Raw genomic sequence first — 72,089 nt, 5'->3', positions numbered from 1 at the left:
TCCTGGATAGCAGGAGGGTGCAGGGTAGCACCCAATACTTGGTGGATTGGGAAGGTTACGGCCCCGAGGAGCGTTCGTGGGTACCGGCTCGCCAGATCCTGGACCCCGAACTGATCCGTGAGTTCAGGAGAAACCGAACCGCGGGTCTTGGGACCTCGGGAGCTGTCCCTAGAGGGGGGGGTACTGTTAGGGTGCCTGCGACGTTTGGTGATAGTACCATCAGGTCACAGCGTCGCAGGCGTTACAGAACAACAAAGAGCTCGGCCTTAAATACTAGGCCAGCTCATTAGGTGCTAACGCGCGGCACCTGTGATTCCCCTATTTAAGGGGGTGTCATCTGGTTGCCGGCGTCGCACCTTTCTCTTTATTTCGGTACAGTACTGCTCAAGTCGCTTCGTTTTTCAGGGACAGTTTTGGGTAGCCCCGGGCGCTTTGTAGAGCGGCGGGTGTGTACGTCGAAAGGCGGAGGTATTATAGGATTTTGGTTACCTGGTAGGGAAAGGTGGTGCGACTTCGTACAGCCCTCGCGCTGTCTTTGTTTTGCAGCGCAGCGTTCCTTGCTGGGAATTGCGGTTAGCATTTGGCTATCATTAGCCTCAACCGCATCCTCAGCTCTTCCTCTTTGGCCGTTCTGCCTAGCGGATTCCCCAGATCCGGTTTGGTTGTGTGGGTTGGGCTTCTGCTGCCTCCCGCCGTATTCCCGGTTCGAATCCGCACCTCAGCAGAATCCTTTATTCTTTAACTCTCACACCGGCTCTTCCCAGCGGACTTACCACCGCTGGTGACACGCCGGCCGATTGTTATTGCCTGCTTTTTGTGTTTTATTTTCCCTTAGCGATCTCACTGTTTTTCCCGAGCGCTTGCGTCGGCTACGCCTCCTCTAAAGCGCAAGCGTTATTTCCGTAAACCGCGCTCTAATAGCGCAGCGAGCAGCGCGAACGCCTCGTGACTAGGCGATCCGGGTTCGCGCCTCGCCTCCTGTGTTTTGTTATTTTTGTGTTCTCCCCTCTCATTCAGTTTGCCAGCGGTCCAGCGGCGTCACTCGGCACTTTGCCTGAGTTGTTTTTTGTTTTCGTTATTTCTCTTTGTTCTTATTTATTTGTCATTTAATAAAATCCTGTTTTTTACTCTGCATCCTTGGGTCCGTCTGCATTCCTCATAACAATATCAAACTATTTCTGGACCATTCTGTGTGACAGGCTGCAATAACAATCTCTGTTGTGCTTGTTTCAGAGATGGATGCCTCTAAAGTTCTTCCCAGGAAAGATGCTTTATCCAGACAGTTGTCAGATGCTTCTAGTTCTCGTCCGAAAGGTGTGTAATCTATAACACTTACCATTCCCACAATACTTTACCTTTAGTGCTACCTCGAGACTCAATGTCAGTTGGTTCTGGGAGTGAAGTTGAGTTTTAAAGTCGTTGAGTTTCAAGGTATTTTTTCCCATACGGATGTAAAGGGACAAATGCAGGTTTGTCTTATATGGAAAAAAACTGAACATGTTGAGTTTAAGGTAAGCGATGAGTAAAAGGGTACAAATTTCTCGATGAAGGGCATTGAGTTTCAAAGATTTTGAGTTTAAAGGACGTTGAGTTACAAGACACCACTGTATTTTTTTATATACAGTAGTCTTACACATGTACATATAAATTATGTTGTTTGTTAAACACTGATTAGAAGACCTTGTAGTCAGACTGTAGTCCATCTGTTTCTCTACATGCGTTTTAACCTGCTTTCACCCTGTTCTTCAGTGGTCAGGACCTCCACAGGACCACTGCAGCGTAGGTATTATTTGGGTGGTGGATCATTCTCAGCACTGCAGTGACACTGACATGGTGGTGGTGTGTTAGTGTGTGTTGTGCTGGTATGAGTGGATCAGACACAGCAGCGCTGATGGAGTTTTAAAACATCTTAATGTGCCGCTCAGGTGGCGCAGCGGTAAAAAGAAACGCGCTGCAACCAGGGCTGGATTCTGAGAAGCGTGGTATCGAATCCAGCCTTGCTTTACCGGTTCGAAGCTGAGTGGCTATATGAGCAACGATTGGCCGGTTGCTCATGTGGGGGGTGGGACAAAGAACCGGATGTTGGTCTCTCTCTGTCAGAATGCGATTGCGTTCTCTGCCGGCTGATTGGAGGCGCTTACACAGAGATGGGAGAGGGTGCCCTTAGGGTGTGTCTCTCCGCATGCAACGCTAGGTGGCGCCAAACTCGTCAATGTGTGGGTGGCAAAGATGCATCTGGCTGCTGCTCGTGTTTCGGAGGGGATATGGGTTAGCTTCAATCACCTCCGTCAGGGCAGGGTTCGGCATAGACAGAGAGGAAGCACGATGCTAATTGAACAATTGGATGCGCTAAAAGGGGAGAAAAAGGGGTAAAAATAAAACAAATAAAAACCTCTTAATGTCACTCCTGGACTGAGAATAGTCCACCAACCAAAAATATATCCAGCCAACAGCGCTTGACCACTGATGAAGGTCTAGAAGTTGACCAACTCAAACATGAGCGATCGTCTCTGACTTTACATCTACAAGGTGGACCAAGTAGGTAGGAGTGTCTAATAGAGTGGACAGTGAGTGAACACGGTATTTAAAAACTCCAGCAGCGCTGCTGTGTCTGATCCACTCATACCAGCAGTCAGTGTCTCTGCAGTGCTGAGAATGATCCACCACCCAAATAATACCTACTCTGTAGAGGTCCTGTGGGGGTCCTGACCATTGAAGAACAGCATGAAATGGGGCTAACAAAGCATGGCAAGTTTATTTGTAATGTTTTAATTTTGTCTTTTACTGTTTGATTTTTGTAGATGCCATACGTGCCCAGCGTGAAGTGGTATGTATTAATGAGTTTGTTTATTCATTTTTGTTTATGTACATATTTAGATTTATTCATAAAGGTTGGCCTCACAAGAAGGTCTTGGGTTCAATCCCCAGGTGGGGTGGTCCGGGTCCTTTCTGTGTGGAGTTTGCATGTTCTCCTTGTGTCTGCGTTGGTTTCCTCTGGGCGCTCCGGTTTCCTCCCACAGTCCAAAGGCATGCAAGTGAGGTGAATTGGAGACACTAAATTATCTATGACTGTTTGACATTCAACTTGTGAACTGGTGAATCTTGTGTAACCAGTAACTACCTGTCCTGTCATGAATGTAACCAAAGTGTGTAAAATATGATGTTAAAATCATAATAAATAAATAAATATTCACAAAGGTTTACTGATGTTGGATCAGTGGACTGTAAAGGCCACTCTATAGGCTTAAGGCTGCTTTTCTTATGGGGTAAGTATTTTTAGGTGTTTACTAACTATGCAGGGCGCACTGGGCACTGGTGGCACAATGGTAAAGTATGCTAGCCCACTTCCACTAAGAATGGGTATACAGGGTTCCAATCCCAGCGGTGCTGTCGGCTAAACAGCCTAGCCATTGGGAAGTGCACTCGTCAGTGCACTCTCATTGCTGGTCTCGAGCCCGGATACACGGTGGCTAAGTGGGTAACACTGTCGCCTCACAGCAAGAAGGTCCTGGGTTCGATCCCCAGATTCCAAGCTCCACCACTGCCAGGTTGCCATTGCTCGGCCTTTGAGAAAGGCTCTTAACCCTCAATTGCTTCGACAATATACTGTTATGGTGCTGTAAGTCACTTTGAATAAAAAGCGTCTGCTAAATGCTGAAAATGTGAATGTAGTTATATTTTTCACATATTGTCCATCCTCAGGGGTTGCTGAACCACTGCTTCGGTGACACAGAGCGTTTTATGGCCCGTCTGCAGCAGGCAGCTGACATTCAGAGTTCCAGAAAACAGGGCAAAAAGGAAAAAAGCAAAAAAAAGAGCAAGAAGAACAAACAGGAGTGTAAGAGAGAAGATAGATTTCAATGATAAGTGAACAAACTTTCATGTGTGTGCATTTTTGTTATTCTTATACTCGTGTGTGTGTGTGTGTGTGTGTGTGTGTGTGTGTGTGTGCTATAGATGCCATAACAACAGAACAAGCAAGCCCACCATCGGAGCAAGAATTTGTGGATATTTTTCAGAAAATGAAATACTCATTCTGTCTGCTGGTAATCTCCAATTACTGTCTTTTTCAAAAAGTGCTGAAAACATTGTGTTGCCTTGCACAGGGTTGCCATATGCTAAATATATATATACACCGATCAGCCATAACATTAAAACCACCTCCTTGTTTCTACACTCACTGTTCATTACATCAGCTCCACTTACCATATAGGATCACTAACTGTAGTCCATCTGTTTCTCTGCATGCTTTGTTAGCCCCCTTTCATGCTGTTCTTCAATGGTCAGGACTCTCCCAGGAGCACTACAGAGCAGGTATTACTTTGGTGGTGGATCATTCTCAGCATTGCAGTGACAATGACATGGTGGTGGTGTGTTAGTGTGTGTTGTACTGGTATGACACAGCAGCGCTGCTGGAGTTTTTAAATACCGTGTCCACTCACTGTCCACTCTATTAAACACTTCTACCTAGTTGGTCCACCTTGTAGATGTAAAGTCAGAGACGATCTCTCATCTATTGCTGCTGTTTGAGTTGGTCATCTTCTAGACCTTCATCAGTGGTCACAGGACGCTGCCCACGGATATATATGTTGGCTGGATATTTTTGCTTGGTGGACTATTCTCAGTCCAGCAGTGACAGTGAGGTGTTTAAAAACTTCATCAGTGCTGCTGTGTCTGATCCACTCATACCAGCACAACACACACTAATACACCACCACCATGTCATTGTCACTGCAGTGCTGAGAATGATCCACCACCTAAATAATACCTGCTCTGTAGTGGTCTTGGGAGAGTCCTGACCATTGATGAACAGCATGAAAGGGGGCTTACAAAGTATGAAGAAAAATAGGTGGACTACAGTCAGTAATTGAAGAACTACCAAGTGCTTTTACATGGTAAGTGAGACCAATAAAATGGACAGTGAGTGTAGAAACAAGGAGGTGGTTTTAATGTTATGGCTAATCAGTGAATGTTTATTAAAGACTGATGGCTTTAACACAGGGGCATCACAGTGTCCAGGTGGTGCTGGATCTACTATGACCCTGACCTGAATAAATCAGCAATTTGATCCCCTCTAACCCCTCATAAACATGTGAGTAGGTGGATTGGCTATTTAAAATTGCTACTGGGAGTGAGTAAGAATACGCAATAACACTGGACGCTCTGTCCTAGTGTTAACATGGAGTCCTCGGACCTACTGTGGCCTGATCAGGATCAAGATTGATTTAGAATTAATATATACACAGTATACGCCTATTTTATCCTCTTTTTATTTATTAATGTATTGATTATTCTGCTTTTATCATAGGACCGTTTGAAGACAGCAAGAATGGAACCAACGTCTGAGGAGCTACTGCATCACCTGTTTGTTCCACTTGACCTGGTTAGTGTACATACACACACATACACTATAGTGGGCATGAGATGTTGACAGTTAGCGCAGTAACTGTCTAAGTTCCATCGGCTACACTGTGTTTGTTAAATACATTTACAGTAAACACAGTTGTAAACCTTTAAGAATTACCTGACAGATGTTGTCTGACGTACATCAATCCGCAGACACATTCTAATGTTCATAATGTTTCAACTGTCACAACTGTAGGGAGGCCCAAGGCACTAAAAACTGGACACTGAAGTGATTTTTGTAAAACATGTGTTAATACAATCTTCAATTTAGTGTAGATTTCCCTTAGTTATGAACAAGTGAGTACATTTGTGAGTGTCTGTTGCCCTGTTGTGGCTTAATGCACTGTCAAGAGTTGCACCCAGTGTTTGTGGGCAATGTGGGACACATCGCAAATACATTTTTCAGTGTTTGGGGTAGCAAAGCAACCCCAAGTCATGATGCTTCCTCCACCATGCTTTACAGGTTAAGGTTTTCAGGTTGCCAATATAGCAACTTGAATAAAGTTTAGACCATGGATGGATGGATGGATGGATGGATGGATGGATGGATGGATGGATGGATGGATGGATGGATGGATGGATGGATAGATAGATAGATAGATAAATTACTGCTGAGCATGTGAGATGCAAGTTTTATAACTGGTTTTATAACTTGTGGTTTCATATGTAAATGCTGGCCTGGGAATGTGTTCCATTGGCATGTTGGCATGTTTTTCAAACTATAGAAGTTTGTTGTTTTCTAATAGATTTTGTGTTATAAAACCCTCATATCAAAGTGTTATTTAAACTACTTTAATGTACAACAATGGATTTATTAAAACATTAAAACCACCTCCTTGTTTCTACACTTACTGTCCATGTTATCAGCTCCACTTACCATATAGAAGCACTTTGTAGGTCTACAATTACTGACTGTAGTCCATCTGTTTCTCTGCATGCTTTTTAGCCTGCTTTTACCTTGTTCTTTATTGGTTAGGACCACCACTGAGGAGGTATTATTTAGGTGGTGGTTTAGGTGGTTTTATCCACTCATACCAACACAACACACACTAACACACCACCACCATGTCAGTGTCACTGCAGTGCTGAGAATCATCCACCACCTAAGTAATACCTACTCTGTGGTGGTCCAGACTATTGAAGAACAAGGTGAAAGCAGGCTAAAAAGCATTTATAAATGTATTTATATTAAATTTTATGCGTTTTTCTCCCAATGTAGTGTAGTCAATTTGTCTTCCGCTGCTGGGGGATCCCTGATATTTTTGCAGTTGAGCAGGGTATATTGCTGCTCATGCCTCCTCCGACCTGTGCGCAGCCCTTAACGGAACCCTTTTCCTCCCATGCACTCTGCACAGGCGCCTCTCTATCTGCCAATCAGGGTCCTTATACAGCGTATAAAGACCCCGCCCACATAGTCCGGTCATCCCTCTCTGCAGGCACTGCCAATTATGCCCCCTAGATGGCGCCCAGCCGACCGGTGGCAACGCCGAGTTTCATTTACATTTTCATCATTTACTTACTTACAGTACTGAGACAGTGTACAGTCTGAGCAATCGAAGGTTAAGTACCTTGCTCTAAAGCCCAGCAGCAGCAACCTGGCAGTAGTGAGGCTTGAACCAACAACCTTTTGATTACTAGTCCACTACCCTAACCACTAGGCTACAACGTCCCTTCGAGGAGTTCAGAATCTCTGTGCTGGTGTGTTAGCGAAATATCCACCTGGGTGCTCATTATTATTATTATTATTATTGACTATAGCTGATGAATTCTCTGTGCACATATAAATAGAGCTAATAATATAGACAATCAAATCATGGCGTCTTTGTCAAGCCTGGAAGAAAAAACCCACTTGTCACCTTATGCTGTTACTATTCACGGTCAGGCGAGCTTTACATAGCCATGAGTGTAGAGACTGCCATATGTGGAGGAAGCAGCTCTATTTCTGTGTGATGATTTTGGAGTGGGGCAGCATTAAACCCCATGGACGTTGTTTGACTGTGGACAATTGCTAAAGTTTTAGCAGCTTATTTGTGGTTCATTTCACCTTGGTGCTTAAACATATTTATTGAACATACACTGATCAGCCATGACATTAAAACCACCTCCTTGTTTGTACACTCACTGTCCATTTTATCAGCTCCACATCTATGAGGTGGACCAACTAGGTAGGACACGGTATTTAAAAACTCCAGCAGCGCTGCTGTGTCTGATCCACTCATACCAGCACAACACACACTAACACACCAGCACCATGTCAGTGTTACTGCAGTGCTGAGAATGATCCACCACCCAAATAATACCTGCTCTGTGGTGGTCCTGACCATTGAAGAACAGGGTGAAAGCAGGCTAAAGTGCTCCTATATTGTAAGTGGAGCTGATAAAATGGACAGTGAGTGTAGAAACATGGAGTGGTTTTAATGTTATGCCTGATCAGTGTAAGTTTTAAGTTTTTTTCCTTTGTGTCCTAAGCATTTAGAATACAAAAAACTCTATTAAATTAGACTGACATGGTATGTCCCCTCCAAAGGCATGTGAACTTTTGACTTCAGCTTCATAAAAAGAAACCTTATGTGTATGTTGGCCAGATGGTGAAGACTACAGGAGGTCCCAACTTGGCGGCAGGTGTGTCCAGTCCTGCACTGACCAGTGGAGCAATTTCTCTACTGCAGAACAATCTCACACCTAATGAAAGAGAGCTGTGGAACTCACTTGGCCCCAACTGGACCCAGTCATAGTGAGTATTACATGTTTCCTTCCTGAAATACATACCACCCAAACTTTAATGAACCAGGATGGCATAAGAATGATCCACCACATCCACCACAAAACTTGAGTGAGTTAAGTGCTTGATTTAAGACTTAAGTCACTCAACACTACGTGGTTATCTTTGAGTCTTACCTCCATGACGCAATAAACGTTTTTAATAGGAGATAGATCTAAACTGTACACATTCTCATATACACTGACCACGCAAATGACCATAACATTATGACCACTGACAGGTGAAGTGAATAACACTGATTATCACTTCATTACGGCACCACAGCAAGTGAACTTTATGCTCAAAGTTGATGTGTTAGAAGCAGGAAAAATGGGCAAGTGTAAGGATTTGAGCGAGTTTGTCAGAGCATCTCCAAAACTGCAGCTCTTGTAGTTTGTTCCTGGTCTGCAGTGGTCAGTATCTATCAAGGAACAGTGGTAAACCGGCGACAGGGTCATGGATGCGCGTGGGAAGTGAAGGCTGGCCCGTGTGGTGCAATCCAACAGACGAGCTACTGTAGCTCAGATTGTTGAAGAAGTTAACGCTGGTTCTGATAGAAAGGTGTCAGAATACACAGTGTATCACAGTTTGTTGTGTATGGGGCTGCATAGCCGCAGACCAGTCAGTTAGAAAGCTGGTCATAATGTTATGCTTGATCGGTGTATGTAGTGCACCCATACCATGACAGACTTTTTGATAAGAACTGCCTGGATGGGCCTTTTAAGCATTGGCTGAAACGTGGACTCATTAACATAGTCAAGTCAATTTTACTTGTATAGCGCTTTTTACAATCAACATTGTCTCAAAGCAACTTTACAGAATCCAGGACCGACAGACCAAAAACCCCTCATGAGCAAGCAGAGGGCGACAGTAGCAAGGAGAAACTCCCTTAAAAATACAGGAAGAAACCTTGAAAGGAACCAGACTCAGCAGGGACCCCTATTCTCCTTGGGTGGCCTGGAGGAACATACTGTACTACACAGCATCGTTTTCACTGTCTTTTGGTCCATCTGCAATGAGCTTGGACCCAGAGAACTTGGACCCAGGGATTTCCTTCATATAATTGACATACTTTTTATATGCATAACAGAATACATGTTTTCTTGACCCAGTAGTGGACTGCATTAAGTGACAGCGATTATGGTAGGTTGAAGATTCAACAGATTCAACAGTGGTTCCAAGAAGATTTCCAAGAAGATTTCTTCAGATTCACTAGATCTTTTTACAATATTATGTACGGTAGATGGTAATACACCCAGATTTTTTTCCATCCAGTATTGAGAAGTGTTTTTTGATCTGATTGAGAATTCTGTGGTGAGCCATGACCTATTTTTGCTTGCAAACACTGAGACTTCACCCTCACCCTCACCTGTTACCAATTCACCTGCTTACTATGGATTCATTTCATTATGTAAACATCTTACTCTTATTTTGCCGTCCTAACAGTTTGGATTGTGTTGCAAATTTTGCACCACTATAAAGTAAAACTTTATGCATATAAACTTTTCTGTTCGGCAGTTCCCAGCAAGCTGTGCCCATGTCCCCGTATAACCCTGTCTTTCTGGATGGTTGGAAGCCAGAAGCCTGTGATGAAAACGGTCAGGCATTTGAGGATCCAGTCGAGTCCCAGAAGAAACATGAGACCCTACTAGAACGCCAACAGGTTTTACACACCGCTGACACACATACTTTAGCATTCCCAGTCAACAGCACAGGTTTTTATTATATTTTATTGTTTTTTTAGTCCCGGTCTAGCCAGGCATTACAGACTATCCAGGACACAGAGGAAGAAATGTAAGTGCATACCAGTTCTGGTTATTACACTGGCTTTGTGGTTGTATTTAATATTGTAAATGTTTTTCAGTGTTTGATATGACATAAAATGACTATGTGTGCTCTGCAGTGATGAGGATCCACTTCCAGAGCAGCTGTACCGCTGCAGTTATGATTTCGTGGCTCGTAACAGCAGTGAACTGTCAGTGCTGCAGGGAGAACACCTTCAGGTACATCTATGTCTCAAGATTTCCATTATTCTGAGCGAGTTTGACAAGGGCCGAATTGTGATGGCTAGACGACTGGGTCAGAGCAGCTCCAAAACTGCAGCTCTTGTGGGGTTTTCCTGGTCTGCAGTGGTCAGAATCTATCAAAAGTGGTCCAAGGAAAGAACAGTGGGAAACCAGTGACAGGGTCATGGGCTCATTGATGCACGTGGTCTGATCCAGCAGACAAGCTACTGTAGCTCAAATTGCCGAAGAAGAGGATGCACTATGGGAAGAAGGCAAAGCCGGCGGAGGCAGTGTGACGCATTGGGCAATGTTCTGCTGGGAAACCTTGGGTCCTGCCATCCGTGTGGATGTTACTTTGACACGTACCACCTACCTAAGCATTGTTATAGACCATGTACCAAATGGTTCAGGAATGGTTTGAGGATCACAACAACGAGTTTGAGGTGTTGACTCGGCCTCCAAATTCCCCAGATCTCAGTCCAATCGAGCATCATCGAGTGGGATGTGCTGGACAAACGAGTGCGATCCATGGAGACCCCACCTCACAACTTACAGGAGTTAAAGGATCTGCTGCGGACATCATGGTGCCGGATACCACAGCACACCTTCAGGGGTCTAGTGGAGTCCATGCTTCGATGAGTCAGGGCTGTTTTGGCAGCACAATAGAGACCAACACAATATTAGGAAGGTGGTTATAATATTATGCCTGATCGGTGTATATTAGTTGATATGGCAGAAGTGTTTGACAATGAGACACGTTGGAGTCTTGTCCTTTTGCATTGCTATTTTTGGCCAGCAAAGGGGGCATGGAGGCGCAGTTGGCGTACAGGTGACTTGTCAGTTAGGAGGAACTGACATTGCAATCATCTACGCCTCCATGCCTCATCGGCTGGCCAAATTTGGTAAAGCAGAAGGATATGATTCTGTAACTGAGCCACACTACCAATCTCCAAGGCAGATAGACTTACTTTAGTAGTTACAAGACTAGGTTAAGGCCAAATATGATGTTTATTTTGATATATTTTCCCCAATTCTTCCAGGTATTAGATTCATCCAAGCGGTGGTGGAAGTGCAGCAACAATTACGACCAGATAGGTTTTGTTCCATCCACTATCCTGGAGCCCTTCAACCACACAGAGCTAGACTCCAGCATGGTAATGCGCAGACCCTCAAAGGTGAGGCGTGCACACCACATAACACACACGCACATACACGTTAACATTACAACACCTTTTTAAAGGTACACCTGACTTGCGTTCCTACAGAAAGTTCCTCTGTCTCCGATGGGACATGGGCGTTTCTCCTACGTTCCAACCAGCCCTTCAGGGGAAAACCAGACCCACAGAGAGCCTCGCCCATTCAGCATGCCTGTCATGGGAGGTGACGAGGAAAGAGGTGATTTTTTCTTGTACTGCATAGTTGAAACTAGTTTTTTTTAACACACCCTATTTAACTCCCACTTGGTATTTTGCTTGGGTAAACCTGATTGCCATCTAAAGTGCCATTCTACTAATTCATCAGCTCAGGTGAAGTCTGTTGACTTCATGTTTCTCATGCTTTGTTAGCCCCATTTCATGCTGTTCTTCAATGGTATTCCACAGAGCAGGTATTATTTGGGTGGTGGGTCATTCTCAGCACTGTGTTAGTGTGTGTTGTGCTTTTATGGGTGGATCAGACACAGCAGCGCTGATGGAGTTTTTAAACACCTCACAGTCACTGCTGGACTGAGAATAGTCCACCAACCAAAAATATATCCAGCCAACAGCACCCCGTGGGCAGCGTCCTGTGACCACTGATGAAGGTCTAGAAGATGACCAACTCAAACAGCAGCAATAGATGAGCGATCGTCTCTGACTTTACATCTACAAGGTGGACCGACTAGGTAGGAGTGTCTAATAGAGTGGACAGTGAGTGGACACGGTATTTAAAAACTCCAGCAGCGCTGCTGTGTCTGATCCACTCATACCAGCACAACACACACTAACACACCACCACCATGTCAGTGTCACTGCGGTGCTGAGAATGCTCTGTGGTGGTCCTGTGGTTGTCCTGACCATTGTAGAACAGGGTGAAAGCAGGGTAAAAAAGTATGTAGAGAAACAGATGGACTACAGTTAGTAATTGTAGAAAGTGTAGAAACAAGGAGGTGGTTTTAATGTTATGGCTGATCAGTGTATGTCTGAACTGGGCGGCACGGTGGCTTAGTGGGTAGCACTGTCGCCTCACAACAAGAAGGTCCTGGGTTCAATCCCCAGGTGGGGCGGTCCGGGTCCTTTCTGTGCGGAGTTTGCATGTTCTCCCCGTGTCCGCGTGGGTTTCCTCCGGGTACTCCGGTTTCCTCCCACAGTCCAAAAACATGCCACCAGGTTAATTGGAAACACTGAATTGTCCTATAGATACCTAGCCGCTAGATGCACTAGTGCATTGTAGTGCCGGTCCCAAGCCCGGATAAATTAGGGAGGGTCGTGTCAGGAAGGGCATCCGGCGTAAAAATTGTGCCAAATCAATGAGCAATCATGAGGATGACTCGCTGTGGCGACCCCTGAAAAAAAGAGAAAAAGCCGAAAGAAGAAGAAGAAGAGTGTATGTCTGAACTGGACTCCTATTCCCATAGTCATCCTCATACACATGCCTACCTCCGTCAGTATTGCATTTACATAAATACTAAATAACCATGCCAGTTCTTATATTACAGTAACTATTGCATTACCTGGGTGGCACGTTGGCTCGGTGGGTAACACTGTCGCCTCACAGCAAGAAGGTTCTCTCCATATCTGTGTGGGTTTCCTACAAGTGCTCCAGTGTCCTCCCACAGTTAAATATAGCTACTAAAATTGCTGGCGACCTGAACGGGGTGTTTCTTACCTTTCGCCCAGTGAATCATACCCACTATGACCCTAAATAGAATAAAGGTTGGTAAAACAGACAATGGATGAATGAATAAATCTTGCACTACTGGTAATACTGTAGAACTGCTCTGTAAATGGTCGTTCTGCTATGCTTTATATATTTATTTTTTGTACATAGTCATACACCCAGACCTTTATCTTATAACACTAAATCGTATTGTACTACTTCAATGTATTTAAAAGTATTCTTATTCTTATTTTATTTATTTAGGCACAGCAAAGTCACCAGTACTTAAATATTTTTCTTATACACATGATATTGTTGGACTGACCCATATAAGAGTAGTGAATTAAGTGGCTGGGCAATGAATAGGTGGCAAATTTCATTTAAATCCCTTTAACTCATTTAACACAGACCTTAAATGTATGTAAAATACAATCGTATGATTTGTTTTCTTTTTTTAGTACTGCTTGTGAATAATGAGCTGGCACAGCGGCTGGCCAAAGGAAAAGTATCAATGCGGCCATCGATGATGAATAAAGCCAGTGACAACATTTTACCACTTAACTTTGATTCATCTTCATCTGAGGTACAGGACTGGCTCAAAGCCAAAGGCTTCAGCGATAAGTGAGTCTCATACATACAGTACATACACATACACACTCGCGGTAAATGCTTTTTGCAACTTTAGACTTATTTTCAGTGCCTAAATGGAATACTTTTGGGTCTAAAAGCAACTTTTAACCAATTTTAGTTGGTCTATTGTGGATGTTCGAACATTATGACAAAATCTAATATTACATACATAATAGCGCAATTTAGTTTTTTCTCTAAAATCTATATAGTCTATAATCTGCTACACTGACACCATAAAGCCTACCAGTATTGCTACAAGTAGTTATAGTAGCACCCTTCAACGTGAGGTGGACACGTCTCACTTCAAAACAATAGCCTTTTCTCAAAAATAAACTTATATTATTCATAAAAAGAAAAACATAAGCTGTTCTCAAAGCACCATCAAGACATTCAGGAGTTTAGCATTTAAAACCTGACGTAGGTTTTAGCTAGGTTGACCATATTTTGGTTTCCAAAAGAGGGTTCATTGATCTGTAGCTGTTGTGAAGCTGGTGTGAAATGCAAAAACTCCCTCTGCAGCAGTAGCAACATCTTCTGTTTTACCTGATCTTACAAAATACACTGATCAGCCATAACAATAAAACCACCCCCTTGTTTCTACACTCACTGTCCATTTTATCAGCTCCACTTACCATATAGAAGCACTTTGTAGTTCTACAATTACTGACTGTAGTCCATCTGTTTCTCTGCATGCTTTGCTAGCCCCCTTTCATGCTGTTCTTCAATGGTCAGGACCCCCATATGACCACTACAGAGCAGGTATTATTTGGGTGGTGGATCAATCTCAGCACTGCAGTGACACTGACATGGTGGTGGTGTGTTAGTGTGTGTTGTGCTGGTATGAGCGGATCAGACACAGCAGCGCTGCTGGAGTTTTTAAACACCTCACGAGCACTGCTGGACTGAGAATAGTCCACCAACCAAAAATATATCCAGCCAACAGCGCCTCGTGGGCAGTGTCCTGTGACCACTGATGAAGGTCTAGAAGATTACCAACTCAAACAGCAGCAATAGATGAGCGATCGTCTCTGACTTCATATCTACAAGGTGGACCAACTAGGTAGGAGTGTCTAATAGAGTGGACAGTGAGTGGACATGGTATTTAAAAACTCCAGCAGCGCTGCTGTGTCTGATCCACTCATACCAGCACAACACACACTAACACACCACCACCATGTCAGTGTCACTGCAGTGCTGTGAATGACCCACCACCTAAATAATACCTGCTCTGTGGTGGTCCTGTGAGAGTCCTGACCATTGAAGAACAGCATGAAAGGCAGCTAACAAAGCATGCAGAGAAACAGATGGACTACAGTCAGTAACTGAAAAACTACAAAGTGCTTCTATATGGCAAGTGAAGCCGATAAACTGGACAGTGAGTGTAGAAACAAGAAGGTATTTTTAATATTAAGGCTGATCGGTGTATATCTATTAGCTTAAGCTTAGCATTAGGATAGCTGCTTCGTATTAAATAAATATTTAAATCTTTTTTTGTATCAGCACGGTAAGCAGTTTGGGGATTCTGACCGGAGCTCAGCTCTTTTCTCTGAGTAAATCGGAGCTTTGTTTGGTTTCTCCTCAAGAGGGAGCCAGAGTTTACAGCCAGATCATGGTGCAGAAGGTCCAACTCGAGGTAGTCTGCACAACACCTACACAAACTGACACAACCTGGCACACACCATAAATTTCTGTCTATATTTATTATTATTATTACCTGAGTCTGTTTACTACGACGGCGTATATTAGGGCCACTTTAAAGAAAAATATTTCTTGAGAATAAAGTCATCAAAATTTTGATTTCGAAATTAAAGTCTAAATATTACGAGATTAAAGTCGAAATAATTACAAGAATAAAGTCGAAATAATTACAAGAATAAAGTTGAAATAATTGCGAGATTAAAGTCGAAATAATTATGAGATTAAAGTCAAAATAATTACGAGAATAAAGTCGAAATATTTACGAGATTAAAGTCAAAATAATGACGAGAATAAAGTCGAAATAACTACGAGATTAAAGTCAAAATAATTACAAGATTAAAGTCAAAATAATGACGAGAATAAAGTCGAAATAATTATGAGATTAAAGTCAAAATAATTACTCAAAATAATTGAGATTAAAGTTAAAATATTATGAGAATAAAGTCAAAATATTACGAGATTAAAGTCGAAATAATTACAAGAATAAAGTCGAAATAATTACGAGATTAAAGTTGAAATAATTACGAGAATGAAGTCGAAATAATTACAAGATTAAAGTCAAAATAATTACTCAAAATAATTGAGATTAAAGTTAAAATATTATGAGAATAAAGTCAAAATATTACGAGATTAAAGTCGAAATAATTACAAGAATAAAGTCGAAATAATTGAGATTAAAGTTAAAATATTATGAGAATAAAGTCGAAATAATTACGAGATTAAAGTCAAAATAATTACAAGATTAAAGTCGAAATAATTACGAGATTAAAGTAGAAATAATTACGAGATTGAAGTCGACATAATTACGAGATTAAAGTCGAAATAACTGCGAGATTAAAGTCGAAATAACTACGAAATTAAAGTCGAAATAACTACGAGATTAAAGTCGAAATAACTACGAGATTAAAGTCGAAATAATTACGAGGTATCCAAGTACTGAGACCCGTGCTTCTCTGAACTGGCAAGCCTACGACGGCTGCACACTCTTTGGCCATAATATTTTGACTTTATTCTCATAATATTTCGACTTTATTCTTATAATCATTTCGACTTTATTCTTATAATCATTTCGACTTTATTCTCATAATATTTTGACTTTATTCTCGAAATCAAAACTTATATGACTTTATTCTCGAAATCAAAACTTATATGACTTTATTCTCGAAATCAAAACTTACAAATATTTCTTTACAGTGACCCTAATACGTCGTCGTAGTTTACTTATGATATATGATTCGTGATTGTATTTCAGAAAGAAAAAAAAGCTACTGAGCTGGAGGCTGTGATGAAGAAACAGAAAATGAAGGTTGACCCCAACATTGAGGAAGTCTGACTTAAAAACTAAAAACACAAGCACACGCACAAAGTGGGATCTTCAAGCTGGTCACCACATGAATAAACCAATATGAATTAGACCTAGCTATAACATGAAGTATGTATATAATGTAAAAATATTGATCATTCCAAACTTGCCTGCAACACATTCCAACATGCCTGAGACAGGAGTACTACATTTAACTACTGAACTACTACTATTAGAGAAAGCTACCTGGCCCTGTTTGAAAAAGTGCCTGCCCCTTAGCTACTAAATCGACTAATTAGCCAATTTCAATTGACACTTGGGTTTAATTTTACTAGACACACCCAGGCATGATTGCTCCCAGACCTGTTGAATCTAAACATCACTTAAATAGAACCTGTCTGCCAAGTGAAGCAGGCTAGAAGGTCATTCTAAATAGTCTTACCTAAGGATGAGAAACAACGTTATTGAAATCTACTACTAGTCTAGAAAGGGTTACAAAGCCATACAAAGGCAGTGGAAGGTTGTGAACCTTACCAGGGGTGGGACCCATCCAGAGGGTCACAAAAGAACCAAGCCGAACATTTATGCCCCATATGCCTCAGTTAGGGGTCAACATACAGGATTCTGTGATAAGAAAGACACTGGGCAAAGGTTTTTACAATGTTACTAGTCTTAAATTTTCCTGATGCACATTTTTCAGAGTACGTTGTGGCAGCTAATTTTAGAATGAGAATATATATAAACCCCATTTCCAAACAAAGCTGGGTTTTCCAAAAAGTCTCTTGAATCTTTATTTAACTAACAAAAGTAGAACAAATTTATCAATGTTTGCACTGATTGACTGTATTTTTTGTCAGTCTGTGTAGGGCAATGCTGGAAAACTCTGTTGAAAGTTATCCTACTGGGCTAAATATAGCAGACTAAATATAGGCCAAAAAAGGCCCAGGAGTACTTCAGAAAACCATTGTAACTTAACCCAGTCTACCGCTGCATCAAGAAATGCAACCTGAAACTTTATTACACAAAGAGAAAGCTAAGCATCAATTCTATGCAGAAATGCCGTCAAGTTCTCTGGGCCCAGGCTCATCTCACATGGACCAAAAGCTTTGGTCACATGAGACTGTTGAGCAGCTTAAGTCTTGTAGCAAGCAACAATGAACGAAAATGTAATTTAGCCGCTCAGGTGGCGCAGCATTAAAAACACACGCTGCAACCAGAGCTGGATTCTTGAATACATCGTATCCCAGCTCTGCCCTGCCGGCTGAGGCTGAGTGGCTACATGAACAACGATTGGCCGGTTGTTCCGATGGGCGGGACTAAGCCGGATATGGGTCTCTCTCTGTCAGACTGGTGCAATTACGACCTCTTCTGGCTGATTTGTGGCGCCTACACAGAGATGAGGAAAGAGGGTTCTTAGGGTGTGTCTCTCCGTACACAACGCTAGGTGGCACAACACTCGTCAATGTGTGGGTGATAAGATGCATGCGACTCGCTGCCCACGTGTCGGAGGGGGCGTGGGTTAGCTTCGATCTCTTCCGTCAGAGCAGGGATCGGCATGGGCAGAAAAAGGGGAGAAAATGCATTAAAAAAAAGTGTAATTTAAAGAAAAGGTGATGGAACACAGGGGTAAACACGTCCCACATCCCTGTTTATTGATGGTGTTCCAGGTATCAAATTCTAAATGTGTTTATATTTCCAAACTACAATGAAGTTTATCAGTGAAAATATTAAAAATCAGTCAGTAACAAATCACAGATTCTTCTTTTTGCATTTTACAAAACGTCCCAAGATTTCTGGAAATGGGGTTTGTGTTATCAAAAAATAAAATGATGTTGGAAAAGTTTATGTTTAATACAGGTACAATGGTTTTACACATCACTGCTTTCATCTAAACTTTTCTGGTACTAAGCTTTGCACTTTTAATATAATAACTCACAGCTAAAATAGATTCACTTTGTATCAATTATTTTATTTTTGGTGATAGTAATGTTTTATTATATTGGTATTACTGTAACTGTAAATGTAAATATAGTATGAGGACATCTTTCAATTTCCAACCAATAAATCAGCAAACTGACTTTTCATCCCACACCATGGATACACAGTAACATGAATAATAAATGCTAATAAAAAGGCACATTTACTGCAAGAGAATTAAGAATTACGTTTTTTTATTTTAATGCTCCTTAGTCACATACAAGTGGTTTATAAATGCTTTAAACAATAAAACGGTGCCGCTCATGTGGAGCAGCTGTAAAAACACACGCTAGAACACCAGAGCTGGGATCTTGAATACATCGTATCGAGTCTCAGCTCTGCCTGCCTGCTGGGCTAAGCAGCCACATGAACAACGATTGGCCTGTTGTTCATATAGGGGTGGGATATTAAAGCTGGATAGGGTCTCTCTCATAACTAATTCAACTACGACATCTGCTGGCTGATTGATGGCACCTGCACAAAGACGGGGAAAAGAGTACGGTCAAGGTGTGTCTCTCCGTACAGTGCTGATCCGCATTACACTCGTCAAAGTGTAGGTGACGAAATGCATACGGCTGCTGCCCACGTGTCAGAGGAGGCGTGGGTTAGCTTCGTTCACCTCAATCAGAGCGGGGATCGGCATTGGTGGAGAGGAAGCATGATGCAATCGGGCAATTGGACGTGCTAAAAGTCAGGAGGAAAAGGGGGAGAAAATGCATAAACATATACAGTACATATACATATATATACAGTGTATCACAAAAGTGAGTACACCCCTCACATTTCTGCAGATATTTAAGTATATCTTTTCATGGGACAACACTGACAAAATGACACTTTGACACAATGAAAAGTAGTCTGTGTGCAGCTTATATAACAGTGTAAATTTATTCTTCCCTCAAAATAACTCAATATACAGCCATTAATGTCTAAACCACCGGCAACAAAAGTGAGTACACCCCTTAGTGAAAGTTCCTGAAGTGTCAATATTTTGTGTGGCCACCATTATTTCCCAGAACTGCCTTAACTCTCCTGGGCATGGAGTTTACCAGAGCTTCACAGGTTGCCACTGGAATGCTTTTCCACTCCTCCATGACGACATCACAGAGCTGGCGGATATTCGAGACTTTGCGCTCCTCCACCTTCCGCTTGAGGATGCCCCAAAGATGTTCTATTGGGTTTAGGTCTGGAGACATGCTTGGCCAGTCCATCACCTTTACCCTCAGCCTCTTCAATAAAGCAGTGGTCGTCTTAGAGGTGTGTTTGGGGTCATTATCATGCTGGAACACTGCCCTGCGACCCAGTTTCTGGAGGGAGGGGATCATGCTCTGCTTCAGTATTTCACAGTACATATTGGAGTTCATGTGTCCCTCAATGAAATGTAACTCCCCAACACCTGCTGCACTCATGCAGCCCCAGACCATGGCATTCCCACCACCATGCTTGACTGTAGGCATGACACACTTATCTTTGTACTCCTCACCTGATTGCCGCCACACATGCTTGAGACCATCTGAACCAAACAAATTAATCTTGGTCTCATCAGACCGTAGGACATGGTTCCAGTAATCCATGTCCTTTGTTGACATGTCTTCAGCAAACTGTTTGCGGGCTTTCTTGTGTAGAGACTTCAGAAGAGGCTTCCTTCTGGGGTGACAGCCATGCAGACCAATTTGATGTAGTGTGTGGCTTATGGTCTGAGCACTGACAGGCTGACCCCCCACCTTTTCAATCTCTGCAGCAATGCTGACAGCACTCCTGCGCCTATCTTTCAAAGACAGCAGTTGGATGTGACGCTGAGCACGTGCACTCAGCTTCTTTGGACGACCAACGCGAGGTCTGTTCTGAGTGGACCCTGCTCTTTTAAAACGCTGGATGATCTTGGCCACCGTGCTGCAGCTCAGTTTCAGGGTGTTGGCAATCTTCTTGTAGCTTTGGCCATCTTCATGTAGCGAAACAATTCGTCTTTTAAGATCCTCAGAGAGTTCTTTGCCATGAGGTGCCATGTTGGAACTTTCAGTGACCAGTATGAGAGAGTGTGAGAGCTGTACTACTAAATTGAACACACCTGCTCCCTATGCACACCTGAGACCTAGTAACACTAACAAATCACATGACATTTTGGAGGGAAAATGACAAGCAGTGCTCAATTTGGACATTTAGGGGTGTAGTCTCTTAGGGGTGTACTCACTTTTGTTGCCGGTGGTTTAGACATTAATGGCTGTATATTGAGTTATTTTGAGGGAAGAATAAATTTACACTGTTATATAAGCTGCACACAGACTACTTTTCATTGTGTCAAAGTGTCATTTTGTCAGTGTTGTCCCATGAAAAGATATACTTAAATATCTGCAGAAATGTGAGGGGTGTACTTACTTTTGTGATACACTGTATATATATAGACAGCAAATATATAAGCCCATGGTAATATGAGAAATACTTATACATATATACTAATAAAAACACATGAAAGTAAAAAGAGTGGATATGGTCCTCATACCAGACTTGGCACTTGGGTGCTGGAGCCTATCCCAGCTTTTCAATGGGTGCAAGGCACACAGTAACACCCTGGATGGGGCGTCAGTCCTTTGCAGGGCACACATACACACACACACACACACACACACACACACACAGGTTAATAGGAGCTACAAAATTGCCATGTGATGAACTGGCAACTTTATCAGGATATTTCGCCTAATAAATTGGCCCACTGCGACCCTGAATAGGACAAAGCGGTGGTAAAACAGGCAATGAATGAATTACTATATTTGAGATTATTATTTCTATTATTATAATCCAATATTATACATCTTATGTTTGTTGTTGTGTTTATTGTTATTATTGTTAGAATTATTTAGTAGTTTTATGGGGATTTAATAATGTAATATTAATTAGACAATGATAATTAATAGAAACAACTAAGATAAATTATAAGTATTATTTTGGTTGTTATTATTAATGTTAAGAATAATGCTGTTGTTATTTAATATTATATTTTAATCATAATAATACCGGGTGTTAATTAATAGGACCGGTCGCGTGCTGCACTGTGCTGTTTGTTTGGGTTCCTCAGACATGGTGGATTTACTACTGTCATTTTGCGCGTTTATTTTTGCATTTTGCACCTTTACAACAATCTCTTTACTACTCAGTTTGTTTGTAAGAAGTTCCTGAACCGAAAACTATTCACTTTAACCGAATAAAGTGTATATTTTCACATAAATAAAAGCGCAGTGAAAACACCGAGGCCTGAGACTGAGGAGTAGCTTCTCTAAAGCAGCGTTCATTATGCTGTATTCGGTGTAATTTAATTAAGCGCTTTTATTTAGCGCTATTTTATCAGTTTAAGACTAAATTTAATTCACATTTTTGACGTTTTAAGAAGCCAAAAGCTCCTGACGATGTTCCGTCCAAGAGAAAACCGCTGTCGCAGATTTCAAGCCAATATTTTTAATAAAAACAAATGCCAGAACTGCTTTAAACCGATAGAATCACACACAATCAGTCAGTCTGATCTGAGCACGGTAAGGACCTGTTAATGTTTTTTTTAATATTTAATTTATTATTACTAACATGTATTGCATTAATTATACACTTTTATTTCTCAAGACTAAACATTTAAAGGCTGGCTGGCTCTTACTGGCACCAGAGGGCATCAACTTTGTGAATCCTGCCCATAAGAACAGGGTAAATTTTGTGTTAAATGCCGTTTTCAAAAATATCAATTGATTACCACAGACAATCATTTTATCATGTTTTTGTTAATGAATGAATAAAAATGGCTGTGAATGCCATTAATAGCATTCTTTCTGGGACTACTGGATATATGGCCACTTCACTTGGCTATACACCGATCAGCCATAACATTAAAACCACCTCCTTGTTTCTACACTGACTCACTGTCCATTTTATCAGCTCCACTGACCATATAGGAGCACTTTGTAGTTCTACAATTACTGACTGTAGTCCATCTGTTTCTCTACATACTGTTTTAGCCTGCTTTCACCCTGTTCTTCAATGATCAGGACCCCCACAGGACCACCACAGAGCAGGTAATATTTAGGTGGTGGATCATTCTCAGCACTGCAGTGACACTGACATGGTGGTGGTGTGTTAGTGTGTTGTGCTGGTATGAGTGGATCAGACACAGCAGCGCTGCTGGAGTTTTTAAATACAGTGTCCACTCACTGTCCACTCTATTAGACACTCCTCGCTCATCTATTGCTGCTGTTTGAGTTGGTCATCTTCTAGACCTTCATCAGTGGTCACAGGACGTTGCCCACGGGGTGCTGTTGACTGGATGTTTTTCGTTGGTGGGCTATTCTCAGTCCAGCAGTGACAGTAAGGTGTTTTAAAACTCCAGCAGCGCTGCTGTGTCTAATCCACTCATACCAAAACACCACACACTAACACACCACCATGTCAGTGTCACTGCAGTGCTGAGAATGATCCACCACCCAAATAATACCTGCTCTGTGGTGGTCCTGACCATTGAAGAACAGGGTGAAAGCAGGCTAAAAAAGCATGCAGAGAAACAGATGGACTACAGTCAGTAATTGGAGAACTACAAAGTGCTCCTATATGGTATGTGGAGCTGATAAAATGGACAGTGAGTGTAGAAACAAAGAGGTTGTTTTAATGTTATGGCTGATCGGTGTATATCAGCCCCATGGATAAGCTTCCTAGCTTCCAAATGAGCTAGGACACGTGGTAATAGAATTACATTGTAGAATTTAATTGTTTAGGGTCACAAATGTAAAGCAGGGACTCCAAGTGTGAGGATTTTTCACTTTAGTGGTGCATAGAGATCAAGTAAAAAAAAACACTGAAGTATTATTCTGCACCCACAGAGATGGCAGCGACGATATTTCATACTGGATGACCATGGATTTCTGCGCTATGCTCTGGATGAAATGGTACTGTTGTATTTGTAAGGAGAAAGTCATTCTCTTTTTACACCATATGGGCTAAAATATGTGAACATTTGACCAAGACATTCTGTTTCAATGCCATTGGCATGAAGTTTGCTAAAGTCAAAGCATTTTGTGTTTGTGTTGAATAGCCTTCCACCTTGCCCCAGGGCAGTGTAAATATAACCCAGTGCAGTGAGGTTCTGGACGTCTCAGCCCAAACTGGTTTCCCCAACAGTCTACGCCTGTGCTTCAGTGACCGTGATTACTGCATACGAACAGAGGAGGCAGAAAACATCAATGGGTATGGGCTTCCATTTTTATAATCATAATGTGCATCCAAGAAATGTTACTTATTAATTGATTTTTAATTTGACAGCCTTTAATTAATCAATCCGTACTTATATACAGTAGACCCTTGACTTACGAATGATATTGGTTCTGAAGGGCTGTTCTTAAGTCAAAATGTTCATTCGTGAAACCTATTTTTTTCCATAGGAAATAATGTAAACAGAATTAATCCGTGCCAGACCCCCCAAACCACCCCCTTACCTAACCTTTCTAATGTCTTAAATTGTCTTTTTGTTATAAATACAAGTATATTTTCCCTTAATCTTAAATTATAGAATAGACATTACTGTAATAAATAATAATAAACAACAATACACAGTAGTACTGTACATAAAATACACCACATTTCAGTACAGTACGTGTGCTGTACCATACACCATAATACATTTCCTTCTTTTTATATAAAATTTATCTACCAGAAACAACAATAACTTTCATATTTCTCTATTATTTCCTTCATTTCAATAGTGTTGTATTTTGTAGGTGTAATTGCATGAAAGAAAGAATACTTTACTCAGCCGAATTCCTTCTTCTCTCTCACTCACTGTCCCCTCTGTCTGATACACAGGAGTAATTACTAGCAGGAGTAATTATACAACAACAAATGTAATAGATTTTTTTTTTATTTTCTCAGCTCTGCGCTCTCTCTGCACCTTATTTGGGGACGTTTTAGTTTTGAAAACACCAGAAAAACACCGTCCGCTGTGCGACTGTTCACTCACTGTATATATACAGGTCCTTCTCAAAAAATTAGCATATTGTGATAAAGTTCATTATTTTCCATAATGTAATGATAAAAATTAAACTTTCATATATTTTAGATTCATTGCACACCAACTGAAATATTTCAGGTCTTTTATTGTTTTAATACTGATGATTTTGGCATACAGCTCATGAAAACCCAAAATTCCTATCTCAAAAAATTAGCATATTTCATCCGACCAATAAAAGAAAAGTGTTTTTAATACAAAAAAAGTCAACCTTCAAATAATTATGTTCAGTTATGCACTCAATACTTGGTCGGGAATCCTTTTGCAGAAATGACTGCTTCAATGCGGCGTGGCATGGAGGCAATCAGCCTGTGGCACTGCTGAGGTGTTATGGAGGCCCAGGATGCTTCGATAGCGGCCTTAAGCTCATCCAGAGTGTTGGGTCTTGTGTCTCTCAACTTTCTCTTCACAATATCCCACAGATTCTCTATGGGGTTCAGGTCAGGAGAGTTGGCAGGCCAATTGAGCACAGTAATACCATGGTCAGTAAACCATTCACCAGTGGTTTTGGCACTGTGAGCAGGTGCCAGGTCGTGCTGAAAAATGAAATCTTCATCTCCATAAAGCTTTTCAGCAGATGGAAGCATGAAGTGCTCCAAAATCTCCTGATAGCTAGCTGCATTGACCCTGCCCTTGATAAAACACAGTGGACCAACACCAGCAGCTGACATGGCACCCCAGACCATCACTGACTGTGGGTACTTGACACTGGACTTCAGGCATTTTGGCATTTCCTTCTCCCCAGTCTTCCTCCAGACTCTGGCACCTTGATTTCCGAATGACATGCAAAATTTGCTTTCATCCCAAAACAGTACTTTGGACCACTGAGCAACAGTCCAGTGCTGCTGTTTCTGGTTCAAAAGTGGCTTGACCTGGGGAATGCGGCACCTGTAGCCCATTTCCTGCACACGCCTGTGCACGGTGGCTCTGGATGTTTCTACTCCAGACTCAGTCCACTGCTTCCGCAGGTCCCCCAAGGTCTGGAATCGGCCCTTCTCCACAATCTTCCTCAGGGTCCGGTCACCTCTTCTCGTTGTGCAGCGTTTTCTGCCACACTTTTTCCTTCCCACAGACTTCCCACTGAGGTGCCTTGATACAGCACTCTGGGAACAGCCTATTCGTTCAGAAATTTCTTTCTGTGTCTTACCCTCTTGCTTGAGGGTGTCAATGATGGCCTTCTGGACAGCAGTCAGGTCGGCAGTCTTACCCATGATTGCAGTTTTGAGTAATGAACCAGGCTGGGAGTTTTTAAAAGCCTCAGGAATCTTTTGCAGGTGTTTAGAGTTAATTCGTTGATTCAGATGATTAGGTTAATAGCTCGTTTAGAGAACCTTTTCATGATATGCTAATTTTTTGAGATAGGAATTTTGGGTTTTCATGAGCTGTATGCCAAAATCATCAGTATTAAAACAATAAAAGACCTGAAATATTTCAGTTGGTGTGCAATGAATCTAAAATATATGAAAGTTTAATTTTTATCATTACATTATGGAAAATAATGAACTTTATCACAATATGCTAATTTTTTGAGAAGGACCTGTATATATAGAGAGAGAGACTCGGAGTCAACTTGTTTCGTGACATCACGTGTTTCGCGAATTTCGGTTCGTAATCCGAAATTTGTTCGTACGTTAAGTTGAAAAAGATAGTTCGTAACCCGAAATGTTCGTATGGTAAACCGTTCGTAACTCAAGGGTCGACTGTATACCTGTATCCTAAAAAAACGGTATTCAGCCGCTCAGGTGGCGCAGCGGTAAAAAGAAACGCGCTGCAACCAGGGCTGGATTCTGAAGAACGTGGTATCGAATCCAGCCTTGCTTTACCGGTTCGAAGCCGAGTGGCTGTATGAGCAACGATTGGCCGGTTGCTCATATGGGGGGTGGGACAAAGAACCGGATGTGGGTCTCTCTCTGTCAGAATGCGATTGCGTTCTCTGCCGGCTGATTGGAGGCGCTTACACAGAGATGGGAGAGGGTGCCCTTAGGGTGTGTCTCTCCGCATGCAACGCTAGGTGGCGCCAAACTCGTCAATGTGTGGGTGGCTCGTGTTTCGGAGGGGATACGGGTTAGCTTCAATCACCTCCGTCAGGGCAGGGTTCGGCATAGACAGAGAGGAAGCACGATGCTAATTGAACAATTGGATGCGCTAAAAAGGGGAGAAAAAGGGGTAAAAAAAACCAAAAAAAAAACAGTATTCAGAGAAGTATTCAGACGCTTTGCTGGAGCACTTTATTTCATGATCATGTGCGTCCTGTTTGCTTTAATTATTCTTGAGATGTGTAAGAACCATAAAGTAAGCTTGGCAAGACCTTGAACCTTCTATTTGGCCAATTTGGGCATTGGGGAATGATGAGCTTTGCTCAGGGGTAAAGGAGAGAACCCAAACATCACACTAGAAGAGCTCTAAATGTCCACTGTAGAGATGGGAGTACCTGTTGGATGGACAGCCATCTCCACAGCTCTCCATAAATCAGGCCTCTGATAAATGAAATGAAATGAAATGAAATGAAAGGACTATTAGACTGGGGTGACAGTGTCCTAGTTAGTTTGATTTATTTATTGTAATATCAATGTACTGTATATATGCTTGCTTGTCAATTAAATATAAATGAGTGCTTCTGCTAGGTGGCGAGAACACCTACTTGTGTACACAACTGCTGCAAAAACCAACCATAAGATGAGGAGGAAAGAGTCCACACCTTCAAGGGTATGTGCTTTTGCCAGTGTCTTGTTTTACACCAATCAGCCATAACATTAAAACCACCTCTTTGTTTTTACACTCACTGTCCATTTGATCAGCTCTACTTACCACTTTGTAGTTCAACAATTACTGACTAGTCCATCTGTTTCTCTGCATGCTTCGTTAGCCCCCTTTCAAACTCAGCACTGCAGTGACACTGACATGGCGGTGGTGTGTTAGTGTGTGTTGTGCTTGTGTGAGTGGATAAGACACAGCAGCGCTCACTGTCACTGCTGGACTGAGCGTAGTCCACCAACCGAAATATATCCAGCCAACAGCGTCCTGTGACCACTGATGAAGGTCTAGAAGATGACCAACTCAAACAGCAGCAATAGATGAGCGCTCGTCTCTGACTTTACATCTACAAGGTGGACCAACTGGGTAGGAGTGTCTAATAGAGCGGACAGTGAGTGGACACCGTTTTAGAAAAACTCCAGCAGCGCTGCTGTGTCCGATCCACTCATACCAGCACGACACACACTAACACACCACCACCAACATATCGGTGTCACTGCAGTGCTGAGTTTGAGTAAAGGAACACCAGTGGTTTGCACAAATTCCTGACTTCTAGAGTTAGGGTGTGTCTTCCCCTACACCTCTGTCTCAGGCTGTTATAAACCCTTTGCTCCAGGATGTGTGCACTAGTCTACTGGTAACCTTTTTAATCAGCTGGGCTTCAACAGGTCGCAACGTCGGCATGGTGGTCTGCAGAACCTCTTTTTTAATGCAGTTCACCTTGCAGCTGTGCTCTTTAGTTTAATTACAGTGCTAAATGCTGCACACATCATTCTGTCTGCTTGATTTACTAATCTCTGTGTTCTCTGTCTGCGTTTGCTGACAGTGGACTATTCCGGGTGTGTCTGGGAGAGGGAAAAGCTTATAGTGCTGTATAGTTGATTGTATAGCTGAAGCGGCATTACTCATGAGCGGAAGCGTGTGTGTGGATGAGTTAGTTAGGTAGAACATTAGCAAAATTAGCTTTCCTTATCCTATAGAAATATTGACTATTTGAAGGGTTGAGGGGGGCCAGAAAATGTACATTTTTGATGTTTTTTTTTTTTTTATCTCTCTGTCTTTTTACAGCAGTGTGACCAACGTGGATTCACAGTCTCAGATAGAAGCCGTGCATCCAATATAAGCAAATCCATCAACAACTGCAATAATGCAAACATTAATGCCAGTCTAAACATCAGTACCAGTAAAAGTAGCACTGAAAAGAGTAGCACGACTTATATTAGCAATGGTGTCAAAACCAGCTTTAGCCTGAAAGCAAGTAATACTATAACTGGTGGAATCTGGAGCTCCAGGATTGGTGCTGAAGCCAGCGGCATCAGTCGGTGCTATAATAAAAACAGAAGAGGCGGTGTTATAGGTGATGCGGAAAGCAGTTTTTCGCTCCCCTCCTCTCCGAGGGTAGGGGTACGAGAGGAAAAGGAGGAGCTTCAGGGAAGAGAAAGCATCACCGGCCATGACGAGTCGCTGAATGCCTTCCTGGTCAGTTCCTGCCTCTCTTCTGCTCTCAGCCAGCTCTCCAGAAGTTTGATCACAAATGGTAAGATAAGCAAGCAATGGTAAGATAAGATGGAAATAAGCTTGTAGCTGTTTTGCATGTTGCTTGTGAACCACTTTTTTAGCTGACGTGTGTTGTAAAGTTGCTGATTCTGTGAAAGTGCTGTCACCAGCTATTTGTTTTCATTCTAAAGGTCATTTGTCAGCCCTGTCTGTCGATTTGTCTCCACTGTTTTTAAATTCTTCTTTATTTTTTTTGGTTTTATAGATGCCAGAAGCCGTGAGGGTACAGAGAGTGGCTATTCTTCCCTGGAGAAGACGAAATCCAGCCTTAACGACACCCATCCATGCTCTGACCTAGATTACAGGTGTGAAATTTCCTGATGGAATTTGCTATTGCTATTGCTATTTTTGCTAACCAGGTGTAGAAAGTTAGACCTTGGGTAGACCTTTGAAAGGGGCAGTTAGTTGGGGTAATGGATGAAAAGGGACAGCAACAGAAGGCACAAACGCAAGGATCACGCGTGCTCAGGCGTGGTAGACGTCAAACACACAGGACACACAGTCCCGGAAGGGAGGAGGTCTATCGTCTGTTCGGAAAAGAGCGCAGGTGAGTAGCCATTTGTACAATCAGCTTAGAAGTCGGGACTTTAATTATAGATGTGTTTAATTCAGTTACATCTGGCAACAAGATATATGATTTGTCATTTAACTATACACCCAAAGAGTACATACTGTTGTTCATACAGGGTGGGAGCCGAATATGGATTCTCTCATAACTGACGTAATTATGACCTCTGCTGGCTGATTGATGGTGCCTGCACAAAGTCAGGGGATAATGCATTTGATCAGGGTGTGGCTCTCCATACACAAAGCTGATCCGCATATGAACTCGCCTCTCGCAGTTGGCTACTGCACACGTGTCGGAGGGGGCGTGTGGCGGTCTCGCTCTCCTCAGTCAGGGTGGGGATCAGCATCAGTAGAGAGGAAGCGTAATGCAATTGGGTAATTGGATTAGGGCTGGGCGATTTTGCAAAAAAAAAAAAATCTCGATTATTTTAAAATTATAACCGATTGTCGATTACGATTTCGATTTTTTTTTTGTTCTTGTATAATGCAATTGAAATAAGACTCAAATTTCTTTTTTTTGTGTTGTAATTTAAAAGAAAATAGTAACACCTATAATTATCCTTTCAAGGGACTCAAACTTTATAACAATAACAATATCACAATAATTAACAATAATTAAAACAAAATAGAAATCTGAATTATCTACATCCTTTATAAGAATAGCTCTTATTTTAAATATTGTGCAGCAGAACCACCTTACATTAGAAAAAGAACTACAAAAAGTTCTTTACAGGTTTCTTAAAAAGAACACAAGCCTGTACTGTGCTGTTTCCACCACTGAGTGAGTCTGTATCAGTATCTACACTGGGGGAGGTTGCATTAAGTAATCACTCAGCTCAGCTCTGATTTTGTCCTCTTGTGACTGGGGGGTGGATGGAGGGGGCACGTTCTGCTTCTAACTATATGGACTACAAATCCCATGCTCTCACGGACTGTCACGTGTCCCGGTCAGCCAATCCTGATCGCGCTCACCGCAGTTTTGATTAAGTTCGGCGGTGTTTGATTCAGTGAATCTTAATTAAACTCTTCTGTTTGTGTCTCGTTTTGCCGATTGTGTTTGCGCTCCACTGTTTTTGCCATTTTGATATTAAACTTTCCCTGATTTATATTCCGCGAGCGTCTGGTCAGTTTCTGCCTCCTGATATGTTGGTATTTTAATGAAAAGGGAGAAAATGCGCATATATATACAGGGGTTGGACAATAAAACTGAAACACCTGTCATTTTAGTGTGGGAGGTTTCATGGCTAAATTGGACCAGTCTGGTGGCCAATCTTCATTAATTGCACATTGCACCAGTAAGAGCAGAGTGTGAAGGTTTAATTAGCAGGGTAAGAGCACAGTTTTGCTCAAAATATTGCAATGCACACAACATTATGGGTGACATACCAGAGTTCAAAAGAGGACAAATTGTTGGTGCACGTCTTGCTGGCGCATCTGTGACCAAGACAGCAAGTCTTTGTGATGTTTCAAGAGCCACGGTATCCAGGGTAATGTCAGCAAACCACCAAGAAGGACAAACCACATCCAATAGGATTCACTGTGGACGCAAGAGGAAGCTGTCTGAAAGGGATGTTCGGGTGCTAACCCGGATTGTATCCAAAAAACATAAAACCACGGCTGCCCAAATCACGGCAGAATTAAATGTGCACCTCAACTCTCCTGTTTCCACCAGGTCTGTCGGGAGCTCCACAGGGTCAATATACACGGCCGGGCTGCTATAGCCAAACCTTTGGTCACTCGTGCCAATGCCAAACGTCGGTTCAATGGTGCAAGGAGCGCAAATCTTGGGCTGTGGACAATGTGAAACATGTATTGTTCTCTGACGAGTCCACCTTTACTGTTTTCCCCACATCCGGGAGAGTTACGGTGTGGAGAAGCCCCAAAGAAGCGTACCACCCAGACTGTTGCATGCCCAGAGTGAAGCATGGGGGTGGATCAGTGATGGTTTGGGCTGCCATATCATGGCATTCCCTTGGCCCAATACTTGTGCTAGATGGGCGCGTCACTGCCAAGGACTACCGAACCATTCTGGAGGACCATGTGCATCCAATGGCGGTGCCGTGTATCAGGATGACAATGCACCAATACACACAGCAAGACTGGTGAAAGATTGGTTTGATGAACATGAAAGTGAAGTTGAACATCTCCCATGGCCTGCACAGTCACCAGATCTAAATATTATTGAGCCACTTTGGGGTGTTTTGGAGAAGCCAGTCAGGAAACGTTTTCCTCCACCAGCATCACGTAGTGACCTGGCCACTATCCTGCAAGAAGAATGGCTTAAAATCCCTCTGACCACTGTGCAGGACTTGTATATGTCATTTCCAAGACGAATTGACGCTGTATTGGCCGCAAAAGGAGGCCCTACACCATACTAATAAATTATTGTGGTCTAAAACCAGGTGTTTCAGTTATTTTGTCCAACCCCTGTATATAGAGATAGATAGATAGATAGATAGATAGATAGATAGATAGATAGATAGATAGATAGAGGGTGGCTTGGTGGGTAGCACTGTCGCCTCACAGCATGAAGGTCCTGGGTTCGATTCCCAGGTAGAGTGGTCCTGGTCCTTTCTGTGTGGAGTTTGCATGTTCTCCCCGTGTCTGTGTGGGTTTTCTCCGGGAGCTCAAGTTTCCTCCCACAGTCCAAACACATGCAGGTGAGGTGAACTGGTGATACAGTTCTTATAAATGGAGAGTTTACGGAGGAGTACAACCTTGTCCTGCACTAACAACCATAACCCTGGTCATTCTTTGAACTGAAACGGTAGACGTGTTTGTATGATTTTATTCATTGTGCTGTATGTCAATTGTGTGTTTTAGAAGGTCTGAAGTGATTGGTCATTTTGAGAGAACAAATGGACTGCATACCAATGCCAGTGAGGAGTTTAACTGGTTATGTTCATCCCCCTCTTCCTCTAATGGTGATTGTGATGGTGACAGGAGATCAAACCACAACATATCACAGGTACCTTACACACATAGACTGATCTGATGGAGGATATGGTGTAGATTAGGGTATTTTTTTTTTTTTTTTTTTTTTTTTCAAGCGACCCACATTTTGTCCATAATTATTACCGTGACCCAGGCAACACAAACTATGCATCAAAATGAAACACAAAACAAAATATACTTAATTAATAAAATTGGTGGCATACTGGTCCCACTGTGATTTACAAGATGTAACATAAACCCTTCACACTTGTGCATTCATTTCAGTTCATTTTGTGTTTGTGCCTTTTAAAATTTGTTTATTTAATTAGTATTATTTTTCTCTGCAACCAATTTCTTTTGGCTCGTGACCCTTGGCCAGGAATTGAAAAACCTCATCGGCGTTCTCTAGGGTTTAAATCAGGTGACGACAGACAGCACTCCTGGATCTTTAAGTTTTTTTGCATGCTTTGTGGAAATTGATATATACTGCAGCAAAACAATGACCCAAAACACTTTTGATAATGAATTGGTAACACTTTTGTGTTAGGGTGTCTCTGATTTTGTACGGTTGCCCAAATGCAGAGTATGCAAAACAATTACTATTAATATTGTTTTGATTTGCTGGGGTGATACATTTTATATTTATGATTTTTTGCAGGCACTTTTATCAGCACAGAGACGAGGGATAATGTGGACAGGGTGTGTCTCATCGTACACAAAGCTGAGCCACATATAAACTCGCCTCTTGCGGGTGAAAAGATGCAGTCGGGTACTTCGCATGTGTTAGTCACGGCTCTCCTCAGTCAGAGTTGGGGTCCACATCAGTAGAGAGGAAGCGTAATGCGATCGGGTAATTGGATACGACTAGATTGAGAGGAAAATTAGGGAAAAAATGCAAAAAAAAAAGGTGCGGAATTGGACGTACCTTTTTAAAACACTCCCGCTTAATAAAGGTAGAATCATGGTCCCCAAACCATAATAGAAATCTTTAACAAAGTTAAAGCTGGAACAGTACTCAAACTCTTCAGACAAAACCAAAACTGAACTTTAAGGCTAAGATCTGATCCATTATTTAAAAAAAATGATCCCACCAATGTGTTGACATGGCATTAAATCATAAACATAGACAGTTTTATTCAAAGCGACTTACAATTGTGAGCGAATATGATGCTAGCGATTGAGGGTTGAGAGCTTCAAGCCCCCAAGCACTGGCCTAACATTGTCAATTTTGGTTTAATGGAATTTGCCCTCATGGAATGTAGGTCTGACATATTAAATTTATCCTGGTGTAGATGTTGATTAGCTGTTTGGTTTCAATCCTGAAATAAATTACAGATTTTTTTTTGTTGACAGAGTTTCACTTGTGACTATGATGCCACTGGTACCAGTACCTCCAACAGGAGACGCTCCAAATCACTGCAACGCAGTATGGCAGAACGTTCTACCACGGTAGATAGACACAACAAAAAAGCTATACTGATGGTGAATTTAAACACTTGATCATAGAAGTAGTAAAAATTGACTGCATGTGTTCTGCAAAACTATGTGGACACCAGACATTAACTTGCTTGACGTTACATTCCAAAACCATGAGCAATATAAAATACAGTATAGCAGTATAAATAATGGTATAGAGTAATGTGTGTAGATACACACACTGGTACTCTGGTGTGTCTTCTGCTCCCATATCCCATTCCTGCATTGAACGTAGATATGATTTCTGACAATCCCAGCCAGACACCGCTAGTGACAACCATTAAGCACCTGTGGGCGACCACTGTGCCATCCACTGTAGGCGGTGATTTACATTTTACATTTTCAACTTTCATCGAAAGCGACTTACAGTACAGTGACAGTATTTTGTCTAAGCAATTGAGGGTTAAGGGCCTTGCTCAAGGGCCCAACAGTGGCAACCTGGCAGTGGTGGGGCTTGAACCATCAACCTTTGGATTACTAGTCCAGTACCTTAACCGCTAGGCCACAACTGTCACAGTCACAACTGCCTTCTAGGAACTTCGGAAATTAAATGTTCCTTTCATGTTGCACCCACTATCGAGCTTCGTTCTAGCTCCAATAATTCACATCGCCTTGCCATGAGCATGCTCTCCATTGTTCAGTCTCACTCACAAGATAACACCTCACAACTTAGAGAAGAAATTAGGAGGCCATGAAACATGAAGTGAAACAAATGGGCTACAATTAGTAACTGTATACCCCCCAAAAAATTTTCTGTATGGTGAGTGTAGCTTATGAAGTTGTCTTTTTTTTTTTATAGCCTGACCATTTGAATTTTAAGAAAGGATGGATGACAAGACTGGAAGAAGATGGAAAGGTGAATACATTTATAACTATCCAACCATAAAAATTGGTCGCTCAGATCTACAGTGGAATAATGTGTCATTATTTCCCCTCTAATGTTCCAGTGGAAGAAGCACTGGTTTGTCCTGACTAACCAGAGTTTAAGATTCTACAGGGATTCTGTTGCTGAAGAGGTGGGTGTGTTTGCAAAGCTTCATTTTATCTTGTTTTTGTTTGATGAGCTGATGTCTTAGGTTGGATATGTTATGTATTACAGGCTGCTGATCTGGATGGTGAAATCAATCTGTCCACCTGTTTTAACATCACAGAGTTTCCTGTGCAGAGAAACTATGGCTTCCAGATTCATGTGAGTATACTCCCTATATGTCTGTGTGGAGGTAGGGGACAGCCATTATATGGATTTTGAATCCACATATGGATCAACACTTCTTTTCATTTTACAGCAGTGTGGCTCGGTGGTAAGAGTGCAGGTGCTAGACTGGCTTGCCTAAATTCCAGATCTGTCTGAAATGAAAAATGAAATGAGGGCGGCTCGGTGGGTAGCAGTAAGAAGGTCCTGGGTTCGATTCCCATATGAAGCGGCCCGGGTCCTTCCTCTGTGTAGTTTGCATGTTCTTCCCTGGTCTGTGTGGGTTTCTTCTGGGAGCTCAGATTTCATCCCACTTTCCAAACACATGCAAGTGAGGTGAATTGGGAATAGTAAATTGTCCATGACTGTGTTGGACATTAAATCATGTGTAACCAGTAACTACCTGTTTTGTCATGAATGTAACCAAAGTGTGTAAAACATGACCGTGCTGAGCCACTTCCTTCATTTTACAGCAGTGTGGCTTGGTAGTAAGAGTGTCTTCTACACCCACGATGAGATGCGATTCACAATACTGGGTTCTCGATCCGATTTTTTCCCCGATTTTTAAAAAAAAACTGAATTTAAAGACAAGTTATGAGTTTTCTTTTACTATTTCTCTTAAAAAAAGGAAATAAAATACTGTATTTGTGATTATCTTTCTAATTTATCTAAATAATTAATACCATTTTATTTCTGAGGTAGGTACAAACTATGCAAAACAATTTTAAATCAAGCCCAATTTGGCTGAAAACCCCCGAATCTGGCAATCAGGCGGATAGCGCCAGTGACGTCAACCAGGCGAGGTGTATAGCGCCAGTGCCCTCTGCTGTTTAAAGTGAATATCGATTCATTTTACATGTCAAATCGATTTGAATCGTGGAATTTTTGAATCAGTTATTAACTGCCTTGTGGTGCATCGTTACATCCCTAGCACCTAAAAAATCTGAATATTGGACTTTTGAGCATCATTATTATTTGTCTAGCTGTTGTAATAGCCCAATATTGTCTAAATAAAAAGGTAATATTGGTAAACATTTCCATCCCAACTTCCCAGTGTCCATTTATTTTAACCTACATAATACGAACACATTAAATTACAACCCAAATCAGTTTTTTATTTACTGATAAATGGTATGAATTTACTGAATAACTAATCCTGCCATGTTATGATTTTTAACCTAGTGTAAACATACTAAATTTAACACAAGCATCTGTTTGTCCTACAGACTAAGGATGGAGTTTTCACACTCTGTGCAATGACCTCTGGGATTCGCCGCAACTGGATTCAGGCGGTTATGAAGAACGTTGATCCATCTGTAGCTTCTGACATCACATGGTAGCAACTTTATTGAATAATCCGGCTTAAAATCCTTGATGGTTAGCAAGCGCTTCAGCACCCCATTTCTGTCTGTGTTTTCTAGCTCACTCTCCGAACCCAAGTCCTCCTCAAAATCTTGCTACCCAGATGAGCAGAAGAGGAGCCGTATCGGCGATCGACGAAAAGAGGGCCGTTACAAAACCTTCGACTGGGCAGAGTTCAGTCACAGTCGACAGAAAAGGGAGGAGTTTATCAGGCAGACAGAATCGGGACCTGTCTGTGGCCACTCGGTGCCCACTGAAGCAGCGCCGTCATGTGAAGAACCAGTCATAAAATCATTCACAGAGAAGCAGGTGGGTCACCCTCAGGAAGTGAGACCCAGAGCACAGCCCTGTACTACTGACTCCTCGCTGCTTGTGGTGTCGTCTGCAGTCCTTGCTACAAAAATGAGTGGTCAGGAGAGCACAGAGATTGGTGGAGTGATTGCCAGCAATGACATTTCTAAGCATGAGGAACAGAAGAAAAAGGTACAAACATCTGGATTCATTGTAACAAGCATTAACCCTTTAAGGGCTAAGCTTAAAAGTGACCACCTGGACACTATGGGGTACATTCACAGCTAAAAGCATAAATAAATAAATGATTTTTATCTATTACAGGCTGATCATTCCACCTTAGCTTTACCAGCCACGTATTCATCATCCTCAGTGCAGACGGATTGGCATGGGGATGACTTTCATGATCTCCTCAGGGATCTGAAGGCAGAACAAGACAGAAGAAAGCGAGAGGCCAAGGAGTTTAAAGTATCCGAGTCCCGCCTCCAGGCCGAACTAAGCGGGACGCGAGACACTCTCCACGAAACGGAGCTGAAGCTGCAGAAAGCCGAGGCTACCCTGCTGGAACGGGAGAGTGCGCTCCAGGAACTGCGTAGTTGTCTGGAAGAGGTGTCGGACCATCTGAAAGCTACCGAGGAGGCGCACGCTCTGAAAGACGTCTGCCTGGAGAGACAGTTATGCCTCCTACAGGAGAGTCAGGAAAGAGAAAGGAGGTGTCTCGGTGATAGTCTTAACCATGCACAGCAGCGCGGAAGGGAACTGGAAGAGCGGCTCGAGCAGGCCGAGGCCGAGCTGCAGAAGCTGGCAACGGAGGGCACCGTTGAAGCTTTGAGGAAGAAGTGCCAAGGGTTGCAGCACCAACTGGGCGAGTCGGACAGCGAGTTGAGCCGGCTACAGGCGCGTCTTCGGAACGAGGAGACGCTGTATTACGATCTGGAGCACAACTACGAGCGAGTGTGCGAGGAGCTGGGGTGTGTTCGCGGAGCCCTGCAGGACTTTGAGAGGGTCTCTGAGGAACGCCTCGAACAAGAGCTGAAGAGAAAAGAGCAGGAGTTGGAAGAAGTGCTCCTAAAAGTGGCTTCCTTGGGCACAGAGCTTGAAGTGAAGAAGGAACAGGGTGTTGCAGGGTGTTGGGACAACTTGCAGGGTGTTAGGAGCAGTTGGGTAACTCAGCAGGAGGTCACTAATAACGAAGCGATGGCAGCTCTGGAGAGCGAAGTGTATGGCTCAGAAGAACAAGGCAACCTTCGGAGTACGCAAACATCTACAGAGCTGTCTATGCCTGCTACAGAAGATCCAGATCTAAGGTACCACGACCAGCCTTTGCGATCCTCACAAGGGGTCATGCTTAAGAATGCAGCCCCTAATCTTATGGCGTATAATGGAGTACTTGACTTTGACCTCTTGGAAGATTCGCAAGAAGATGAGAAGAGCCTTGAGGAGCAGTTGTCCCTTGAGATGCTGAGCAAGATACTTTCCTTGGAAGGACTCGTCGTCCAGAAGATGGCTTCTGCATTGGAGAGTCCAAGCCAAGAGTTCCTTCAGAGACTTTTAGAGTTGCAGGTCCATCCCCAGACACTTGATGAAGAGCTAGTCGTAAGGAAGTACTCAGAGTTTCTTTCCAGCTATCAGAGGCTAAGTGAGATGGAGAGCCCATTGGATGAGAGGGAGATCTGCAACCTTTGTGTGGAAGCCGAGTTAGCATACCTTACCTGCACCAACAACATACAAAGTTCTCAAGAGCACCACAAATCAGAGGCTAATCATGTACCATGCACAAGGTCTGAGAGTTTACATCTGAATACCAGACCAGAAGAAGGTTCTAAGCCAGGGTTCAGGTTGGAAAACGTCCGCCTGCCTGAACTAGTCCCGTACAAGGATCGGAACCCAGACGAAACCACAACGCTCAGCCCAGAAGACATGGAGAGCCTTGCGTTGGAATTGCGTACACACTCAAGGTCCCTTCAAGCCCTCTCTGTGGAGCTGCACCCACAAGACAGAAGTCCAGACTTTCATTCCGAGGTTCCTCTAGACGTCCTGCGGGCCGCGCTCTTCCAGGCCACTCTCGTCTACGTGACCAGCCGACTGCGCTTAGCCCTGCAGCATCAGTTGCACGTCATGCAAGCGTGTTGGGAACAGGCCGTCAACAAGTACTACGGTTTGGAAGGCCAGTTCCAGAACCAAGAAGAGCACTACACGGAGAAGCTGCGAGAAGGTCGGGTGACCATCGAAATGGCAGAACTGGCACGCGAATCTGCAGAGACCAGTGTTCAGATAAAGGAGCAGGAAGTGCAGCAACTGAAGGTGGATTTTGAGAAGAAGTTGGAGCAGATTCAGCAGATACATGAGGAGGAGATGGGTCGTGTTTATAAATACTACGCCCAGACCGGTTCACGGCCTGTCAGCCCATCGGCGCCTGACGACGAAGAGACGCGTTCTGTAAGCACTCTGAAGCGGAGAATTAAAGAGCTGGAAATGCAGATCCAGTGTTTGGAAGAGGAGCATCACAGAGGAGATGACAAAACCCTGAGAAAGGCCTATGAACAGGAACTGGAGACTCTAAAGGTACCAGTGATGTCATTCACTTGTCTTTCACCTGTTACTTTACAGACGGATGTCACAGTAGTCATTAAATAACACTCATAAATTAAATTATAGAATAATTGGAAGCTACAATACACAGCACAGTCTATCTTAATAGTCGAATGCAAATCTAGAACATTCAGCAACGCTGCATGGCTCCGTCTCAAATCCAAAAATACTCGTCCCCCCCTGCGTCCACGGAATTGGTTGGGGGTTTTCCAAACTCAGTTACCCGAGTGGTGTACGACATCTTGGGCATTTTGACTAAGCGATTGCTAACTGAATTGCCGTAGGATTGCTAGGACTGCCTCAGTACCAATTAACCAGTAAACATGAGGCATTTGAAATGAAAATAGTTAAATTTCTAAACACATAATTAAACTTACACCGATGAGGCATAACATTATGACCACTGACAGCTGAAGTGAACATTTCATTCTCAAAGTTGATGTTAGAAGCAGGAAAAATGGGCGAGCGTACGAATTTGAGCGAGTTTGACGAGGGCCAAATTGTGATGGCTAGACGACTGGGTCAGAGCATCTCCAAAACTGCAGCTCTTGTGGGGTGTTCATGGTCTGCAGTGGTCAGTATCTATGTTTTAGCTAACCTTGTGTCTTTGTATTGAACCATGCTTACATATACATCGATGAAGCATAACATTAAAACCACCTCCTTGTTTCTACACTCACTGTCCATTTTATCAGCTCCACTTACCATATAGGAGCACTTTGTAGTTCTACAATTACTGACTGTAGTCCATCTGTTTCTCTACATACTTTTTTAGCCTGCTTTCACCATGTTCTTCAATGGTCAGGACCACTACAGAGCAGGTATTATTTGGGTGGTGGGTCATTCTCAGCACTGCAGTGACACTGACAAGGTGGTGTGTTTGTGTGTGTTGTGCTGGTATGAGTGGATCAGACACAGCAGTGCTGATGGAGTTTTTAAACACCTCACGGTCACTGCTGGACTGAGAATAATCCATCAACCAAAAATATCCAGCCGACAGCGCTCCATGGGCAGCGTCCTGTGACCACTGATGAAGGTCTAGAAGATGACCAACTCGAACAGCAGCAATAGATGAGCGATCGTCTCTGACTTTACATCTACAAGGTGGACCAACTAGGGAGGAGTGTCTAATAGAGTGGACAGTGAGTGGACACGGTATTTAAAAACTCCAGCAGCGCTGCTGTGTCTGATCCACTCATACCAGCACAACACACACTAACACACCACCACCATGTCAGTGTCACTGCGGTGCTGAGAGTGATCCACCATCCAAATAATACTTACTCTCTGGTGGTCCTGTGGGGGGTCCTGACCATTGAAGAACAGGGTGAAAGCAGGCTAAAAAAGTATGTAGAGAAATAGATGGACTACAGTCAGTAATTGTAGAACTACAAAGTGCCTCTATATGGTAAGTGGAGCTGATAAAATGGACAGTGAGTGTAGAAACAAGGAGGTGGTCATAATATTATGCCTGATCCCTCTAGCAGGCCAGCTAACATCTCTCTCCGTGTACCAAAAACGTTTACATTGTCACTGACGAGCCGGAATTTGCAAATATTTTATTTATTTATACATGTTGTTTATTTAAACTTGAAAATAACTCTGTTCGTTATTCTGCATTCGTCCACCATATTTGTAATTTTGTAATTGCCTTTACCACTGATGCTCCCCTCATTATTCAGTCAGATTATCACTTACAATTAAGGCACCTCAGTAAGCAGCATTTTAAGGTTTCTAAGAATGTCGACAGCTTCTCAGGAGAGTATAGGATGTAGAGAGCTCACTAGGTTTTCAGACAGACCCACGGTGTGTGTATCGGCATGCTGCAGGCTACTTGTGAGCTCGGATTCAGCAGCATGGAGCAGAGTCATCAGAGAGTGATCGTGGAAATGCAGCGGCAGCACCAGATAGAGGTCGAACGGCTGATGGAGGAGAAAGACCGAGCGCTCCAGGAGGAAACCGACGCCACCATTGCAGGTTTCAGTCTAACTTGTATAGCACTGTATAGTTTTACAATCTAATAAATTGGCGTGTGGATTTTTCTTCTGTGCATACGGTAAATGTTGCTTAATACACAATTTTTTCCTGTTGCCTAAAATACACTGTGGTCAAAAGTATGTGGACACCCTTTTTAATTAGTTGCTCAGGTGCCCATTGCTTGTAGGTGGAGGCCTTCTCCGTTTCAGCATGACTGTGTTCTTTCAACAAATCAGGGTCCATATAGACATGAAAGTCCAGTGATGATGATTTATGTGACGGTCCTTTGCAAACTTCCATAGCATGTAGATGTTCATATATTATACATCTCCAGTAGGATCAACATTGGATTTATCTTGGTCTGGCTTTTCTGCCTGTTGGCAAATGTCAAAGTTATAAAGAGAGCCACTTTACAAAATAATCGCCCAACTAATCATCCGTCTTCAGGATACAGCAGGTTATATATATAAAAAATATAATATAAATGTCTAACATAACTAACAAATGTCAGTTTCTATTCTGAATATATCCAATTATGTAATTAAAACATTTAATTAGTTTACATAAATAGTGTATGTTGCTTTGTGGAATTTATAATGGATAAAATGTATAAGACGACAATGTACTGATAGTTGCCTTAAATACCTGCTGTATATAATTTGATACACACATGTTGAACCCGATTTTACCACAGAATAAATGTTAAATTTATTAAGCACTAATAAGTTCATTAATATAAGTTATTAATCCACTAAATATTCATAATAAAGAATCAGTGAAGATGTGAGTGTTTTTAACCCTATATTTCACAAAATTGGTAAAAACATCCATGCACAAAACAGGTGGGTCACTGATTAATGATAGCTGTTTTGGATGGCTCATTAAAAGGTCCTCTGGTGCATATAGTACATGAATAATCCACCGGGGGGCAGAAGACGTATCTAATTGTACACATCAGGCTTTCAGAAAAACAATATACTGTACCTACTGATGATTTAGAGGTCTTAAAAAAGATCGAATCCTGATCTCTGTATCGTAATTAAATCCATAATCTATTATTACCCGAGTGTGTGTTCGTTTACACTCATAGTATGTATGTTTTTGTGTAGCCATCGAGGCCATGCGTAAAGCTTATGAGGAGCAGCTGGAGAAACACCAAAAAGCTCAGCAGAAAGGCACCAACAAGGACATCCATAAGCTGCATGCCCAGTTTAAGTAAGTGTGTGTAAATGCACGGTAGCTTTCACTTTAAATTATATTACTTAAATACTGTAGGTATAACCTTGTGTTTTATTATTTTATCATTATTCATTTTGTCCGGGGTGTGGATGTGTGTTTAACAGTGAAGAACTGGAGTCGTTAAACCGCGAGCTGCAGGTGGTATCTGAGCAGTATTCTCAGAAATGCCTGGAAAATGCCAACCTGAGCCAAACTATAGAGACAGAGAGGCAGAATTTGATCTCGGCCCAGAGAGAGAACAAAGAACTCGATAAACGAAATCAAGTGAGTCAAAAATAGTTGATTTTTATGTCATACAGTCTTACATCAAAAATCTATTCATTATTAGGCGTCCGGGTGGTGCAGCGGGATATTCCACTAGCACACCAGCGCTGGAATTCTGAACTCTCCGAGTTCAAATCTCAGCTCCGCTACAGTAGTGGTCCCCAACCACCGGGCCGCGGACCGGTACTGGTTCGTGGGTCATTTATTACCGGGCCGCACAGAAAGAATAAATAATTAGAGATCGTTACAAGAGCAATTAAATTTCCAATACTCTTTGGGTGTTATTGTATCCAATCACCACTAGGTGGGAGCAGCATCTCGTTGCAGCGAAAAAAGCTCAGGATTCACACTGATTTTCCATAATATAGTTATTCTATTTTAAATCCCCTCGCCCCTGCCGGTCCGTGAACTTATATCTTATATAAAACCGGTCCGTGGCACAATCGGCAGTGCCTGCAGCAGAGAATTTACTCCAGAAAAGACCGCACTAAACATGGGGTGGGGTCTTCGTCGATGTGTAAGGACCCTGGTAGTAGCCGAGGCGCCTGTACACAGGTGGAGGAACGCAGAGATCAGTGCATGACTCTCCGTGTGCTAGACTGGCCTCACGTATGAATCCACTGAATTGTGCATAAATAAAAAGGGTGTTCACAGTCGGTGTAGGTTGTAGCAGTGCAATTCATAGAGATTTTGTGACCATATAAGAGCAGTATAAGAGAACAGTGTGTTACACTTCACTTATTGTGTGCGCACACGACCTGGCCGTGGAGACGGGGCGACACGCCCGGTCCTGGCTGCCCCTGGGAGGAGAGGTTGTGCCAGCACTGCACTCTCAGTACGGTAGAGACGGAGCTGCACTTCCTCACCCAGTGTACCAAGTACCACAATTTCCGCTCCCAATTCTTCCCCAAATTGAACACAGTCATCCCCAACTTTACCTCCCTCACGGACCCCGACAAACTGCCCCACCTACTGGGGGAGCACAGAGAGAGCTGCAAACTAGCAGCACTCTATACACACACCTGCCACCAGGTGAGGGACAGTGGGTGACCATGTCCCATACACACACACACACACACACACACACACACACACACAAACTGATCGTTATTACTACCTCTTTACTGTAAATATTATAATTTTTATTGTTATTATTTTGCACTGTTTTTATTAATATTTTATTCTATTTTATATTTTTGCACATGTAACTGTTTTGTGTATATTTCTTCTTATTGTTATTTTTATTATTTCTCTTTAACTTGCTTTGGCAATACGAATGTCCTTATTTGTCATGCCAATAAAGCTTCTTTTGTGTGTGTGCGTGTGCGTGCGCACTATAGGAGTTGAGTAAGTGTCTGGCGGTTGAGCTCTCCCGTATGCAGTCCGATACGAATGGTGCAGTGGATCATGCCGAGCTCTTTCAGGGCAGAGACATTTATCAGTTAGAGGTGAATTTATTTAACCTGTCACTGTTTAGTAGGCAGCATGGACCACCCTGGTGAGAATAAATGTTTTTGACTTTTTTTAGGTTATGCTAAGGGTAAAGGAATCAGAGATTCAGTGTCTGAAGCAGGAGATCTGCTCATTGAAGGAGGAGCTGCAGGCATCAGACAGAGTACTGCTCTAGTTTGCTATTACCTGCTGAAAACTGTATCTGTGCTGGTGGATGGTGGTGATTATAAATTGTGACTATTTTCAGCATTCTAGGAAGCTCCTGAATGAGCTGAGTGATTTGAGAGCTAAATGTCCAATCGTTCAACGTAGAGCCGAAGCCCACAAACCACAGAGCTCTAAATGTGGTAAGTAAACTCGATGTTATGTACATATTTTCCAAAAATGGCTGGGAACGAAGATTCATGAGGGGAGAAACGTTCTGAGTTTAAATGATTTACTTATTATGTACATTACTGTACTGAAATGTTGTTCCTCAAGCTTAGTTTTTGAGGGAAGGTGCCAAAAGTGCTGCTAAAATTATTGTTGTTTTAAGTACCAAGAATGGTCTGTAGATGGCACACTATGGTAATCTTTAAAAATGAAATAAATATTTTTGCAATGATAACGCATAGATGTGTTTGTGGGCAGAGTTAAATTTTTCCCACATTAATGAAAAAACTTATGTGCACTATATAGAGTTTATTGAAAATTATTTAAAGTAGTAACACTGGTAATAGTGCACTAATTTGTTGGGTATTAGGATGATCTGAGAAATTAAAACATTATGACCGGTGAAGTGAACAACACTGATTATCTCTTCATCACGGCACCTGTTAGTAGGTGGGATATATTAGGCAGCAAGTGAACATTTTATCCTCAGAGTCGATGTGTTAGAAGCAGGAAAAATGGGTGAGTGTAAGGATTTGAGTGAGTTTGACAAGGGCTTTGACAAATTGTGATGGCTAGACGACTGGGTCAGAGCATCTCCAAAACTGCAGCTCTTGTGGGGTGTTCCCGGTCTGCAGTGGTCAGTATCTGTCAAAAGTGGTCCGAGGAAGGAACAGTGGTAAACCGGCGACAGGGTCATGGGCAGCCAGGGCTCACTGATGCACGTGGGAAGCGAAGGCTCCAACAGACTGAGCTACTGAGTTAATGCTGGTTTTGATAGAAAGGTGTCAGAATACACAGTGCGTCACAGTTTGTTGTGTATGGCGCAACAAAAGGGGGACCATCACAATATTAGGAAAGGTGGTCATAATGTTATACCTGATTGGTGTACATTCCTACTAAGGTAGTAAAATATGCGTAAATATATTTAAAAAAAATAACATAATGTACAATATGTAATGTTATTTTTATGTCTCAGATTGTTGTAAAGGGACGTGGGACTAATAAAGGATTATCTTATAATAGCTAATAGCAATGATTTATTTCCTTTACTGGCCTGAATGACCGGATTTCTGTCTGTAATTGGCTCATGCATAATAATTAGGGATGAAACAATACACGATGCGATCCGATTCACGATACTGGGTTCACGATACGATCTTTTATTTATCTAAATAATGAATGCCCTTTAATTTTTGAGGTAGGTACACACTGCAAAACAATGCTGCACATTTCCCTTTTTGTGTAAAAAAAAAATAAAAAAAAAATAAAATTATATTTCAAAACAAATCACATTAAATAAGTAAATGAATAATACAAATAAAGACAGTATCCTCACATACATAAATTTGGCTGGAACATCCCGTACATCCTGTAGTGACGTCAACCAGGTGAGGTGAATAGTGCAAGTGCCCTCTGCTGTTTAAAGTGAATATCGATTAATTTTACATGAATTACCATTTCAAATCGTGGCACATGTGAATCGATTTTTAACTGTCTTGTGGTGCATCGTTACATCCCTAATAATAATGTCATCCAAAAACTGTGGATGTTGCTGTGCTCTCTTTTTTACTTTTCCCAGATACTGCTATTTCTAGTTAACAGAACGGTAGCTGGACTCATGAAACTTACAAACATGAATTTATTGATGTGACTTTAATGATGTGTGTGTGTTACAGATGTAATGAAGTCAAAAAGTAATCCAGATTTCCTAAAGGACCGCTCCAAACAAAAGCAAGCAACCAGATCAAAGGTTAGAGGTTGAATGGTTGATATATACAGGGGTTGGACAAAATAACTGAAACACCTGTCATTTTAGTGTGGGAGGTTTCATGGCTAAATTGGACCAGTCTGGTGGCCAATCTTCATTAATTGCACATTGCACCAGTAAGAGCAGAGTGTGAAGGTTCAATTAGCAGGGTAAGAGCACAGTTTTGCTCAAAATATTGCAATGCACACAACATTATGGGTGACATACCAGAGTTCAAAAGAGGACAAATTGTTGGTGCACGTCTTGCTGGCGCATCTGTGACCAAGACAGCAAGTCTTTGTGATGTATCAAGAGCCACGGTATCCAGGGTAATGTCAGCATACCACCAAGAAGGACAAACCACATCCAACAGGATTAACTGTGGACGCAAGAGGAAGCTGTCTGAAAGGGATGTTCGGGTGCTAACCCGGATTGTATCCAAAAAACATAAAACCACGGCTGCCCAAATCACGGCAGAATTAAATGTGCACCTCAACTCTCCTGTTTCCACCAGAACTGTCCGTCGGGAGCTCCACAGGGTCAATATACACGGCCGGGCTGCTATAGCCAAACCTTTGGTCACTCGTGCCAATGCCAAACGTCGGTTTCAATGGTGCACGGAGCGCAAATCTTGGGCTGTGGACAATGTGAAACATGTATTGTTCTCTGATGAGTCCACCTTTACTGTTTTCCCCACATCCGGGAGAGTTACGGTGTGGAGAAGCCCCAAAGAAGCGTACCACCCAGACTGTTGCATGCCCAGAGTGAAGCATGGGGGTGGATCAGTGATGGTTTGGGCTGCCATATCATGACATTCCCTTGGCCCAATACTTGTGCTAGATGGGAGCGTCACTGCCAAGGACTACCGAACCATTCTGGAGGACCATGTGCATCCAATGGCGGTGCCGTGTATCAGGATGACAATGCACCAATACACACAGCAAGACTGGTGAAAGATTGGTTTGATGAACATGAAAGTGAAGTTGAACATCTCCCATGGCCTGCACAGTCACCAGATCTAAATATTATTGAGCCACTTTGGGGTGTTTTGGAGAAGCGAGTCAGGAAACGTTTTCCTCCACCAGCATCACGTAGTGACCTGGCCACTATCCTGCAAGAAGAATGGCTTAAAATCCCTCTGACCACTGTGCAGGACTTGTATATGTCATTTCCAAGACGAATTGACGCTGTATTGGCCGCAAAAGGAGGCCCTACACCATACTAATAAATTATTGTGGTCTAAAACCAGGTGTTTCAGTTATTTTGTCCAACCCCTGTATATATACAGTATATATATATATATATACACACACACACACATTTCAATTAACATAACCAGATAACACTGAATATTTTACCCCTAAGTGGGAAGCACTGTCGCCTCATGTTCCCCCCGTGTCCGCGTAGGTTTCCTCCGGGAGCTCCAGTTCCCTCCCACAGTCCAAAGACATGCGAGCGAGGTGAATTGGAGACACTAAATTATCCATGACTGTGTTCGATATAACCATGTGAACTGATGAATCTTGTGTAATGAGTAACTACCGTTCCTGTCATGAATGTAACCACAGTGTAAAACATGACGTTAAAATCCTAATAAACAAACAAACAAAACATTGTTTTATTGCAATTTACAAATTGCACTCTTATTTTTTTCTCATTGTTCAACCTGGAGTGGGTGACACGGCGGCTAAGTGGGTAGCACTGTCGCCTCACAGCAAGAAGGTCCTGGGTTCGATCCCCAGGTGGGGCGGTCCGGGTCCTCTCTGTGCGGAGTTTGCATGTTCTCCCCGTGTCCACGTGGGTTTCCTCCGGGAGCTCCGGTTCCCTCCCACAGTCCAAAAACATGCAGCCAGGCCAGTTGGAGACACTGAATTGTCCTAAAGGTACCTAGTCGCTAGGATGCGTAAACCAGTGCATTGTAGTGCCGGTCCCAAGCCCGGATAAATAGGGAGGGTCGTGTCAGGAAGGGCATCCGGCGTAAAAACTGTGCCAAATCAATAATGCGGATCACGATCCGCCGGCGACCCCTAACGGGAGCAGCCGAGGATCGGAGATAGAGTTTAACCAGGAGTGCCTAAATAATAACATCATTTTATATCCAATAAAATAATAAATTGCAGTTTACAGTGTGTTAGCACAGGAAAATGTCAATGACTCCAGCTTTCTTTCTCTGTGTTTTTTTTTTCCTCTAGTCTCACAGGGACAATATCAGTGTTCAGGAAAGAATGAAGATTTTTGAATCGAGCAACAGATAGAAAGATCTGTATGTGCAGTGAACTGTATGTGCAATTTAACATTTTTGTGAGTTTTATATGTTTTATAATAAATATTTATTTATGCAGTAGTGATTTGTTGTGTAGTCGTGTAAGACAGACGATTTGTACTTGACGCCTGCTCTTGAATGACTTTTATTTTATTACCACATAATGCAGCATTATGTTTAGTTCTAGAGTTAAATAGCTAACAATTTTAATTGATTCTCAAATTAAAAGAATGCCTTTATTTGATATCACTGCTGTTGTCAGCATTTTGTAGATGCCTATTTTTATTTTGGCAGGAATTTAGAGTAAAAATGGTGCACACTAGGTATCATGCACCTACATTTTTGAGGACCATGGATTTGCATCTTTATATCTCTTTACTAATTAGCTTATTATTATTATTATTATTTTGCATTTTCTCCCCTTTTTCTCCCCCTTTAGCGCGTCCAATTGCCCAATTTGCATCACGCATCCTCTCCGCCTCTGCCGATCCCTGCCCTGACCGAGGAGATCGAAGCTAACCCACACCCCCTGCGACACGTGAGCAGCAAGCCGTATGCATCTTGCCACCCGCACATTGACGAGTGTTGCGCCACTTGGCGTTGCGTGCGGAGAGACGCACCCTAAGAGCACTCCTTCCTCATCTCCGTGTAGGCGCCTCTAATCAGCCAGCAGAGGTCGTAACCGCACCATTCTGACAGAGAGAGACCCACTTCCGACCTTAGTCCCGCCCATCTGAACGACAGGCCAATCGTTGTTCGTATAGCCGCTCAGCCTCGGTCGGTAGGGCAGAGCTGGATTCGATACGACGTACTCGAGATCCAGCTCCGGTTGCAGTGTGTTTTTACTGCTGTGCCACCTGAGCGGCTTAATAAACTTATTTTCACCAGCCAGTATTGACCATCCATTGTCACCAGATACAACTTAGTAACTACTTTATAGTTATTCTTTCCTTTTTTTGGACATTCAGGCTGTGTGTAGCTTTTTGTACTTTGATTGATAAGCTACAGCTTTAGTAAATTGAATGATAATGGTAGATGTAATACATGGCTACAAATAGTAGTACAATTATCAAGATCTACTTTAAACATCTACTATTCAGCACATTAATACGGGACATATTTAAGCTGTCTGTCTTCTATAATAATTGGTGGCGCAGCGATAAAAACACACGCTGCAACCGGAGCTGGATCTCGAATACATGGTATCGAATCCAGCTCTGCCTTACCGACCGAGGCTGAGCGGCTATACGAACAACGATCGGCCTGTTGTTCAAGATGGGCGGGACTAAGGCCGGATGTTGGTCTCTCTCTGTCAGAATGGTGCAGTTACGATCTCTGCTGGCTGATTAGAGGCGCCTACGCGGAGATGAGGAAGGAGTGCTCTTAGGGTGTGTCTCTCCGCACGCAACGCTAGGTGGCACAACACTCGTCAATGTGTGAGTGATAAGATGCATGCGGCTGCTGCTCACGTTTCGGAGGGGGCGTGGGTTAGCTTCGATCTCCTCGGTCAGGGCAGGGATCAGCAGATGCGGAGAGGAAGCACGATGCAATTGGGCAAAGATTGGACGCGCTAAAAGGGGAGAAAAACAAAACAACCTATGACCTTGTACATTTACTGTTTATACACCTTTTTGTCTTTGTGTTTTGTCTATTAGTCCCAGTTTAAAGGCCAGACAAATGTAAAGAGACCACTTTGGTCCTGAATTGTTATAAGAATCCTCTCTTAGACAGTATATTCCATGCCTCATTGGCGTCGTGCAGCCAGCAGAGGTCGCCAGAGGGCAAGACAGATTTTCTAAATTCAAGAATTGTTACCTGGTGCCAATTCAAAGCACCTTTAGGTAACAAAATCGCAAAAACAAACAATTCTAAGTAACAAAAAACGTCTGCCAAAACCTAAGTGTCACTATCCACAATCGAGCAGGCTTTGCATAGCCATTAATTAAGTGGCTGATGTGTGAGGTGGAAACGATAACAATCACAAGCACCTGATCAAGTATCAACGCCTTAAATCATATTGACAACAACAGCATAGCAATGATTCGAGATAATAATAAAAATGAAAAAGACATATTTAAAGGACGAAACACAAATAATTCAAACCCAATTACCTACTGTTAAAGACTATTATAACCTGTTGCCGAATAGGCCATACTGCCCTCACCCACCGACACCTCCTGGTTGGCGAGCAGGCACCAGTTTGTCAATTCTGTGCTAACCCCCTAACAGTTAAACATATTTTCTGAGAATGTGCTACGGTTTCTACTATTAGTAATTTTTTACAGCATCAAGAATATAAAAGTACTGTTTGAGAGGATTCCTCCAGTTAAAATTGTTAATTTTTAGGGAAGTCTAAATTTAAAACAATTGATATGAACATGTAATATTTTACAGTTCAAATTGCCATAAAATAGCCAATATGTTGCTGATATGGCAATAAACACAAACAAACTGCTGACAGTGGAACTGTTGCACTGCAAAAAGTTTTGTGACGGTTTAATCAGTCTGAAATGATGCTTTTGGATCATTCTCAGCACTGCACTGACACTGACATGGTGGTGGTGTGTTAGTGTGTGTTGTGCTACTGGAGTTTTTAAACACTGTGTCCTCACTGTCCGCTCTATTATAGACACCCCTACCTAGTTGGTCCGCCTTGTAAATGTAAAGTCAGAGACGATCGCTCATCTTTTGCTGCTGTTTGAGTTGGTCATCTTCTAGACCTTCATCAGTGGTCACAGGACGCTCTCCATGGGGCGCTGTTGGCTGGATGTTTTTGGTTGGTGGACTATTCTCAGTCCAGCAGTCACAGTGAGCGCTGCTGTGTCTTATCCACTTATACCAGCACAACACACACTAACACACCACCACCATGTCAGTGTCACTGCAGTGCTGAGAATGATCCACCACCCAAATAATACCCGCTCTGTATTGGTCCTGACAAATTGAAGAACACCATGAAAGGGGGCTAACAAAGCATACAGAGAAACAGATGGACTACAGTCAGTAATTGTAGAACTACAAATGGACAGTGAGTGTAGAAACAAGGAGGTGGTTTTCCAGTGATGGCATAGTTACCTTGAAAAAGTAATCTGATTTCTGATACTGATTACTCATTTAAAAAGTAACTTAGTTACTTTTAAAATCAAGTAATCAATGAAGTAACTAAGTTAGATTACAAGTTACTTCATTAGTTACATTCAGCAGCTGCCGACAACACCCCCCGCCGCCTCAACATAAAAATGACAACCAGTTTTGCCAATAGTATAAGTAAGATAAATAAAATAAACATTTTCAAAGACAAATAAATAACAAAAAGACGATAAATATCCAAAATTGTGGCGAGTGGGGTTTGTAATGAGTCTGTAACTATGGTGATATTACCTCATCACGTCCCCACGTGTAGTACGTAGCGGTGTTGTGTGCATACTGCACACTTCTGTACTGAAAGTATGTACTTTTTTACCGGCCGAGTAGTGCATACTTCCTCCAATCTAGTACGTACTCTGTAAGTATGCGATTTCAGACGCAGCTCGTGACTTAATTGTCGCATAGGCCAGACGTCACTCTCCGAGACGCAAGAATATATCTTTGTACTAAGGAAAATGACAAACAATAGTAACGCACAGTAACTTGGATAAGTAACTTTAATCTGATTACTGGATTGGAAATAGTAACTCGTGAGATTACTTGTTACTGAAAAAATGTGGTCAGATTAGAGTAACGCGTTACTAAGTAACATCAGTGATTATAACTGATCAGTGTATGCAGTGTATGTAAACTTCTGATTTCATCTCTTTCTTGTAGAACATGATGATCTAGCAGTGTGCACAATTAAATCCTCGGTGCTGTATTTTAACACCCAGAGTGTTAAATGGACAATTCGGGTCCAGCTGGCCTTATACGCTCACTGTAGGTGTTTGTCTATGTGAAATGCCTTGTCCTGCTTTTCGAGCTAGCCCAAAAAAAATGAGGACGCTTCATTACATCCGAGTGTAATCTGCAATACCGACTCACTCACGCCGACGAGACCCTGATGGGCCTTATCGGTCGGGAGCAGGGTGAAGCCCGTGTAGGTAGGTGAGCTGGAAGGGACGAGAGCAAACAGCAGGTGTGTGCGCCGCTTGATTAAATTTCTCGTGGCGGCTTTGTGTGAGTAATGAGCGGTAAATTATTCATGCTGCTTTCAAGCCATGATCTGTTCATTACAGGGAGTTTAGACAACATTGATCAGTTTCAGGCATGACAATCCAAAATTGCCCTCTCTCTCCCTCTCTCTCACTCTCTCTCTCTCTCTTTTACTCTGTATGTGTTCCAGCATCCACATCCACCCCCTTGACTACTTTTTTCAGGGCATTTGTGTTCCCATGGAAACAACTTTATATAACTGTACATGTCACTCACTGGCTTTTCATCAGACCTTTAAAATTTCCTTCGTGTTTAGACGCACTACAGGGCTAAATGCTTGTAGACGTCTTTCCTACTACATACCGAGTCCAGAAATGACGTGGCACTGTGTTGACGTGGATGCCATCTTTGTTCTCATAAAACAGCTCATTAATTTTTTACCCTGGTCAACAAAGTGCTATGATTGTAAACTGGAAGCCTGTATGAGAAGCAAAGTTTAGGCTTTGAGCTTGTTTTCTGTTAAGGGTATTGTTTTAGAACATGTCGTTCTAAGATCTCAATGTACTTTTCTGCATTAATGCTGCATCACAGAAGTCTAAACGACCTTTGCCAAGGGCACTGACACAGCCCCATACCATGACAGACCCTGGCTTTTGGACTTGCCGATAACAGATAACAGTCTGGATGCTCCTTTTCGTCTTTGGTCCGGAGCAACAAAGACCTGGAATGCTGATTCATCTGACCACAATACACGTTTCCACTGTGTTGGTCCATCCTAGATGCCTCCGAGCCCAGAGAAGTCGACGCAGCTTCTGGACATGGTTAACATAAGGCTTTTTTTGTGGCATTTGTGCATGTAACTCTGTATTGTAGTGCTCGACAAAGGTTTGCCAAAGTAAACCCTCACCCATGTGGTTATATCAGCTATTGTTGAGTGGCGGTTCTTGATGCAGTGCCGTCTGAGGGATCGAAGATCACGTGCGTTAAGCTTAAACTTGCACCCTTGACCTTAACGCACTGAAATTCCTCCTGATTCCTTGAATGGTTTAATGATATTATGCACTGTAGAGGGAGAATATGCAAGTTCCTTCCAATCTTTCTTTGAGGTACATTTCAATCATTTTCTCACGCATTTGTTGACAAACTGGAGATCCTCTGATCATCTTTGCAACCAAAAACCATGATTACAATCACCTGTTGGACATCACATCATTATTTAGTTTTTTTACCTCATTACTAGCCCTAAATTGCCCCTGTCCCAACTTTGGAATGTGTTGCAGGCCTGAAATGCAGGAATGGATGTTTATTAACAAATGAAATTTGTGGGTTCAAACTGTCTGCAATGAAATAAAAGTCAAAGTAAATGTAAGGAGCACTGTGTTTTTATTTTATCTGCATTTTCCATACTGTCCCAACTTTTTCTTATTTGGGGTTGTATATATGACAAATAAAGGCATTCTTCTAAAAAGAATTATAGATATTTTAAAAGATTATACATGTTGTTTAAGCAGTTTGAGGAAGGCCCTTTCCCATTACCGGATGAAGCAAGGTCCATAAAGATTTGGTCCGACAAGCTTGATGTGGAGGAACGCCAGTGGGGCCATCACAGGGCAACACATGCTGACATCCATCATATACTCACGTCTAGACATTATTTAAGGTAGTCTGTCCACCTTTTGTCTCTTTTAAGGACCCTAGAAGCCCACAGATGTGTATTTTTAGTCACTTTCCATAATTTATTTCCCATCATTTTTTAGATCATATCCATAAAGATTTGGTCCAACAAGCTTGAAGTGAAGGAACGCCAGAGGTCATCATAGAGCAACTAATCCTGACGTCCTTCAATCACTCACGTCTATTTAAGGTAGCCTGTGCACCCCCCTTCCCCCCCCATCTGACATCCTTCACTTACTCACTTCTAGAGACTATTTAAGGTAGCCTGTCCACCTTTTGTCTCTTTTTAAGGACCCAGGAAACTCACAGACGTGTATTTTTAGTCGCTTTCCATCAATTATTTAAGGTAGCCTGTCCACATTTTGTCTCTTTTAAGGACCCAGGAAACCCACAGACGTGTGTTTTTAGTCACTTTCCATCATTTATTTCCCACCGTTTTCTAGATCTTATCCATAAAGATTTGGTCCAACAAGCTTGATATGGAGGAACACAGTGGCCATCACAGGGCAACACATGCTGACATCCTTCATATACTCACGTCTAGAGACTATTTAAGGTAGCCTGTCCACTTTTTGTCTCTGCAGGCCAGTCAAGTTCTTCCACACTAAACTGGCTCATCCATGTCTTTATGGAGCTTGCTTTGTGCACTGGTGCGCAGTCATGAGGGAACAGGAAGGGGCCATCCCCAAACTGTTCCCACAAAGTTGGGAGCATGAAATTGTCCAAAATCTCTTGGTATGCTGAAGCATTAAGAGTTCCTTTCACTGGAACTAAGGGGCCGAGCCCAACTCCTGAAAAACAACCCCACACCATAATCCCCCCTCCACCAAAATTTACACTTGGCACAATGCAGTCAGACATGTACCGTTCTCCTGGCAACCACCAAACCCAGACTCGTCCATCGGATTGCCAGACGGAGAAGCGTGATTCGTCACTCCAGAGAACACATCGGCACTGCTCTAGAGTCCAGTGGCGGCGTGCTTTACACCACTGCATCCGACGCTTTACATTGCGCTTGGTGACGTAAAGCTTGGATGCAGCTGCTGGGCCATGGAAACCCAGTCCATGAAGCTCTCTACACGCTGTTCCTGAGCTAATCTGGAGGCCACATGAAGTTTGGAGGTCTGTAGCGATTGACTCTGCAGAAAGTTGGCGACCTCTGCGCACTATGCGCCTCAGCATCCGCCGACCCGCTCTGTCATTTTCCGTGGCCTGATGTTCCCAATCGCTTCCACTTTGTTATAATACCACTGACGGTCGACTGTGGAATATTTAGTAGCGAGGAAATTTCACGACTGGACTTGTTGCACAGGTGGCATCCTATCATGGTACCACACTGGAATTCACTGAGCTACTGAGAGCGACCCATTCTTTCACTAATGTTTGTAGAAGCAGTCTGCATGCCTAGGTGCTTGGTTTTATACACCTGTGGCCATGGAAGTGATTGGAACACCTGAATTCAATTATTTGGATGGGTGAGTAAATACTATTGGCAATTTTGTTTATGGAGATAGAATACATGTATGTTTGGTTTTATCCACCTATTAGCAATGTGTTTCTCAAAACGATCTACCCTCAGATAAAGAAGTGTCCACATGCTTTTACCATGTGGTACATGATGACATCAGACCCATCATAAAAATAGACCTGAGCTTGTTTGATTGTTGTCTGCTCTTAATGCCAGTATCTTCCTGAAAGACAGTTGGCAAATTATGTCTAAAGATCATCTGGCTGGAGAAAAACAGCTGCTAATGTAATCACGAATAGAGAAAAACAGAGATGCATAATTAGTTCTGTGATTGTCTCCAAGGCGACTGAGACAAACAGATAAAGCCATCTAAGATTCTAGCCCACCGTGTATCAGTCGTTTACATAAGCGGCGTCTACCTGCTCCGGCGTTTTGTACCTCTCACCTCAATTTAGTCTTGCCAGAGGCTCGGTTCTCTGTTCAAGCCTCTTAAATTGATGTACTCCTCCACAGCGTTAAGAGGATCTGTGCTCGAGTGAACACCTGACAGCATATCGCAGAGCATGTCTTCTTTAAAAATGAATTCCTTAAGGAATATGAATTTGCAGGTTTATGCCAATGTACAATAGACATTACAGCACCCAGGCCCGATAAACCAAAAACCCCTGTTGAGCAAGCCAAGGGTAGTTAGCCCTCTTTCATGCTGTTCTTCAATGGTCAAGACTCTCTCAGGACCACTACAGAGCAGGTATTATTTAGGTGGTGGATCATTCTCAGCACTGCAGTGACACTGACATGGTGGTGGTGTGTTAGTGTGTGTTGTGCTGGTATGATTGGATCAGACACAGTAGCGCTGCTGGAGTTTTTAAACACCGTGTCCACTCACTGTCCACTCTATTAGACACTCCTACCTAGTTGGTCCACCTTGTAGATGTAAAGTCAGAGACGATCGCTCATCTATTGCTGCTGTTTGAGTCGGTCATCTACTAGACCTTCATCAGTGGTCACAGGACGCTGCCCACTGGGCGCTGTTGGCTGGATGTTTTTGGTTGGTGGACTATTCCCAATCCAGCAGGAACAGTGAGGTGACCTCCCATCAGGTGTTTTTGTGAGATTTGCTTAATAGTTCTTAGTAAGTTCTTAGTCCACGACGTATCTACTACCTTCACACAGTGTATTGGGTTGCTTTATTTAAAAGCTTGGTAAATCAGGGTGTGAGTTGTATTTGGGATTAATCAGTTGAACGTAGCAGGGTATGTTGTAATTAGTGCTTGCTGCTTGGAGAAATCTTAATTAGCTCCACAGTGTCTCTGCAAGTGTGAGACTGTGTGTGTGTTTCTGTTGAGCGTAATGGTGAAAGAATCTAGAGGGGGGATTTAGTATCTCACAGTAGATGTTACATAACTACAACCCCAAATCAGAAAAAGTTGGGACATTATGGGAAATGCAAATAAAATAAAAATGCAGTGTTCCTTACATTTACTTTGACTTCTATTTTTACTGCAGATAGTTTGAACCTGAGATATTTCATGTTTTATCTGATCAACTTCATTTCATTTGTTAATATACCTCCATTCCTGCATTTCAGGCCTGCAACACATTCCAAGGAAAGTTGGGACAGGGCAATTTACGGCTAGTAGTGAGGTGAAAAATAACTAGATGAGCAAAGATGATCAGAGGATCTCCAGTTTGTCAACAAATGTGTGAGAAAATGATTAAAATGTTTAAAAACAACGACCCTCTAAGAAAGATTGGAAGGGATTTGCATATTTCTCCCTCTACAGTGCATAATATCATTAAACCATTCAAGGAATCAGGAGGAATTTCTTCGATCCCTCAGATGGCACTGCATCAAGAACCGCCACTCAACAATAGCTGATATAACCACATGGGTGAGGGATTACTTTGGCAAACCTTTGTCAAGCTCTACAATACAGAGTTGCGTGCACAAATACCACTTAGAACTTTACTGTGCAAAAAAGAAGCCTTATGTTAACCATGTCCAGAAGCAGCGTCGACTTCTCCGGGCTCTGAGGCATCTGGGATGGACCATCACACAGTGGAAACGTGTATTGTGGTCAGACTAATCAGTATTTTAGATCTTTTTGAAACAAAACCAAAGACGAAAAGGACCATCCAGACTGTTATCAGGAACAAGTCCAAAAGCAAAAGCCAGGGTCTGTCATGGTATGGGGTGATTTACACTTCTGTGATGGCAGCATTAATGCAGAAAAGTACATTGAGATCTTAGAGCAACATGTGCTGCCTTCAAGATGTCGTCTTTTCAACAAGATGATGCAAACCACATGCTGCACACATTGCAAAAGCATGGCTGTGGAAGAAGAGGGTACAGGTACTGGACTAGCCTGCCTGCAGTCCTGACCTGTCCCCAATAGAGAATTTTAAAACGAACAGTGCGACAGTGACAACTTTGTACTGTTGCACATTTTAAGACGTGTTTGCAGGAAAAATGGGACAAATCAACACATAAAACACGTCATCTCTTGGTATAGTGTCACATTAAGTGGTAAATGCTTTACCGTCCCAACTTTTTTTGAAATGTGTCGCAGCACTGAAATGCAGGAATGGGGGTATATTAACAAATGAAATAAAGTTGACCAGACTCAAAGTAAATGTTGGAATCACTGCATTTTTGAATTTTTCCTTGTGTCCCAGCTTTTTTCGGATTTGGGGTTGTACAACAATGGGCAGTTTAGAGTAGCCACCGCACCTTATTTGTTTTTTTTGGAAAAGAAAATGGGAACAACATGTGAAATCCCTCACAAACTGTAACCAGGGGTTAGGATGTAACCCAACTGCCCAGGACCCATCTGCAACTGCACCACTCTACCAACTACAACAAAAACAAGGGGTAGGATTTGGCATTGTAGTGAGTTATCCAACATACTGCTCATTAAAATCATTTGGATCATATCAGCTATATCATGGCTAATCTTAATTACCTAGGATTAGTGACTGCCATCCAAAAATAATTTCCCACTGCATGACACTACATGAGTCCAAAATCTGTCCTCTCAGATTAACCCTCATGTTTAGTTCGGGGTCCCTGAGACCCCAGATCCTCTTTAACAGCTCACAAAATATCCTTATCCATCCATCAGTAGTATCAGGTCGATACTTCATGATTTGTCCTAATTTTACGGAAACTGGAAATGAATAATATTTTTATAATGATGATGTGTTCCAAAACACACCCTAATTTATACACCATTTGCAAAATTCTCCACCCCTTTCTGGTTAATTTGGTTCAATGTAATTTTATTCTGCCCACACTATACTTGGAACTTACTCTGGAACTCCAAAAAACAAGGCAGTGAAGTCAATGTGTTTGTGTTGGAGTGATTGTCTTTTGCTACTGTGCTTTACACATTGTAGTGCTTGTGATGCCTCTTCCTCTGTGTAAAAGATAGCATTTTATTTCAGTTCTATTATTTACAGATGGTGAGCCTACACTGGTGGGAAATGTCATGTCCTTAATCGCCACATGAAACTGAGGGGGGTGTTTGCACAAACTGTTTAATTACTCTTAATCACCGTATGCAGCCTTTATCCGTTCCAAGTGTTTATTTATTTCATTTTGATACTTGAGCAGATAGCTAAGTATAAATAATATTTAAATCATGTGAATTTGTTTGTCTGAAGTGTTTAAATGCATGAAATGTATCCCTGAATACTGCTGGCTAATAATATTTTTAAATTGAATTTACATATTAAATTGAATTTACACATGTTAATAATAATTAATAGTTTTAATAATAATAAGAATAGCAATGACATTCTTATTGTATAATAAAATATATAATTATAATAATTATATATAATAAATCTAATGATCTATAATAATCTATAATAATATTTATTAATTATTGTTAACAATAAATATAATAATAATAATGTTTATTAATTATTGTTAATAATGCATATAACAACAATAATAATATTTATTAATTATTGTTGTTGATAATACATATAACAATAATTATAATATGTATTAATTATTGTTATTAATTATAAATATAATAATAATATTTATTATTGTTATTAATAATACATATAATATGTATTAATTTTTGTTATTAATAATACATATAACAGTAATAATAATATTTATTAATTGTTGTTATTAATTATTGTTATTAATAAAAAATATAATATTTATTCATTATTGTTAATACATATAATACTAATAATAATAATGATTAATTGTTGTTATTAATAATAAATATAATAATAATAATTACAATTTATTTTATTTTCATCTTCTGCCATTGCTCTATCCTGGACAGGGTCACAGTGGTTCTGATTCCCTAATAATCACTAGGCCTAATAAAGTAACACATTTCATAAAGGACGCCTCTTAATCACAGGGCCTCAGGGACACACCCTGTCCCCCCACCACCAGACATAGCCAATCAGCCAATAGCACCACTTGGCACTGCAATGGCATACAAACTCTTTATAGGCTTTTAAATAATGTAATGCAAACATGTCCACTAATTTTACTTGTTAATAATAAATAGCTGTGTGAAGAATTTGTAAATTTAAAGACCTCACATGGATAACTCTCTCTTTGAGGTACATTAGTGTAGTAGAGACTGTTCACCAAATGAATTAACATTAATTAAAGTGCTTTCAAGTCAATTCCAACTACTGTGGATAGTGGATAGTGTTTCTCCAGAACATTCTGTCTTCTGTTTCCGTTTTCAATCTTGATCACTGTTCCTCTAACTGTCTCCATCTATCGTGTTGCTTGCCGTCCAATTCCTCTTTTACTGTCAACTCTTCCATGTTTAATTCCTTCTCGTATAGTGTGTAATAAATAAGAGATTCAGTTAGTTGTCTGGGCTTTGAGAGTCTTTGAGAGATTAGGTTTCATTTAGTTTGTGGATCTATTTGTTTGCCATCAAAGATTCTCTCAAAAATCAGTTGAAAGCATCGTTTTACTTCTTTTTTACTGTCCAGCTTTCACATCTAGTGAAGAATACAGTCTGGACAGTTGTCCAGCACATATACACTGGAATAGGTGGCAGAATAGAATATAAGAAGAATGAAGAATATAACAGAATGCCTTTATCATATATACATATGCACTGATCAGCCATAACATTAAAACCACCTCCTTGTTTCTACACACACCGTCCATTTTATCAGCTCCACTTACCATATAGAAGCACTTTGTAGTTCTACAATTACTGACTGTAGTCCATCTGTTTCTCTGCATGCTTTGTTAGCCCCCTTTCATGCTGTTCTTCAAGGGTCAGGACCACCACAGAGCAGGTATTATTTAGCTGGTGGATCATTCTCAGCACTGCAGTGACACTGACATGGTGGTGGTGTGTTAGTGTGTGTTGTGCTGGTATGATTGGATCAGACACAGTAGCGCTGCTGGAGTTTTTAAACACCGTGTCTACTCACTGTCCACTCTATTAGACACTCCTACCTAGTTGATCCACCTTATAGATGTAAAGTCAGAGACGATCGCTCATCTATTGCTGCTGTTTGAGTCGGTCATCAGTGGTCACAGGATGCTGCCCACGGGACGCTGTTGGCTGGATACTTTTGGTTGGTGGACTATTCTCAGTCCAGCAGTGACAGTGAGGTGTTTTAAAACTCAATCAGCACTGCTGTGTCTGATCCACTCATACCAGCACAACACACACTAACACACCACCACCATGTCAGTGCTGAGAATGATCCACCACCTAAATAATACCTACTCTGTTGTGGTCCTGGGAGAGTCCTGACCATTGAAGAACAGCATGAAAGGGGGCTAAAAAAGCATGCAGATGGACTACAGTCAGTAATTGTAGAACTACAAAGTGCTTCTATATGGTAAGCAGAGCTGATTTTAATTGTGGTTTTAATGTTACCTTGAAACTCAACGCCTTTACAACTCCCAGAACCAATTAACGTTTCAATTGAGTTTCAAGGTACCGCTGTACTTTGATATAATATTTCAATACTACAGTATGTAGTTTGGGACACAGCAACGAAATGTTAAACTGTACTGTATGCACCAATATTGACATACTGTTTAAAACTGTTTCTGGTTTATATCAAATACCTTTATTAAGTCAGCCAGAGTCTTATTTAAGTGCAAAATTTAATAAACACGTAACAGATTAAACACATAACAGATTTCCACAATTTCCCAGTCTGGCGATCACCTTCCTTTACCTCCGTTTTAAAGAACAGTGCTTGGTGTGACCTGTCTGTGGAACATTTCATTTATTAAAATAATCTTACATAATGCCTTCTTTATTTAATCAGACACTCGTTTTCTCCTGCCGAGTAACATAATAGATGAGGTGAGTGGGTGAACGCTCTGCTCATTTACTCCGTCTGTTTCACTACCTCATACTTTTACCTTTTCTTCTTAAGCCATTGTCTTATTTTTAAAGAGACTGGGGTGTATTCATGCTCTGCAATAATAGCTGCAAACTTTGGAGACGTTTGTTTAAGACTTTAGCTAGTAACGATTAGTTAAGGTGATGTAGAACACCCAATCTTAGGGCTACTACCGGTTGGCTGGGCGCCCCCTAGTGCAGTAGACAAAATTGGCCACTAAAGTCTGCTGGGTGGGAAAAGATCAGATACAAAGGGGGTGAGGACCCAGGTTAGTAGCCAGAGGCACCTGTACAGAAGTGGAGAAACGTGGAGTTTGACGTGTGACTCTCCGTGCGCGAGACTCTCCATGCGCAAGATTGGCGCATGACTTTCCATGCGTGAGACTGGCGCGTGACTCTCCATGCACGAGACTGGCACGTGACTCTCCGTGTGCGAGACTGGCGCGTGACTCTCTGTGCGCAAGACTGCTGCAAGGTTCAATTCTTAGGGCTGCTACCATTCGGCTGGACGCCCCCTAGTACCTGCAGCAGACAAAATTGGCCACTAAAGTCTGCTGGTTGGGAAAAGACCAGATAAAAAGGGGTGGGGTCTTTGACGCTGTGTGAGGACCCTGGTTAGTAGCCAGAGGCACCTGTACAGAAGTGGAGGAACTTGGAGTTTGGAGTGTGACTCCCCGTGCGCGAGACTGGAATGTGACTCTCCATGTGAGAGACCGGTGCAAGGTTTAAATCTTAGGGCTGCTACCGGTCGGCTGGGCGCCCCCTAGTACCTGCAGCAGACGAAATTGGCCACTAAAGTCTGCTGGGTGGGAAAAGACCAGATAAAAGGGGGTGGGGTTTTTGATGCTGTGTTGAGGACCCTGGTTAGTAGCCAGAGGTGAGACTCCCCGTGCGTGAGGTTCAAACCTCAGGGCTGCTACCGGTCGGCTGGGCGCCCCCTAGTGCCTGCAGCAGACAAAATTGGCCACTAAAGTCTGCTGGTTGGGAAAAGACCAGACTAAAGAGGGTGGGTTTTTTGATGCTGTGTGAGGACCCTGGTTAGTAGCCAGAGGCGCCTGTACAGAAGTGGAGGAACGTGGAGACTGGCGCGCGACTTCCTGTGGGTGAGACTCCCCGTGCGCGAGACTGGTGTGTGACTCTCCATGTGCGAGACCGGCGCAAGGTTTAAATCTTAGGGCTGCTACCGGTCAGCTGGGCGCCCCCTACTGCATGCAGCAGACAAAATTGGCCACTAAAGTCTGCTGGGTGGGAAAAAACAGATAAAAAGGGGTGGGGTCTTTGACGCTGTGTGAGGACCCTGGTTAGTAGTCAGAGGCGCGAGGCTGGTGTGAGGTTCAAAACTTAGGGCTGCTACCGGTCAGCTGGGCGCCCCCAGGGAGGACCCTGGTTAGTAGCCAGAGGTGCCTGTGCAGAAGAGGAGGAATGTGGAGACTGGCACGAGGTTCAAACTTCAGGGCTGCTACCGGTCGGCTGGGTGCCCCTAAGGCGTGACTCTCCATGCGCGAGACTGGCGCGAATCCACCAAAGTAAATCTACCCTCCCCAGCAGCAAAAGACTAATTAGCAACAATAAATTGGGTTAAAATGCATAAATAAAATAGTAAAAAATGTTTTTATTTATGATTAGCATTAGCACAAGGTCTAGCTTCACGCCTGTACCACTCCCACTACATAAAAGCAGTAGTATTGCACTGTGCCCTTTAGCATTAGCGAGCTTTTTAGCCAGCCTTTTAAACGAGACCCGCTCATTGTATTTAAGGCTTGTTAAAGATCCATCCAGTTTCTTGAGTCTTGCTGATATTTATAACCGAGATTGATTCGGATTGAATTTCAGGAGCTGGTTTTTTGTTGCCCAGATGTTTTGATGTAATCTGATAGTCTAGCCTCCGATGAAAGCAGGAGCTTAAACGCATCCCAATCTGGGCTCACGATGCAATAAATATACTATCAGTCATTCGGGCTGTAACATAATATACGTACATTTGAGAAGCTCTAGTTAGAGGCAACATACTTTCATCAACATGAAAACCTCTTAGCTTTGTCTACACTATATGAGCAAAAGTATTGGGACACCCATTCTAACAAGTGTAATAAATTAATGAAATGAAAAGTTCGGCAGCTGGTACTTTCCTGTTCCAGCAGGACTGTGCCACTGTGAACAAAGCAAAGGTCTATTAAGCTCGGTTCACAGAACTCCAGAGACCTGCACAGAGCCCTGACCTCATATACACTGATCAGCCATAACATTGAAACCACCTACTTGTTCTTCAATGGTCAGGACCCCCACATGACCACTACAGAGCAGGTATTATTTGGGTGGTGGATCATTCTCAGCACTGCACTGACACTGACATGGTGGTGGTGTGTTAATGTGTGTTGTGCTGGTATGAGTGGATCGGACACAGCGGCGCTGCTGGAGTTTTTAAACACATCACTGTCACTGCTGGACTGAGAATAGTCCACCAACCAAAAATATATCCAGCCAGCCTGTGACCACTGATAGGTCTAGAAGATGACCAATTCAAACAACAAGGTTTATTGGTCCAACTAGGTAGGAGTGTCTAATAGAGTGGACAGTGAGTGGACACGGTATTTAAAAACTCCAGCAGCGTTGCTGTGTCTGATCCACTCATACCAGCACAACACACACTAACACACCACCACCATGTCAGTGTCACTGCAGTGCTGAGAATGATCCACCACCTAAATAATACCTGCTCTGTTGTGGTCCTGTGGGGGTCCTGACCGTTAACGAACAGGGTGAAAGCAGGCTAAAAATGTATGTAGAGAAACAGATGGACTACAGTCAGTAATTGTAGAACTACAAAGTGCTCCTATATGGTAAGTGGAGCTGATAAAATGAACAGTGAGTGTAAAAACAATGAGGTGGTTTTAATGTTATGGCTGATCGGTGTGTATATATCTGCCAATCAGGGTCCTTACACAGTGTTTTAAGACCCCACCCACATAGTCCAGTCATCCCGCCCTGCAGGCACCGCCAATTATGCCCGCTAGATGGCGCCCAGCCGATCGGTGGAACTGCCGAGCAGTCGAAACGAGAGTTCAGAATCTCAGCTCTGGTGTGATAGCGGAATATCCCGAACCTTTCTTGATCAACATCAGTGCCCAGCCATATTAACACTCTGACTCAATGGGCACAAATTCCCGCACACATCCAACATTTCATGGTCAGGTGTCCGAACACTTTTGGCTGTATAGTATACCTGTGCTTCTCCTGTGCAAGAAAGTGCATCCTGAGAATGAAGTGTGTGCAGTTGTCGAGTGTTCAGAAAGTGTGGATAACCCTTAAAAAAACCCAAAAACAAATCAGTTATAAACTTTAAATACACATACAGATTATTCTATACACTTTTAAATTAAGACACTAAGTGTTTAAGCTGTGTGCTAACCTGGGTGCCATCTATAGTGTCGATCAATAACGTCCTCTTGTTGCTTAATGCCATGCTTGGAGTGATAAGGGTTGGGTGGTAAAGTGGAACAAATACAGTGTATCACAAAAGTGAGTACACCCCTCACATTTCTGCAGATATTTAAGTATATCTTTTCATGGGACAACACTGACAAAATGACACTTTGACACAATGAAAAGTAGTCTGTGTGCAGCTTATATAACAGTGTAAATTTATTCCTCCCTCAAAATAACTCAATATACAGCCATTAATGTCTAAACCACCGGCAACAAAAGTGAGTACACCCCTTAGTGAAAGTTCCTGAAGTGTCAATATTTTGTGTGGCCACCATTATTTCCCAGAACTGCCTTAACTCTCCTGGGCATGGAGTGTACCAGAGCTTCACAGGTTGCCACTGGAATGCTTTTCCACTCCTCCATGACGACATCACGAAGCTGGCGGATATTCAAGACTTTGCGCTCCTCCACCTTCCGCTTGATGATGCCCCAAAGATGTTCTATTGGGTTTAGGTCTGGAGACATGCTTGGCCAGTCCATCACCTTTACCCTCAGCCTCTTCAATAAAGCAGTGGTCGTCTTAGAGGTGTGTTTGGGGTCATTATCATGCTGGAACACTGCCCTGCGACCCAGTTTCCGGAGGGAGGGGATCATGCTCTGCTTCAGTATTTCACAGTACATATTGGAGTTCATGTGTCCCTCAATGAAATGTAACTCCCCAACACCTGCTGCACTCATGCAGCCCCAGACCATGGCATTCCCACCACCATGCTTGACTGTAGGCATGACACACTTATCTTTGTACTCCTCACCTGATTGCCGCCACACATGCTTGAGACCATCTGAACCAAACAAATTAATCTTGGTCTCATCAGACCATAGGACATGGTTCCAGTAATCCATGTCCTTTGTTGACATGTCTTCAGCAAACTGTTTGCGGGCTTTCTTGTGTAGAGACTTCAGAAGAGGCTTCCTTCTGGGGTGACAGCCATGCAGACCAATTTGATGTAGTGTGCGGCGTATGGTCTGAGCACTGACAGGCTGACCCCCCACCTTTTCAATCTCTGCAGCAATGCTGACAGCACTCCTGCGCCTATCTTTCAAAGACAGCAGTTGGATGTGACGCTGAGCACGTGCACTCAGCTTCTTTGGACGACCGACGCGAGGTCTGTTCTGAGTGGACCCTGCTCTTTTAAAACGCTGGATGATCTTGGCCACTGTGCTGCAGCTCAGTTTCAGGGTGTTGGCAATCTTCTTGTAGCCTTGGCCATCTTCATGTAGCGCAACAATTCGTCTTTCAAGATCCTCAGAGAGTTCTTTGCCATGAGGTGCCATGTTGGAACTTTCAGTGACCAGTATGAGAGAGTGTGAGAGCTGTACTACTAAATTGAACACACCTGCCCCCTATGCACACCTGAGACCTAGTAACACTAACAAATCACATGACATTTTGGAGGGAAAATGACAAGCAGTGCTCAATTTGGACATTTAGGGGTGTAGTCTCTTAGGGGTGTACTCACTTTTGTTGCCGGTGGTTTAGACATTAATGGCTGTATATTGAGTTATTTTGAGGGAAGAATAAATTTACACTGTTATATAAGCTGCACACAGACTACTTTTCATTGTGTCAAAGTGTCATTTTGTCAGTGTTGTCCCATGAAAAGATATACTTAAATATCTGCAGAAATGTGAGGGGTGTACTCACTTTTGTGATACACTGTATGTCAAATAAATCAAACAAGTGCAAAACGTGCCACAGCAGTAAGTAGGCCAGTTAGTAGGGAAACCCCTATGGAAACGCTATGTGGAGCGCTGTAGGGAAAAGAGCTGTTCTAATAAAAAATAATAAATAAATTGTACAGCATATTTAAAATGTAGCTTGTATTGAACGTTCATTCACTGTCTGTTTTACCACTGCTTTATCCTATTTAGGGTCACGGAGGGTCACCAGTCCATCACAGGGTAAACTGTGGGAGGAAACCCACACAGACACAGGTAGTGCTTTTCCACCAAAAGGTTCTCTGGTTCTTGAACCGGTTCTGTTCGCGCTTCTTCAAACCTTGGTGTTTTGTAGAGAACCGACCCGCATTTAGGGCAGTGATAGCTCAGTGGTTAAGGTACTGGACTAGTAATCAAAAGGTTGCCGGTTCAAGCCTCACCACCACCAAGTTGCCACTGTTGGGCCCCTGAGCAAGGCCCTTAACCCTCAATTGCTCAAAATTGTGTTCAATCATAATTGTAAGTCGCTTTGGATAAAAGAGTCTGCTAAATGCCGAAAATGTAAATGTAAATTTAAATTCCCACCAGTTTTTGGGAACCAGGCATGCGTCATCAACAGTGGGCGTTGCGTGTAGATCACCTGCGAGCATTTGTGCTGCTGTTACAGATGTTCGCTTTTTTGCAAAAAAGCATCGCTCTATAGCTATTGGTGATAAGAACACGTAGACTTTAGTGCATTCACGTGAGAAGCATTTTGCGCTTCGGTGTCACTGCGACTTCTGGTGCAAATAGCCGATTTGCTTGAGCGGTGTGGTGAAAGATCACTGAAGTTCCACGACACGAACATTTGTTGGTAATAAAAGCATCCACGTTTATCTGTGCTTTGCCGTATTTACTTCACGTGTGGTGGTTTTGCAGCTCAGGGTTCTGAGAATTCGCTTCTCGGCAGAGTAGAAAAAGCTTAGCGTAAATAAAGCGTAACGTGGTTGAATGTACTAAAAGCACGACACAGGAACACTACATTTCTCTCCGTTGTTACTGGTTATAAGTGCTCTGTACTGCCCAAATTCATCGCTTGTTGTTTTAGTACAACAAGCCACGTTACACTTTATTACGCTTAAGCATTCTGTGCTACCAGATTAGAATGCTAGTTCGCTGTGTGGAACCCGTTTCTTCACACAGAAAGGACCTGGACTGGTCCACCTAGGAATCAAACCCAGGACCTTCTTGCTGTGAGGCTACAGTGCTACCCACCGAGCCACTGTGCAGCGCCTTACAATGAACAGAAAGAGTTAAACTCGTCAGGCAAAAATACTCTCCTTGGATGCAATCAAGGTCTCCAGGAGCAACCATTAGTGAGCTTTTAAAATGAGACCTGCTCATAAATTTTGGGCATTTCTATTACATACACTATATTGCCAAAAGTATTCACTCACCCATCCAAATCATTAATTTCAGGTGTTCTAATCACTTCCATGGTGTATAAAACCAAGCACCTAGGCATGCAGACTGCTTCTACAAACATTAGTGAAAGAATGGGTCGCTCTCAGGAGCTCAGTGAATTCCAGCGTGGTACTGTGATAGGATGCCACCTGTGCAACAAGTCCAGTCGTGAAATTTCCTCGCGACTAAATATTCCACAGTCTAAATAACAAAGTGGAAGTGATTGGGAACGACAGGCCACGTAAAATGACAGAGCGGGGTCAGCGGATGCTGAGGCGCATAGTGCGCAGAGGTCGCCAACTTCAGTCAATCGCTACAGACCTCCAAACTTCATGTGGCCTTCAGATTAGCTCAAGAACAGTGAGTAGAGAGCTTCATGGAATGGGTTTCCATGGCCGAGGAGCTGCATCCAAGCCTTACATCACCAAGCGCAATGCAAAGCGTCGGATGCAGTGGTGTAAAGCACGCCGCCACTGGACTCTAGTGCAGTGGAGACGTGTTCTCTGGAGTGACAAATGGAAAGCCTTCCCAGAAGAGTTGAAGCTGTTATAGCTGCAAAGGGTGGGCCGACATCATATTAAACCCTATGGATTAAGAATGGGACGTCACTGTGAAGGGAGATGAGCGAATACTTTTGGCAATATAATGTAATACATTTGTCCCTGAGTGACTCATATTGGGTGCACCATGGGGTTACAACCGACCAACTGGACAGATTTCCTCTCAGCATTAGTAGATTGGTATTTAATCCAGACATAACCAATGAGAAAACCAGTGGGATAATTAGTCGCCAAGCTATCATTACTGGGCCATTAGGAAAGCCGGTAACCCTCAGTTGCTCGTACCGCATTCTGTGTCAATTGTAAATGAGATTGGATGGAAGTGTCTGCCAAATGCTGAAATTGAAACGTAGCCCAGGAATTTATATGGGCACAGAAAAGTCATGGTCGACTCACAGCAAGATGGTCCTGGGTTTGATTCCCAGGTGGACCTGTGTGGGTCCTTTCTGTCTAGAGTTGGCATGTTGTCCAAGTGTCTGTGTGGGTTTCCTCTCACAGTCCTAGTAGGAGTCATGTAATTTGGAGCTACCCTTGGTGTGTATGTGTGTGTTTTTGGCTTGTGATGGGCTGGCAACCTGTCCAGGGGGGTCGGGGGTGGGGGGTGTTTACCCACCATGACCCTGAATAGAATGAAGTGGTGGTAAAACAGACAATGAATGAATGACTGAAGATTGAAACACTCACATTGAATGATTCATATTTATTGCTAAAAGAACCAAACTATGGATGATGAGGGCACGAATGCCCCCAAAATACCAAGCGAATGAGTACGCCTGGCACCCAGGACAGCTTCCTATTGCATTCTGATATTATTTAAAGCTATTACTTTAAACTACAGTATGAAACAGGTATTTCTATTTCAAGTTTTTCTACAGGAAGGCCTTCCAGTTGCGACAGTCATGAACTTGCCTGCCCTCGACTACGCCGTGGCACTAGCTTAGCAGGTCCGAAGATACAAATTGGCACTTGCTTTACTCTTCATCATCCGGGCAAAGCCGAAACTAAAGGAAAACCGCTGGATCTACATCGAAGACTCCAGTGGTGAATGTCCAGGATTACAGCTGGGACTCTTTATGGTGCAACCTCTGGTCAGAGTTCCGGATGGGTGATACAGTTTCTAGCTCAGCGACCAAGTTTCCTCTTCTGTCTTCCTCTTCTTCTTCTTCGTCCTTGCTGAGGAGCGCCAGCTCGTTCTCATAACAGAAATTGGCACTGGAGTGCAAAGACTTGCTCTCCTCGATGTCTTTGGCACTGCAGCGTGGTGTTGAGGGCACCTCGTAGGTCTTGTGAAAGTGTGTAAAGTCCACCTTGTAGTGGTTCTTCTCCTCGAACATGACTGGCTCAAAGCGGTGACCCCATAAGATCTCGCTGGCCAGGTAGGAGCTCCGGACTTGAGCCGTCATGGCCGTGGCTTCCACCATGCCCTCTAAGATGACCACGATCTCAAAGTCAGAGTTGTCCAGGTCCTGCTTGCTGATTCCATACAGTGGACTCTCGTCGTTTATCTCGTGGATGATGGTCAAAGGGGAGACGAGGAAGATGCGATCGGTGCCGTTGTCATACCCTACGTTGATGTCGATCTGATCGAAAGGGATGAACTCGCCTTCTTCCGTCACCCGCGGCTTGATGAGCTGCGCCCGCACGTGAGCCTCGACGATGTGACTCTTGCGCAAGTTTCCCACGCGCCACATCAAGCACATCTTCCCATCCCGCATGGCGATCACGGCGTTGTGCGAGAACAGCAAGGTCTGCGCGCGCTTCTTGGGTCTTGCCATTTTGGCCATGATGGCGCCGATCATGAAAGCGTCGATGATGCAGCTCAGTATGGACTGCATGACGACCATGGCCACCGCCAACGGGCACTCTTCCGTCACGCAGCGGAAGCCGTACCCGATCGTGGTCTGGGTCTCGACCGAGAACAGGAAGGCGGCCACGAAGGTGTTGACCTGCATGATGCACGGCGTGAAGTCCTCGTCCGTGTTCTGATCGAAGTCGCCGTGTATGAGCGCGATCACCCAGAAGATGAAACCGAACGCCAGCCAGGACATGACGAAAGCCAGGGAGAAGAGGAAGAACATCCAGCGCCAACGGACGTCCACGCAGGTGGTGAAGATGTCAGCCAGGTAGCGCTGCGACTGCTCCTCCATGTGCGCGAAGCTGACGTTGCACTGACCCGTTTTGTTGACGAAGCGTAGGTGTGGCTTTCGCCGGGTTTGGATCTTGGTACTTCCGAAGCCGTTGCCGAGAGCCGGCATCTTGGCGTGGCGACGATCCTCCTCTAATAATGACACAGAGTTGTAGCGGTCGGACCTTTCCACACTCATAACACTTTGCCCGGTAGGACAAATCAGCTTTTTGAATTCCAGGTGTCTGTACGTCTTTACTGATCACTGCGCGAGCAGGACATACAAACCTGAAAGAAAAAGAGAGACAGTTTATTTGACTTTATTTTAATTGTGTTGACTAGGGATGTAACGATACACTCTACCCACGATGCGATTTTTTCCAGAATTTTTAAACAAAATTTAAAAAACCCACATTAAATAAATAAACGAATAACACAAATAAAGAAAGTATCCTCACATTAATAAATTTG

The 72,089-nt window shown here is 42.7% G+C and overlaps 2 protein-coding genes across 2 annotated transcripts; one reads left to right on the top strand and one right to left on the bottom strand.

Moving 5' to 3' along the window:
- The first annotated feature begins 33,911 nt into the window (after nt 1-33,911).
- Nucleotides 33,912-48,799, top strand: LOC134300313 (myosin-11). The gene is made up of 15 exons (XM_062985032.1): nt 33,912-33,932; nt 34,759-34,815; nt 34,907-34,975; nt 35,059-35,148; nt 36,378-36,487; nt 36,573-36,996; nt 37,129-39,369; nt 41,226-41,373; nt 42,483-42,588; nt 42,717-42,876; nt 44,217-44,324; nt 44,405-44,491; nt 44,576-44,675; nt 46,377-46,450; nt 48,640-48,799. Exons 1-15 carry the CDS (start codon nt 33,912-33,914, stop codon nt 48,700-48,702), a joined length of 3,858 nt encoding a protein of 1,285 aa, XP_062841102.1. The 3' UTR covers nt 48,703-48,799.
- Nucleotides 48,800-70,326: 21,527 nt separating this feature from the next.
- kcnj12b (potassium inwardly rectifying channel subfamily J member 12b) lies at nt 70,327-71,817 on the bottom strand. The gene has a single exon (XM_063018510.1). It carries the CDS (start codon nt 71,815-71,817, stop codon nt 70,549-70,551), a length of 1,269 nt encoding a protein of 422 aa, XP_062874580.1. The 3' UTR covers nt 70,327-70,548.
- Between the last annotated feature and the right edge of the window lie 272 nt (nt 71,818-72,089).

This window comes from Trichomycterus rosablanca, chromosome 22, assembly GCF_030014385.1.
Source record: "Trichomycterus rosablanca isolate fTriRos1 chromosome 22, fTriRos1.hap1, whole genome shotgun sequence".
NCBI classification, from domain to species: Eukaryota; Metazoa; Chordata; class Actinopteri; order Siluriformes; family Trichomycteridae; genus Trichomycterus; species Trichomycterus rosablanca.
Note: the sequence above shows the minus strand (reverse complement) of the source record. Positions and strands in the feature narration are given on the sequence as shown.

Excerpts from the sequence above, each read along its gene's own strand:
- LOC134300313 (XM_062985032.1), top strand. The coding sequence starts at position 33,912 with ATGGCAGAACGTTCTACCACG. Across the intron at positions 33,933-34,758 it reads TGGCAGAACGTTCTACCACG|CCTGACCATTTGAATTTTAA; the intron begins GTAGATAGACAC and ends TTTTTTTTATAG. Across the intron at positions 41,374-42,482 it reads AACCGACGCCACCATTGCAG|CCATCGAGGCCATGCGTAAA; the intron begins GTTTCAGTCTAA and ends GTTTTTGTGTAG.
- kcnj12b (XM_063018510.1), bottom strand. The coding sequence starts at position 71,817 with ATGAGTGTGGAAAGGTCCGACCGCTACAACTCTGTGTCATTATTAGAG.